The sequence below is a fragment of the Populus nigra genome, chromosome 3 (assembly GCF_951802175.1).
Source record: "Populus nigra chromosome 3, ddPopNigr1.1, whole genome shotgun sequence".
Lineage (NCBI taxonomy): Eukaryota > Viridiplantae > Streptophyta > Magnoliopsida > Malpighiales > Salicaceae > Populus > Populus nigra.
The window spans coordinates 10253114-10325202 of NC_084854.1; the positions used below are offsets into that span (position 1 = coordinate 10253114).

General features: G+C 32.4%; 5 protein-coding genes and 1 non-coding gene across 12 annotated transcripts; 4 read left to right on the forward strand and 2 right to left on the reverse strand.

Moving 5' to 3' along the window:
• Window positions 1-18387: 18387 nt before the first annotated feature.
• LOC133688120 (uncharacterized) lies at window positions 18388-24572 on the forward strand. Of its 2 annotated transcripts, none has more exons than XM_062107509.1 (12): window positions 18388-18545; window positions 19129-19221; window positions 19617-19745; window positions 20072-20372; window positions 20579-20697; window positions 21327-21459; window positions 22061-22137; window positions 22674-22871; window positions 23321-23510; window positions 23647-23825; window positions 23927-24027; window positions 24110-24572. In XM_062107509.1, exons 1-12 carry the CDS (start codon window positions 18522-18524, stop codon window positions 24150-24152), a joined length of 1587 nt encoding a protein of 528 aa, XP_061963493.1. In that variant the 5' UTR covers window positions 18388-18521; the 3' UTR covers window positions 24153-24572. The 2 variants fall into 2 exon arrangements, with proteins under 2 accessions (XP_061963493.1, XP_061963492.1); XM_062107508.1 differs by having other exon boundaries at window positions 18393-18545; window positions 24130-24572.
• Window positions 24573-28675: 4103 nt separating this feature from the next.
• LOC133689627 (uncharacterized) lies at window positions 28676-34226 on the forward strand. 6 transcript variants are annotated; one of them, XM_062109564.1, is made up of 6 exons: window positions 28676-29152; window positions 29793-29907; window positions 30314-30979; window positions 31198-31309; window positions 32590-32651; window positions 33837-33978. In XM_062109564.1, the coding sequence occupies exons 1-5, from the start codon at window positions 29070-29072 to the stop codon at window positions 32613-32615; spliced, it is 1002 nt and encodes a 333-aa protein (XP_061965548.1). In that variant the 5' UTR covers window positions 28676-29069; the 3' UTR covers window positions 32616-32651; window positions 33837-33978. The 6 variants fall into 6 exon arrangements, with proteins under 6 accessions (XP_061965548.1, XP_061965552.1, XP_061965549.1 ...); XM_062109568.1 differs by lacking the exon at window positions 33837-33978 and adding an exon at window positions 33776-33794; XM_062109565.1 differs by lacking the exon at window positions 33837-33978 and adding an exon at window positions 33366-33731.
• Window positions 34227-34664: 438 nt separating this feature from the next.
• Window positions 34665-34737, forward strand: TRNAR-UCU (transfer RNA arginine (anticodon UCU)). The gene has a single exon. It is a non-coding gene; the product is annotated as a tRNA-Arg (tRNA).
• A 9813-nt stretch (window positions 34738-44550) lies between these two features.
• LOC133689043 (uncharacterized) lies at window positions 44551-46421 on the forward strand. Its single transcript, XM_062108755.1, has one exon. It carries the CDS (start codon window positions 45040-45042, stop codon window positions 45844-45846), a length of 807 nt encoding a protein of 268 aa, XP_061964739.1. The 5' UTR covers window positions 44551-45039; the 3' UTR covers window positions 45847-46421.
• A 16937-nt stretch (window positions 46422-63358) lies between these two features.
• Window positions 63359-65848, reverse strand: LOC133689336 (uncharacterized). Its single transcript, XM_062109159.1, has 2 exons — window positions 65714-65848; window positions 63359-65516 (listed from the first exon to the last, which is right to left on the reverse strand). The coding sequence occupies exon 2, from the start codon at window positions 65509-65511 to the stop codon at window positions 63553-63555; it is 1959 nt and encodes a 652-aa protein (XP_061965143.1). The 5' UTR covers window positions 65512-65516; window positions 65714-65848; the 3' UTR covers window positions 63359-63552.
• Window positions 65849-67359: 1511 nt separating this feature from the next.
• LOC133688964 (histone H4) lies at window positions 67360-67900 on the reverse strand. The gene has a single exon (XM_062108639.1). It carries the CDS (start codon window positions 67837-67839, stop codon window positions 67528-67530), a length of 312 nt encoding a protein of 103 aa, XP_061964623.1. The 5' UTR covers window positions 67840-67900; the 3' UTR covers window positions 67360-67527.
• Between the last annotated feature and the right edge of the window lie 4189 nt (window positions 67901-72089).

Consider the following 72089-nt stretch of genomic DNA (forward strand, 5'->3'; position numbering starts at 1 on the left):
ATCTATCTCAACTAATTCTCATACATAATACTCATATTCTCAAAAACCAGTGGGAGTTCAAAAGATCAAACATAATTTTTTTTTATTTTGAAAAATAACAAAGAAAACCAAAATTAGAAAACCAACATTCTCCCAATACCCCCACACTTAAAACATAACATTGTCCTCAATGTTAAAATAAAAGAAAAGGAATATTGGAGAATGACAAAAATAAAGTAAAATGCGAAAAATAAAAGACAAGGGAAAAAGAAAGCAAATCTGTTTTTTTTTTTGTGCTGGGTTGCCTCCCAGTAAGCGCTTTTGTTTTATGTCATTGGCTCGACATGTTGCATGCTTATTCTTCATAGATTGGTTCAGCTAACTCCGCAGAAGCGGTGAGTTCTGTCGTCCAACCTTCATAGAAAGGTTTCAAGCGATGCCCATTGACCTTGAGTACTTTGTTGGTTTCTAAACTTGTAATTTCAACTGCACCATAAGAAAAAACATTAGAAACAACAAATGGTCCAATCCAACGAGAGCGTAACTTTCCAGGAAAAAGTTTCAAACGCGAATGATAAAGAAGGACTTTGTCTCCAACATTAAACTCTTTTCTTGTAATCATTCGGTCATGGAGACTCTTAGTCTTTTCTTTATAAATCCTTGCATTCTCGTAAGCATCATTTCTAATCTCTTCCAACTCTTGCAATTGCAACTTTCTTGCAATCCCAGCAGCATCATAATCCATGTTACATTTTTTAATGGCCTAAAAAGCTTTGTGTTCAAGCTCCACCGGTAGATGACATGCTTTTCCATAAATCATCCTATAAGGTGACATTCCTATAGGTGATTTGTAAGCAATCCGATAAGCCCAAAGTGCATCACCAAGTCGTAGACTCCAATCTCGTCGGTTAGGTTGCACTGTCTTCTCCAAAATTGACTTGATTTCTCGATTTGAAATTTCAGCTTGGCCATTCGTTTGAGGATGGTATGCTGTGGAAGTTCGATGAGTCACATGATATTTGCGTAACAATGCTTCCATTGAACGATTGCAAAAATGAGTGCCACGATCACTAATGATAGCTTTAGGGATTCCAAACCTGTCAAATATGTGAGTCCTGACAAAATCTAAAACAACCTTAGCATCGTTAGTTCGTGTGGCTTTCGCCTCAATCCATTTGGACACATAATCAACAACAAGAAGGATATAAAGATTGCCAAAAGAAGAAGGAAATGGACCCATAAAATCAATACCCCAAACATCAAAAATTTCACTCACAAGAATATTTGTTAAAGGCATTTGATTCTTGTGAGTGATATTACCTGTTTTTTGGCATTTTTCACATGATTTGCAAAAATGATATGCATCCTTAAAAATAGAAGGCCAATAAAAACCACTTTCAAGTACCTTGTGGGCCGTTCTTTTTGCTCCAAAATGCCCACCACAAGAATGAGAATGACAAAAGGTAAGAATGGAATGAAATTCATCTTGTGGTACACATCTCCTAACTACTTGATCCACACAAAATTTCCACAGATAAGGAGTATCCCAAAAATAATATTTAGCATCAGCTCGTAACTTGTCTTTTTGGGATGTAGACAAACCTGGAGGGAATTCTTTGGTGACTAAATAGTTCACCAAATCAGCATACCATGGTCTTGTAGAGGAATGTAACACATACAACTGCTCATCGGGGAATGTCTCTCTTATTGTTTCGGTTTGTATATCCTCAGTCCTTAGTCGGCTCAAGTGATCAACCACATGATTTTCGGCACCTTTTTTGTCTTTGATCTCAAGATCAAATTCTTGTAAAAGCAAGATCCACCTAATCAATCTTGGTTTGGACTCCTTTTTCTTCAAAAGATACCTTAAAGCTGCATGATCAGTAAAAACAATGACTTTTGTACCAAGTAGATATGACCTAAATTTTTCAAGAGCAAACACCACTGCAAAAAGTTCCTTCTCAGTTGTATGGTAATTGCATTGTGCACCGTCCAACATGTGGGAAGCATAGGCGATAACATGCAAATTCTTCCCAATTCTTTGCCCAAGGACAGCCCCTACCGCATAGTCACTTGCATCACACATTATCTCAAAAGGCTCATCCCAATTTGGTGGTTGGATGATAGGGGCAGATGTGACACGCCTCTTAAGCTCATCATGGGCATCTTTACATGCTTGATCAAACACAAAATCCACTTCTTTGGCTAATAGTTTGCACAAGGGTGCTGTAATCTTTGAGAAATCTTTAATAAAGCGTCGATAGAAACCTGCATGGCCAAGAAAAGAACGAATTTCCCTCACGCAGGAGGGGTAAGGCAATGATGAAATAACGTCTATTTTAGCTTTATCAACCTCTAATCCACGTGAAGACACAACATGCCCAAGAACTATTCCTTGTTCTACCATAAAATAACACTTCTCATAGTTTAAGACAAGGTTAGTTTCAATGCACCTTTTCAAGATCAAAGATAAATTTTCTAGACATTTATCAAAAGAATCACCATACACCGTGAAATCATCCATGAAAACCTCAATTATTCTTTCAACATAGTCAGAAAAAATACTCATCATGCATCTTTGAAAAGTTGCAGGTGCATTACAGAGACCAAAGGGCATTCTCCTATATGCATATGTACCAAATGGACATGTAAATGTAGTCTTTTCTTGATCCTCAGGATTAATAACAATCTGATTGTATCCACTATATCCATCAAGAAAGCAATAAAAAGACTTACCTGCTAGGCGTTCAAGCATTTGATCCATGAATGGTAATGGAAAATGATCTTTGCGTGTAGCAAGATTTAGCTTTCTGTAATCAACACACATTCTCCATCCACTCGAGATGCGAGTAGGAATGAGCTCATCATTTTTGTTTTTCACCAACGTGATTCCGGTCTTTGTAGGCACCACATGGATTGGCGCAACCCATTTACTGTCCGTGATGGGATAAATGACTCCTGCATCTAACAGTTTTAAAATTTCAGCTTTCACTACCTCCATCATAGGCGGGTTCAACCTCCTTTGCATTTCCCTTGTTGGTTTCGCATTGTCCTCCAATAGTATGTGATGCATACACATTGAGGGACTAATGCCCTTGATGTCAGCTAAAGTCCATCCAATGGCCGTCTTGTGATCACATAACAATTTCACAAGTTTTTCCTCTTGCGTATTTGTCAAACCTGATGCTATAATAACGGGAAGTGTATTGTTGTCGCCAATGAATACATACTTCAAATTATCGGGCAAAGGTTTCAATTCTAACTCGGGTGCCTGTAAAATAGATGGCAAAAGCTTTTTATGTGAGAGTACTAAATCAACAAAGACATTACCATGGGGAACAGTTTGCAATGATTGCAAAGCCAATGCTGATTCGTGCACGTTTTGGGAAACACATATGTGCCTCTCCATCTCTTCTATCTCGGTAAAATCATAGCCATAGCTCAAAGCTACGCTTAATCCATCCTCACAATCAAAATCAAAAACTTGTTGCACACACTTATCAACTTGGTCATAGTATGTGATAGAATAAACATTGCTATAAGGATATTTCATTGCATCATGAAAATTAAATTCAATCTTTTCATCTCCTACTTCCATAGACAAAGTATCCTTACCACAATCTATCCTTGTATTGGCAGTTTTCAAGAATGGTCTCCCAAACAATATAGGAGTGCTGTTTGATGAATCACAAGAATCATGTTCCATATCAAGAATATAAAAGTCGCATGGAATGACCAAACTATCAATCTTAACTAGGACATCTTCTATCACACCAAGTGGGTAAACAAAACTACGATCCGCAAGTTGTATTACAATGCTAGTTTTATTCAAAGGCTCAAGACTAAGAGAATCATAAACATGTTTGGGCATAACACTAATGGATGCACCTAAATCGCATAAAGCTCTTTTAAAACTAGCATTACCAATAACACATGGGATAGTAAACGCACCTGGGTCTTTTTGTTTCAAAGACAGATTCTTTTGAACAACGGCAGATACAACTTCACCCATACTTACCGTTTCATGACCTTTCAGTTTGAAAGCTCTCTTAGTAGTACACAATTCCTTCAAGAATTTTGCATACTTGGGAATTTGCTTGATAGCATCAAGCAAAGGAATATTGAGTTCTACTTTCTTGAAAAGCTCTAAAATCTCTTTTTCTTTGTCCTCTTTCTTTGACCTAGAAGAACTCACAGGAAAGGGTGGAATTGTTTTAAAACTGGAAGTCATTGATTGAGGACTTACCTTTAGAGTGTTGGTCGTGGTTTCAATTTGTGAAGGAGAAGGATGTTTCTTTTTTGTACTCAATTCAGTTTCTATCTCTTCTTCTTCCTCCATCTCAATTTGTTTCGACCTTTTCTCTTCAAGTTCTTTCCCACTTCGCAGCATGATCGCACTAACATTCTCTTTTGGATTCAATGCTTGGGAGGGCAATTTTCCATTCATTTGTGCTTCCAATTTCCCCATACTTGAAGCTACTTGCCCCATTTGCTTCTCCAAGTTGTGAATACTTGACCTTGTTTCCTATTGAAAAGACATGACATTTTGTTGCAAGGTCACAGTGTTAGAAGCCAAAGTTTTCATCATCTCACGAAGATCATCACTGGATGACGACCCCATAACATTGGAGTTTGTGAATGAAGGGGGTTGTCTTGCTTGATAATTCTGTTGGGGCTGAAATCCATGGGGATGGAATTGTCGGCCTTGATTGCCTTGTTGAGGCTGGTTCCCATACCGTAGGTTGGGATGATCTCTCCATCCAGGATTGTACGTGTGGGAAAAAGGATCATACTTACGCTGAGGTTGTCCATTGAATGCTCCATCAACTGCATTAGCTTGTTCAATGTAATCTTCTTGCATTGTTGGGCACATATCTGAAGCATGTCCTTGTAAGGAGCATATGCTACAAACTTTCACCTGCTGTACATTGCCACAAGCCAAAGAACGCACAAGAGAAGTAAGATCATTAACTTTATTCTCAAGGTTAGAAATACTTATCTCATTTACTCGTTTATTTGCAAAGTCTCCACGAGTGCCAAACTGTTTCGAGTTGGCTGCCATGTTTGAGATCAATTGGCGTGCAGCCTCGGGTGTCTTATCTACCAATGCCCCTCCACTTGCAGCATCAATGATACTACGGTCAGTAGGCATCAATCCTTCATAGAAATATTGAATGAGCAGCTGATCGGGTATTTGATGATGAGGGCATTGAATGCACAGTTGCTCAAATCTTTCCCAATACTCGGAAAGTGTCTCTCCATGAGATTGTCGAATCCCACATATTTCTTTTCTTATGTTGGCAACTCGAGATGCTGGGAAATACTTCTCAAGGAAGATCTTCTTCATGCCATTCCACGTTCCAATTGAACCTGGGAGAATGGAGAAAAGCCATACCTTTGCTGCCCCTTTTAAAGAGAAAGGGAAAGCTTTCAACTTAACTTGTTCTTCATCAACTCCATTCGGTTTCATGCCAACGCAAACCATATGGAATTCCTTGAGATGAGTATGAGGATCTTCTCCTGCAAGACCATTGAAAGTTGGTAGCAAATGTATAAAACCAGATTTGAGCTCAAAGTTTACATTATTGTCGATGTTTATGCACAATGGCTGATTTTCCACGTTAGGAGCAGCAAGCTCCTTGAGTGTTTGTTGTCGTGCAACAGCCATGGTGTTAAGGCGAGCTTCCTTTCGTAACCTGCGTAAAGTTTTTTCTATTTCGAGATCCAAATGCACTTGACTTTGATTAGTAGAACGGGTTACTGGCATAAATCATCAAGAAAATTCAAAATAAACCAACCACACAAGAGATCGAAAACAATGCAAATTGTACGAAAATCCTACGGTAGAAAACAAAAACTGCCTAAAAACCCTAGAAAAAAGCGGCATTTGGCCTCGATAGGGTGGGGCTAGTGGTTTACCACTAGTCCTGTTTAGAACGTCGTTTCCCTTCGGGAAACAAATGGCCGATACCTAATTCCACCAAAAAATCTGTTTTAAACAGTACCGCTGCCGTAATGAACAGTACCGTAGCAAACAAAAATTCTGTTTTTTTTTTCAGAAAAAGAAATAAAAATCACAGCAAATAAAAATAATAGCACAAGAATCAACTAAAATTACATCCCCGGCAACGGCGCCAAAATTTGTTGCGATGTCGTGGTCGCACAAATTAATTACCCTAGCTTCAAACACAACACACAAGATAGTATAGAGCAAGCAAGGGGTCGATCCCACGAGGAAGATTCAAGTCAGATTTTTATGCTAGATGATATGCAATTTGGGGGGGGGGGGTTGGACGTTATCTAGGCTAAAGCAAAAGAAAACAGAAAACTATCAAACTAAATTTAATAAAATCAGAAAATTATCAAGAGAACAAACCTTGGTCACAAGCACACATCCACCTACAGAAATCAGAACTGATCATGGAAATGAAACATCAATTTATATTCTGAATATTTATCTCTTCTTAACATTGGTTAGTTAACGGATCCGCCGTATAACTAGCCCTAACCATCAAACAACCACAGTGTCCGCACTAGTAATTTAATGCAATGGCAGCCTTAAGAACTAGATAAGTTGATTAATCAAGAAAACATAACTGTCCGCAGTCTATGTTTGATTTGATTGAATGTTCTCCCTAAGATTAATAACGTAGATCCGCCACAATTATTAAACTCAGTTGCTTCACAAGTTCATATACCACAACTCCGGTTTTGATATCAAAACTTAACAATAGATTGTCTACAATAATAACTTAGAGTCCGCTCTAGCAATTAAAATAAACAATCATAGGAAAAATAAGCATAGGAGAACAAACATATTCATCATATAAACTGAAAAGAAAAGGTAAAATAAATCTCACAGTTCTTGAAATCCGAAGGTTTCCGTGTCCTTGCAACCAAGAAAAAGTGTTTAGCCTTGCATGTTTGTTGAACAACTAATCAAAAAGAAGGAAGAATGCATAATTTAGGGTTTCTTAGAGGAAGGGGGCGTTTTTCTCTCCTTGGCTGGCTGCTCCCCTTCTCTTCTCTCATTCTTTTTATATCCTAGGAAACCCTAGGTCTCTATTTTACAAAATAGTCCTCCATTAAGTAGACTGTTTACATTTAAGTACTTCAATAACTATTTTCCTAAAAAGGAGAAATAGCCTTGCATGAAATCTTCAAGCTTTGATTTAGAGGAGCTAAATTGCTGAAATAAAAACTTGGATATCGGTTTAAATGCTTCGGAATGTCATTTGGACTCGTTTCTTCACGAAACCTGTTTGCTGGCAGAATTCAGATGTCATCTTTGAAAAATCATATCTCCCTCATATGACATCGTTTTTGGATGAAATGTTGAGCGTTTATATAAATTTGAGTCATGAATCCAAAAAAATTGAGTTTGCATCAATTGGACTTCTGTAGCTCCAGATATTCAAGTTAGAATGGCCGAAGGTCAACACTGGCAGATTGCGAGATTTGACTTTGAAGGCTGCGATTTCCATGCTCTTCCTTATTTTATTTTCTTGCCTTAGATTTCCAGAAAGGTATGGATGTTACCTTTTTAATTCCACTGGAATCACTTCATTTCAACCTCTAGAGCTCACGCTCTGCACAAAACATCGACTGAAGGTCAAATCTGCCAATTATCTCCAATTTACTCCTTTTTGCATCTTTCATCCAAAAGTGCCTTCAAAACATAAAACAAAGAATATCAAGGCATTTTATATATAAAACATAGGCAAAACACTAGTTAAATGTGGGTGAAACTATTGAATAATATGGTTGCATCAAGTCCTTTGAAGACTTTAGCAATTACCAATAATCTTTTTATAAATATTTCTTCCTCTTAATCATATAATCATGTTTTATATTTGTTATCATAATTTTTTTCAATTCTCTCCCCATTTTTCATCAATGAAAAGTAATAGGAAAGGAAGGATAAATCATAAGCAATAGAGAAATAAAATATAAAAAAATGTCAAAATATTCAAAATGTAATATCCATTACAATCAGGGAAAGAAAATACAAATACATAAAAAAAGAAGATAAATCATGAAAATGTGAAAATGCTCTTGGTACAATCGCCTAGGATGGTGAATATTGAGAGAGTAGATTTACTATTATAGTCTTGATATCCTGTAAGTCGCGAGCCATATGTTTTTGATTAGTTATGATGTGCGCATGAGAGTCTCGAAGATAGCTCACATCCATTTTTAATATGGGTTATATGAGTTTTCATCCTAAATCTTCATGAACTAGGATCATCATCTTCAAATAAAGAAGTTGAAGATGATGTCTCAAACATATCAACAAACTTTGAATATGGGTTCTTGTTCATAACAGTGAGCAAAATCTCAAAATATGCATTAAGGTTACTTCATCATAATGCCTTTTCTTTAGCAATATGTTATGTGCAATGATTCAGTGAATAAGCCTAGGGCGTAAGAGCAAATCCTAGCTCTTAATCTTTACACCTGGTGCAAAGTTCAATCGACCAGTATGTTATGCTACGACTTCATCATACACAAAATCACCTATTATTGGTATAATTTTAACCTCAAATACTCTGGTCCTTCATTGCTTATACCCAAAATATTACCTAGGCTCTCACAATCAAATTCAATATGATTATTTTGCAAATGACTGACTATCTTAGGCTTTATATTGATATGCATGTTTGCAAATAACATTCTAACAAGCTTGGGATATGTGGGTTTCTTAAAATGAAAAAGATTATGCCAACTTACATAATCAAAGATTATATCAATCCCAAAATCACTTAGAGAAAAATTAGGATTATTTACCTATTTTCTCTTTGATTCTGCATCTCCAATATGTTTCTTAGTTGTCATCGAGCTTGAATCTCCAATAAATTAACTCCAATTGAGTTTGTTTGGTAGAATTTAAGTGATGAAAATGTGGGGTTTTGGTTTAGGGTTAGATTTCTTTAATTTTATAGACTCTATCACTACTGGAAAATGATAACAATATTTATACTGTCGAGCAACCAGTCGATCGAATCCATTGAGTTAGTTAAATTAGTTGACCGATTTGACCTTAACTTATAAATTTTCTAATTTTCTCTTTTGATCCTTCTTATACACTTAAAAATAGGGGCATTTTCATGTAAAAATTAAGTCAAAAAATGAAACAGATAGAGGGGTTAAAATCTAAAATTTTGGGCAATGGCCAATCTATCTGTGCTCTATCTGAATCGATTGACCGATTCCCACAGAATTCATATTTTTTTTGTATTTTTTTAGGTATTGTTTTTAGTCCAAATATACCCAAACTTATAGACTAAAAAATTAAACCTAACTGAAACCTTAAAATGTTACTATTCATATGGTAGCAAATACCCTGTCTCAATAAGTCAGTCGGTTGAATTGGTATGACGAACTGATTGATTAATTCATCCTAAAGCTATACTAATAATGATTTTTGCAGCATAACAGATTTTCATGATAAGGGGAATACATTTCATCACTCAAATATGTCTAATTTATTTCCAATAATGTATATATATAAAGATAAAACCTCGAATGTCATTAGCATGAATAAAGCCTAAATTCCTTTTTATTAATGTTTTGTGTTTACAAACTCAAGTACAATATCGCTCTTTATCATGTGATCTATTAGGAAGTGATGTATCACATTAATATGTTTTGTACGTGAGTGTTGTATATGATTCTTAGACTGACTTATTGCACTAGTGTTATCACACTTAATAGTTATATGATAAAAAATAAGTCCAAAGTCTTCTAAGATTTGCTTCATCCATAAGTTTTATACACAGCTATTAGCTTTTATATATTTTGCTTTAGTTGTAGATAGAGCTACTAAATTTTGTTTTTTACTTACCTAAGATACTAGTGATTTTTCTAGAAAATAACATGTTCCATTAGTACTTGTTTTTATCAACCTTACACCTGACAAAATCAGTGTTTAAATAGCTAATCAAACTTAACTCATTTTCTTTCTGATACCACAACCCTAAATCAATTGTACCCTATAAATATCAAAAAATTCATTTTACAACACTAACATGGGATTCCTTAAGACATGCTTAAAAATATACAATAGACAAACACTAAACATAATATTGGGTCTACTTGCAGTTAAATATAATAGTGAACCAATCATATCTTGATATTTGGTGATGTATATGTTCTTACCATTTTCATGCATATGAAGTTTGGTTGATGTTCTTATGGGTGTGTTGGCTTGTTTGAGATGTTTCATCCCAAATCTCTTTAATAGATCCTTGATATACTTGTCTTAGTTGATGAAGATACCATCTCTTGTTTGCTTAATTTGCAACCCAAGAAAGAAGTTTAATTCTCTCATCAAACTCATTTTGAATTTGTTTTGCATGCATTTTGAAAATTCTTTACAAAGATATTTGTTAGTAGCACTGAATATAATATCATCAATATATTTATATAAGTAAGATATCTTTACCTTTTTCTATTTATGAAAAGAGTGGTGTCAATTTGCCAATGTTGAAATTATTATCAATAAGAAAAGATTTTAATATATCATACCATGTTTTTGGTGTTTGTTTTAAACTATATAAAGCCTTTTTGAGTTTGAAAACATGATCAGGAAAATAAAAGTTTTCAAAACCTTGAGGTTTCTTAACATATACCTCTTTTATGATATAGCTATTTAAAAATGCATTTTTAACATCCATTTGAAAAGGAATAAAATTAGCATGACAAGCAAAAGCTAAAAGCATTCCTATTGATTCTAGTCTAGCCATAGGTTCAAAGTTTCTTCATAATCAATACTTTCTTCTTGATTATAAACTTTAACAACTAGTCTAACTTTGTTTCTTACTATGATCCATGCTCATCAACTTTGTTTCTAAAAACCTATTTTGTTCATATAATGGATTGATTATTAGGTCTAAGAAATGGTTTCCAGACATCTTCAAATCGATTTAGCTCATCTTGCATGGCTAAAATCTAATATACATCATTTTCGGCTTCTAGAAAGGATTTAGGTTTTATATGAGAAACAAAAACACAATGCTCACTAATGTTTCTAAGAGATGCTTTAATTTTAGTACCTTTAAAGGGATTACCAATAATTAACTCGGGAGGATGAGAGTTTAAATATCTTAACTTTTTTTTGTGAAAAAAACAAGTTACCATATCTTGGTGATTGTTTGTGCTTAGTTGGTCTTTATCCATTTCTTCATTGTTAGCCTTCATAGGGGTTTTGTCAATAAGACTCAAATGTTAAACACTTTCGTTAATATCATCTAGAATCTCAATAATTTTATCATTTTGAGTTTCCTTAAATATGACGTACATGGATTTCTCAAGAAAAAATATTTTATTATTATATCTCTATAAGCCTTGCTAAAGGAGGAATAACCAAGAAAAATAATAATATCGGATTTTGAATCAAACTTATACAAATTGTCTTTGGTGTTAAGAATAAAATATTTTGAACAAAAAACCTTAAAATACAAGATGTTGGGTTTTCTACCTCTCTAAAGCTCATAAGAAGTCTTTTTCAACTCTGGACTTAAGGAAACACAATTTAAAACATAGCAAGATGTGTTTATGGCTTCCACTTAAAAGCATTTAGGTGTAACAAATTCATTTAATATTTTTCTTACTATTTTTTAAGAAGACTGCATTTTCCTTTCCACAACTCCATTTTGTTGGGGAGTTCTAGATGTTAAGAAGTTATGGTGGTATTCTTTTTTTTTTCATAAAACATCTCAAACAAATCACTTATAAATTCACCACCATGATTGCTCATATTTATAATTGAAAAACCTTTCATTCTCAACTTTTGTTTTTTTGAAAAATTTACAAATTCATAAATAGTTTCATCTTTTGATTTTAAAATCAAAACCCGTGTATATCTTGTAAAGTCATCCATAATCATAAACACATATCTATTACCACTTAATTTTCTAGCTCTAGTTAGTCCAAATAAATCTATGTGTAGCAATTCTAAAAGTCTTTCAGAAGAAATATGGTTCTTGATCTTATAATATGTTTTTACTTATTTACCTATTTGGCAAGCATCACATAACTTTTTCTTTTTGAACGCAATATGAAAGGGGTCCTTTAACAAGTTTATTTTTAACAAGTTTAGAAAGAATGTCCATGCTTATATAACTTAGTCTTTTATGCCAAAGAAAACTATCATTAATGCTAGCAACAAGACAACTTTTTATCCTTATACATGTATGAATCTTAATCTTATAAGCATTTCTTTTTCTATTACCAACAAATAAGATTTTAACATTTTCAAGGATTAAGAAATTTTTTATGATCCAACATAATTTTGTAGCCTTTATCACACAATTGACTAGTACTTAGCAAATAATGTTTTAGACTATTTATAAGATATACCTTTTTTTTATTGAGGGAAAGGATTTACCTCCAATATTGCTAACTTCAATGATCTTTTCTTTAAGTCTTCTCTAAAAGTGACTTTTCCATCATTGATCTTGGCAATGCTTGAAAACAATGAATTATCTCTGGTCATATGTCTTGAGCAAAAATTATCTAAGAACCATTCCTTATATTCCCTTGATCCCTACACGCACGAAATCAAGATGAGGTTTTTTTATACCCATATCTTCCTATGTCCTTTGTGGTCAGTGGTGGTTTTTTTTGGAACCCAAGTCATATTACTAACTTTGTCCTTTTTCATAGGACATGCATAAATCAAGTGACCAATGCTTTTACAATAATTACATATTTGGTTTGGGTATTATGATTGTTTAGCTTTAATCAAGTAATTTTTTTTAATACTTTTTATTCTTCTTAAGTTGATAGCCTAAACCTCTTTTGTTGAAAACACATATTTGACTAGCAAGTATGGTTTCTAAGATCTTAGAACCTTGAGTGCATTTAGCTAGTGTAATTTTTAACCTTTTCCTTTAAAGCCTTGTTTTCCTTTTTAAGTTAGTTCATCTTATCATAATCATTAACTACAATACATGCTTTCTTTTCTAAAATATTTTTCTCAACAGGCAACCATGCATGGTTCTTTTTTAATAAGCTATACTTGGAACCTAACTTCTTGTATTCATCATACAATGTCTCAAATGCTTTATTCAATTCATTATAAGATAGGTTAGATTCATCATCTGAAGAAATTACCTCATTATCGCTTTCAATTACCATGAAACATATGTTTGCAACATGCTCTTATCATCACTTGAGCTAGACTATGAGTCATCACTCTATGTTGCTTTCATTACTCGTTTGTGATAACGTTTGTTCTTCTTATTTTTAATGAGAGGGAAATCTACATTTATATGTTTGTCTTGTTGCATGTATATCATCTAAGTATTTCCTTGCTATATTCTTCTTTATTTTCATCCTTCTTGAAATTTGAAAACTTTTTATTCCCTTGTTTCTTTCTTAGGAAATTTCATAATTGTCTTATGATAAGTGCAATGTCCTTCTCCACTTCATCATCATCATCATCATCATCACTATCAATATGGTGTATGGTTTTGGATTCCAAATTCTTCTTTGGCTTCTTTTCTAGTTCTTTCTTTTTCATGGTGATTTCATGAGTTATAACTGATCTGATGAGTTCTTCCAATAGAAGTTTGGTGAGGTTCTTAGCTTATCGGATTACTATCACCTTTGTTTCCCAAGTCTTTGGTAAAGATCTAAGAGTTTTGCTCACAATATTGGAATTAGTATATGTCCTACCAAGAGCATCTAAATTATTAATGAAAGTTGTCATTCTAGTAAACATACTAGTTACTGATTCATTTGGAAGCATTTAAAATAACTCATATTGATGCATTAACATGTCAATATTTTATTCCTTTACTTGATCTATTCCTTCATGTGTTATCTATAATGTTTGTCATATATCTCTAGAATTCTTGCAGGATGTGATCTTATTGAGTTCACTTCTACTCAATGGACAATACAAAGTGTTTATGGCTTTAACATCTATAGATAACAACTTTTTATCACCATCAATATAATCACTTCTAGCTTTGGGAACTGTTATACATTTTCAATCTTAGTAGGCATGTGAGGTTCATTTTTAATAGATAGCCATAAATCATAATCAATAGATTGAAGATATATAATCATTCTAGTTTTCCAATATGTATAATCATTAACATCAAAGAAAAGTAGCCTAGAGGTTAAAGATCATCATCTTTCATTTTGAATATTAAAACTAGTGGTTGTCATTCTACTCAAAGTTTAAGCAAACTTATATAGATAAAAACTAAGTTCTGATACCAATTGTTGCTCTAATGTTAAGGCAACAATAACATATAAGGAGGGGTGAATTAAGTGTTTTACTAATAATAACAAATGTTACAATTAACTTAACTAAACACAATTAACCAACAATATAATTAAAGTGCTTAAAGTAAAGAATATAGGGATAGAAATCACAAACTCAGTTTTTAACGTGATTCGACAAGCCTACATGCATACCCCAAACACCAAACCAGTCTTGAGTATTGTATTATTTACTAATCCAAGCCAAAGATTACAATGTCTTTAATGAATTCTCATCAATCCCCTTTTCACCACTTAAAGAAATACCCTCTTCAAGATTTTTCATCTTGGTGATATACCTTACTAATGACCAAAAGTTTTTCACTTAAACTCTTGAAGGATTACAATTGTTTGAAATGTAACAACATTGTCTCAAAGAATATATAATACAATTGAAGCTTATATCTCTATAGCTCGCTTAATAGCACTTAAAATGTATGAGGGTGTTTAAATATAGTGAGTATAAGAATTTATACTCTTATGCAAGAACATAAATGTTTTAATGTATAAAATGAGTATGATTTAAGATTAATAATTTGAAGTTTTCTTTTTGCTCTTGAAATAACTTGTATATGATATATATTCAAATTATTCATCTAATTCTTCAATTAGATATATTGTTCCTCTGACAGCTAAAATGATAGAGTAGTTTAGATTGGTCAAGCCAATCGGTCTTCATCCCTAATGAACAAGCGATTGACTGGTTCATTTGGTGTGGTCAAACAGTTGATCGGTTCAACTTAAAATTCAGGTTTAACAGTTTTAAACCTAGTGAATCGTGAAGCGACTAAATGCATATCAATCCTATTATGCATGAAGTATGAAATGTGAATTCATTATAATTTGTGCTATCAAGTAAGATATAAAGATTTACATAACAAGCATTAAAATGAAGCCTTAAGAATTAAATCTTCACACGTTTTGTATCTTGAACTTGTTGATTTATTTCTTTATTTAATTCTTTATAATTGTTGATGATCTTCATATAAACCTGTTTAAATTTAATCTCAACCAAGCATATTATTAGTCTATTTTCGTTTAAATGTTATCATCAAAATATATAAATATTAATATGTGACCCAAAGGTCAACAAGATGTACATTTATATCAATTGATGTTTTGATAGTGCTATTATGAGGGAAAATGTGTAAAAATCTAGCAAAAACTTATAGGAAAATGTTCATGCCCTCTATTTATAGTAAATTTTGAAAAGTAAAAGGTTAAAGAGTTAATTCTTTATGGACCAGTCCCAAGTCCAAATTTCATTTGGCAAAAAATAATCTTTTGCACCTAGGCCTAGCCTCGAGCATGAGTCAAGCCAGACCAGTTGCGCATGAGTTTAAGCCTAAAGTCCATTTTATTTGAGACATCTCCTATATGAAAGCTTGGGTATTTTTTAAACTGAATTTTAACTTTGCAACTTCTCACTTTATAAATACCAAAAAGTTGTATTTCTTTTCTATGTGGGACATAGTTCTTTTAGAGGTTTTTAGGTTTTATCAAAACATGTCAACTAAGGATTCTTTAAGATCAATTTCTCATTCGCCTGTAGTTTTTTTTAATCGTGGTAATGCTCCATGTTAAAGAACTTGTGTTAAAGATTAAATTTCAATAAAGTTTTAACCCAAAAAATGAATGGACTCAATTTTTAATTTGGTCTCAAAGATGCTCATTATTAACCATGTTTAAAAAACTTTTCCAACACCTTTCATCATATTTAACAACATTTTCACATACAAAATTTACCAACATGATGACCACACTTTAAATTCTACATATGTAAATTATTTATTTATCTTATCCCTCTAATAACTTAAAATGACACTCCATAAGCATTGTTAAGTTTAGTGTCATTGTTATTAGTCAAGTGATATTATTATCACCCATTCATATATAATTTATTTGGTTTTACCATTCAGTAAATACTATATGAGAATTAACCTAATGTGATCTGATTGATTTGGTGGTCTAAAGACAACCAGGACGATGATATTCATTAAAAAAAATCCAGATGACATCTTTTTTAAAATATTGGTTAGATCAACTCAGTTTAACTTGTCAAATCCGTTACTTAGGTCACGAGACTCTAGTAACCCTAAAGAAAGCAAATAATTTTTTTTTATTAAACACAATTCTCAATCAACCCAATGATGAAGGATAAAATTAAAAATAAAATTCAACTAAAACAATGAGCCAAGTCAACTTGTTTTAACCTGTCAAATCTAAGTCAAGAGATCGAGATAACCTCATACAAAGCAAATCGAAACAAATTATGAAGCTTAATATCTAATTAACCCAATGTTTAAGGATGATATTAAAAAAAAAGACACAAAAAAACCACCTTAGTCAAGTACTGACCAAACTCGTGACTCGAGTCATGAGACCAGGATAATCTCATAGAATACAAACTAAAAAAAATATGAAATCTAATTTCAATCAACTAAATATTGAAAGATGAAGTTTAAAAAAGTTCAACTAAAAAAAAAAACAAAAAACCCGAGTCAACCAGCCTAACCTGCGATCAAGGTCATAAGACCAAGATAACCTTATAAAAAAATAAAAAATAAATAAATCTCAATTCTCAATTAATTCAATGTTGAATGATTAAATTAAAAAGGAAAAAAAATGATCTGAGTCTACCTTGGTTAGCCTGTTAAACCTAAGTCAGGAGATCAAGATAACTCCATAAAAACTAAATCGAAAAAAAGCTATAAAGTCTAATTCCCAATCAACCCAATATTGAAGGATGAAATTAAAAAAAATATATATATTCAATTAAAAAAAAATAAAAAAAAATAACTCGATTCAACCTACCTAATCCATAAAAATCTTGAACCAAGTTATGAGACCGTGATAACCTTATAGAAAGAAAATCACAAAACAATTATATAGTCCGATTCCCGATCAATCCAATATTGGAGGATGAAATTGAGAAAAAAAAACTAATTAAAAAATGACAAAAAAGTGATCTAAGTTAACATAGTTATTCTGTAAAATTCGCAACCCGAGTCATTAGATCGGGATAAATCTATAAAAAACAAATCGAAAAAAATTATAAAAATTTAATACCTAATAAATCCAACGTTGAAGGATAAAATTAAAAAAAATAAAAATAAATCCTGAAAAATTTTAAGGACCAAAAAAAAAAAAAAAAAAAGCTTAGCATTTTACTATTTATTGATATTGATTAATAGTTTTCCTAACATCTTCATGACATAATATGTTGACTTCCTAAAATTTCACACTAGTCATAATATTTGTGCTCTTTCTTTCTACATTTGGATCTCTAAAATGTATTGAAATTGATGATTATCTGCAGCATACTTTAGGCTCAATAATCTGATGATTTTACTAGGATGGTGTGTTGAGAAGGGTAGTGTTGCTTGTATATGAATTTATGCCTTATATGAAGGATGTGAACCTGAAAAGGCTGGGACGATGGGATCCTTGGCTCCTAAGGATCTTCATTGTGGGACAGTGAAATGATATATGAACTGGTTTGAGTTGCACCGAGGAGGCCTACCTCTTTCAAATCCTCGATGATGAGCTGAGCCTATTGCCATGGCGCATCCACTTACCGTCTTCAATCAACCGATTAATAAACAAAAACCATTGTACGCAGCATTGATGAACAGATAATTAGAAAACACATGATGAACAGATAATCGAGTTCTCTGCTGCATTTAGGAGACACGTTATCACGGACTCATCTAGTTGATAATCTCTTAAAACTGCAGTTTCTTGTATTGGAATGAAAAAAAATTTGCACCCCTCAAGCCTTGACCCGCGTCCATTCTTCCTTCCTTAACCAAAACCTTGCCTTGAGTCAGTCATCGATCGGAGGGTTTTTAAAAACACCCGGAGAGCTTGTTTTTATAAATAACGCCAGCCATCCATTCCAATCTGGTTCATCAATCCATTATTAATGGTAAATCTCATGCCAAAATGTAAATTTCATAAATTTAAATAATCAACCTACTTAAAAAAAACTATCACACATGTAATATAAGAGTTTTATTTACCTCTCCGATGCGAGATGATGACTGGTGCACCAGGTACGACTTACGAGGGCAATCGCGCTTGCTTTATGGTTAGTATCAGAAGCTCTTAAATTATAGGGGCTGAAGTGTAACATGGTGGAATCTACAGAGACTATAGTATAGTTTACCCAAAATCTAAACCCTGCAAAGCGAAACCTGTCTTGACCTTTCCCTTCCTCACGACCATCTCTGCTCGGTCTGGGCTCCTGCTTCATCTTGAGTTCATCAATGGATAATAATAATAATAATAAGGTAAACCCAAGCCTTTTCTTACACTGTAGTGTTCTCTTCATTTTCTTTTGAATAATCTGATATTTAGTGATTTTACTGTTTTCCCTAACCAAACTGACGAGTATTACTGTCACTCTTTGCTAGCTCAGTTTTCTAAGTGATTGTTCTTGAATAGGTCTATGTTTTACGTCTTGTAGTTATCTATAACAGGTCTTCCTAACAAGCTTTATGTGATAATCTGGTTATCTAAAAAGGGTTTAGTTTGTGATGTATATGCGTGTGTGTTCTTTTCTGGTTATCTTTTTTCTTTTCTTATCCTGGGTTTTTTGCGTTTTTTTTCTTTTATTTTTTTGGTTTTTGGTTATGGGCTTTTCACCACATTATATAAGGCACATAATTTCAACTGGGATGGTGGGAGTTCCTAAAGGAACAGGAAACGGATTTTTTAAGGGCTTGTGCATATATTCTTACTTTCAGATTAGTCGTATTATAGCATTGAATCATTTTAACCTTTTTTATTGCTCTGTGTTCTTTTCCTGATTTTATTTATTTTATCTCCTGTGAAAAATAAATTCTCATTCCTGGTCTCCCGTTTCTGTTGCAGCCATGTTCATCTAATAAGATCATCAAGACAAGTGATGGATGTGAAATAGTTCTTGAGCTCTCTCAAAATGCCCCTTTTTTTGATAAAAAGAAGGTGAGAAATAAAACAAATGGTCTTAATTCTTTTGAATACTACTTTTTTTAAGTTATATTTGGATGGGATGCATAGAGAAGAAAATGCATGTAACCAAAGTTATATAATATGAATTAACTGGCGCCATTTCCAACTGGAGTATGATAGATGGAACTGTAGCTTGAGTCCCTTTTTTTTAGGAAAGACTCACATTGTCTAATTTTTACTTGGAGAAAGTGACAAGCACCCAAATTTAATATTTTCTCTGGGGATGCTGCTTTCCAATGTCAGTTAATCTTATTGTCTACTTAGTATTTTGATTCAATCACACTTTTCAAGGTCCTAATAAGAGAGACATGTGATTGAGATGCTAATTTCTTACCTTTGTTTTGATAATGTTGCTTGTTGTTTGACAGAATTTACTACGTAGTATGGGTTTTGATATCAGGGAACAAGTGCAGTTTCATAGATCTTCATGTCCTGATGCAATTGCAACCATCTTGGAAAGAATACTTCAGATTGCAAGAATTATACATTTAGACGAGGTAAACTGAGATGACCTCTAGACTTCCTTTCTCTCTCTATCTCTATGTTAGATAGATGTTAGGACTTAAGAAGCAGCTAAATTGGAGTTTCTTTTTGTTAAGTCGGTATTTACCTTGTTCCACAGCTGGGCAGATTGACTGCCAGGCAATTTGGCAGGTTGGTCTTCATATGCATTCACCTTTAGCATATTGAAGCCTTTAGTTTCAATATATTTTGCTTGTTTATTCACTGTTATATGAGAATGGCGCAAATCACATAGCATAGGTTGAAGTGTAATTCATGAAGCAAATAATGATGGAGAAATGGGTGCTCCTCTGTAATACAGGTAGAACTTTATTTTGGCAAGGTCAACGACTGTTCATCATTTGAATATTGGAGCCCCAGGAATGAGGTGGAGGCTCTCAATTCGGTCCTTTCACTTATTAACAGCTACTCCTCCTATGAAAGACAGAAGGAAGTGAACTTCTTGCAAACCTTGCAAGATGAAGTTCTTAAAAGGATCCAGGAATTCACAGACAAGAACAAAGTGGAGAGTAGAATTGATAGAAGCTGCAGTTGTGACAAAGAAAAATGTTTAGAAAAATGGGGGGAGAGCAATGGTGTAAAAACAAGCTTGAAGATAGCATGTAAGTTCCAATATTAGTTTAAGACTTCACATCCAACAAAAAATGCATATAAGAGGGTTTTTTTTTTCCTTGGGATGTCTACCATTTGTATGGATCTAAAGTTGAATTGAAACTGATAGAAGGGGTAAAGAGGTAATTATGTTTAGAAGAGAAATGAAATCTACTCCTTAACATATTGTGTTTTTCCTACTTTATACTTCCTAAAGGTGTTGAAGGAGCTGGCAGAGGAGCCATAGCAACAAAAGACCTTAAAGTTGGAGACATTGCTTTGGAGATTCCTGTGTCTATTATTATTTCTGAGGAGCATGTGCACAAATCTGACATGGTATGTTTCATCATCCGTGAACATAAATAAATACCTCCAATTTGTAAGGAGTACTTGTTTCATTGATGTTTACTGATAATGGGAGCATTTGTATAGAACTAGAGTAAGTCTCTATAATGCTGACATCTAAAGCTGTCAATATATATCATCTGATGCGAATAATTGCCTGTTATCTAAACTACAAATTGTTATTGATAGTAAAGCTATATGAAGGTAAATGATAGAACATGTGTGCGTGCATGTGTGTGTGTTATAAAGAACACCCCACCCATAAGAAATCCAACGGAGAATTTGTTTTAAAACCTTAACACATGTAAAAAAGTTAAGATAAGAACGCCTTACCTTATGTATGATTGCTGGACCAATTAGCTGAAAAGTTGAGTTGTCATATGGCATAAGAGAGCTTTTGCTACGTGCTCAACACAAAACTTGATCAACAATAAAAGCCATGGATATGTCCTTGGTGATGAGTCCAAACATGAGCTTTATCATGCCTGCTCTCCCATATTTTATTTGAAATGTAAACGATACTTGAAAGGGATGTAGAACAGTTGAATTTGACCGAACCTAAAATCTTAAATATCACCACAATGCTCTGTAGTAAGGTTTACTATTTAGTTTGCTTGCAGTATCATATATTGGAAAAGATTGATGGGATTACCTCTGAGACCATGCTGTTACTATGGAGCATGAAGGAGAGGCACAACTGTTCTTCAAAATTCAAGATTTACTTTGACACTCTGCCAGAGGAATTCAAGACTGGTATTCCCCTTTGATCTGCTACACTTTGTCAATGATACTTTGTCAACTTGCAAGCAACTAACTTGAAATAAGATACTAATCTTTAGTTATTGCTTTGAGATGCATTTGTCCCCTTTAGTTAATGCTAAAATTCTGATGCGTGTAACAATCATATAATTTAGGGGGTGGGTTTCTAAAATTGAAACTTTGTTGATGGCAAGTTCATGATCCTTCTACAAAGGGTAATCTTAAAATCTTATCGCTTGAGCATTTTGGAAGTGAAGCTGATTTGTTGATCTCCAAGTATTAATTTCATCTTCAATTATGTGTGTACTATTTTGGGGGAAAAACATTCATGTCTGATTGTATCAAGGCTGTTGTCTAGTGCAATAGTAAAAAAGTATGAAGTTGCAAGCTTGCAATGAAGAAAATGTAACTTTGATGCATTAGAATAGCTATCTCAAGCTAAATTGCTGAAGGGTAACACAGTCTCCAGAGTTCTCATCCCAGTATCCCACTCTTGCAGGAGCGAGTATGACTAACCCCTTTTTCTTAATTCTAAAATTTGCTTATTCTGCTTCTTTGGCTTCAATTCCCTCATCTCCTTTTTGAATATATACAGGGCTGAGCTTTGGAGTTGATGCAATCATGGCTTTGGATGGAACCTTGCTTTTAGAGGAGATAATGCAAGCAAAAGAGGTAATATGGCATGCAAAATACTGTTTTTATGTGTTAAAACTTTGCTTCTTACAAGGGACACTAGAGTGTGGGCAAAGAATATTGATACTGTTAGATGACCTCTGGTTTTGCACGATCTGATGCTAGTTTGCTGATCTCTGATGCATCAAATGTCACAAGCTATTATATTAAGGAATGAAACCCTTAAGAAAAAAGAATTTTTGGAGTTCGAAGGATCTCTATTTACCAAATCATTGAACTGTTATGCGACTAAGGGATAATTGCTGTATATCAGAAGCAGGCTGTGCCTTACACTCTTTCCAAGACATTAATTATAGCATCATAAAATGTTCAAAATATTTTATGTTTCACTTTTTTATATGCATATAGATGGGAAAACATGAATATGAATATTGAAATAAAATTTCTGCTTTTTTCCATTAGGATTTCATCAAAGCAATGGTTCTCGCTGATTTTACATGTGCAGCAGTATATGTTTTTGGAATTTAAGAAATAACACCTTAATCTGGTTTATTTGTTACCTCCAATTTTCACAGCACTTGCGAGTTCAATATGATGAGCTGGTTCCTCCACTGTGCAAAAATTATCCCGATGTATTTTTGCCAGAGCTCTACACATGGGAGCAGTTCTTATGGGCTTGTGAACTGTGGTACTCTAATAGCATGAAAGTTATGTTTGTTGATGGAAAACTGAGGACTTGCTTGATTCCTATTGCAGGCTTTCTTAACCATTCGGTATACCATTCCTTCCTGGTTTCACCATTTTTTTGTGCTTAGCTGTGTATTTTTATATCTATCTAGTTTAGACTAAACTTAAGGCTCCCAAAGGTATTGGAATTTGCTTCTGAATAACATGCCTGGACTGGAGCAACTACTATATATTCTGCCACCCTTATGCTGATCTCTTTGTTGATTTTGTTAACTTGAAAATTGATACCATGATCTAATTCATTTATGCTAGGATATACTTTTGTCGAATTCTCAATTTTGTGCTTCCCAAAAAGCTGATAGTCCGTAGTTATGATCATTTTACTCCTGTGTTGGGCTTCTGGGGTTAATTGCATGGTTGTTCACATGCAAAGTGCTTTGCTGTTTGTTTTACTATTCTTGACTTTCTTATCATACCTTTACACCATTTTGGAGAAGCATGCTTCTTGTTCATGTTCTGAAACCTTTCTTTGCAGCTCTACCCACACATCGTTCACTATGGTAAAGTAGATTCTGCAACAAATACACTGAAATTCCCACTCACACGGCCTTGTTGTTTTGGAGAGCAATGCTGCCTTAGCTATGGAAACTTCTCTAGTTCACATCTAATTACATTCTATGGTTTCATGCCTCAAGGAGACAATCCCTGTGATGTAATTCCATTGGGTAATCTTCTTTGCCCCAAACACCCTACAAAGGAAAAATTGTAACCAATGCTCAGGAATCTGAGGTTCTATCATTCAGGGTTATTGTTTCCTTCTATGAACTTTTAGAGTCAGTACTCACTCACAAACATGTGCAGATATTGATGTTGGCAATGCTGATTGTATTGAGGGTTGCCCAATGTCGAGCTGGACTTCTCACATGGTGAGGGGAACTTGGCTCTCAAACAACCATAATATATTCTATTATGGCTTGCCATCTCCATTATTGGATTATCTACGTGGAGCTCGGAGTCCTGCACCACACACCAAGACCATTGTAATTTCTATGCACATTTCCTAAATTGGCTTAACTTCGAATATATTTTTCTTTAACCCTGCTTGACTTTGATATCTGTTTCTTTGTAATTGTAAAATTAGGAGATATCAAACCTGGAGAATGAAATAGAAGTTCTCAAAGATCTCCAGTCAACCTTCAGTAGCATGATGGAAAATCTTGGCGACACAGATCTTGTCAACAGGTAACGAATTCTCTATTCATCAAATAGCTTAGAACATGTCTGCTATGAAACAAACTATTTACGTTTAAAATTTTAATGGAAGGTTTTATGCCATCCTTGCAGTGATGATGCAAGCTGGGATGTGAAGCTAGCATTGGAGTTTAAAGATCTACAAAGAAGGATTGTCTCCTCAATTTTAACATCATGTGCCACGGGTCTCAACTTGGTGCAAGATGAATTGTCTTTGCTTTAGATGAGCTGGCTTGAAAGCACTATGTGTCTGCTTCAATCCTGGGATGTAGTCTCCCCAACCTTTAGATGGAGCCATGATAAAAATTAACGTAGATGGAGCGTACTGATCATGACGCATAAATCTTGTAGTATTGTTACACCACAAGGTCAATGGCTTTTTGGTGTCTCAAGCCTCCATAATTTTTATTTTTATGCAAGGGAATGGACAAATGGGTGGTCTTAGCTGGGAAAGGATGCTCTTTGTTCTTGCGTTTGGATGTGTGGCAGATTAAAATAATGGTAAATTAAGAGAGGCTACATTATGTTGGAGATTAGATACGGATGCCCAAATTTGACTTGACAAATAACAGGTTTTCAAGCATACCAAATCATGATTTATCGTCTTGTTTCTTCTATAGATTTGTTGAATTTGACTAGAAATTGCTGAGAGAATCTTATTGAGTGATTAAATCAATTGGTGTGTGATTTTGGAGTTGTCTACCTAACAAGCTACTCCAAAACATGTGGTCTCTGGGGAGAGCAGAACTCTAGCGATTCAAACCACACAAAACCAGTTTAGAAGAAGTGTCTTGCTTGGAAAAGAAGGTAGAAAGGAGCAACCCTCAATTACAACTCATCAAATACTAAAGAATTTTCACTTTAGTTAATTGAGCAGCAGGCAAGATCAAGAAAAAGCAACCGCTGCCACCTCAAATCTTGTCTATCATGGAGTTAGGTCCGCGCCGAAAAATCAAACAAGGGAATAGAACCTTAACGAACCACAACCACCGGCTGGGTTGCCAGCATATTGGCGTATGCCCACTTGTTTTTAAGACAAAATATCTACTCTTCACTGGAATTTCAAGCAAGAAAAAAAAAACTAAATTCAACAGCAATTGCTGCTGGCAGGCTGCTTCCAATTTGCTCCCTCCTGCCATATATATATATATATATATATATATATATATATATATAAAAGGAGTGGTTGTTGAAGCGGTGGTTGGTGAGGTTATGACTAGGAGGGAGGAGGAGGACGGACCACCTTACCTTTTTTTTCATGTCTTTCATCCTTAATGCACCGCTTCTTCACTAACCATCATTAACAATTCCCTTTGCATCATTAGTATAATAAATGTTCTTAAATTAGGATTTTACTTAGACACGACACCATAAATTGTTAATATGTCTAAAATATAAATCTTATCCAGAAGAAAAAATAAAATAAAAATAAAGGGAGAATACAATTTTTATGGCTAATGGGCAGCCCTCCCTTCTCCTTTCCCTTTCTTTAAACTTCTTTCTTATTTTATTTTATTAGTGCAAGAAAATAAAATTAATTTAAGATTAAAATCACTTGTGCACAAACAATACCGCATCTCCGTCCTTCCACCATTCTTTGGACAATTAAAGATAAGGGCGATAATGGATAAATAACAATTAATTAGCCGAAATAAATACGGATTTTGCTTAAGAAATTTAAACAGTCAGAATTGGATACAAAATCTTAAATCCAAATTCATGGAACGGTTAAAGTATAATGTTATCACTCATTAATAATAAAAGAAAAGAAGATAATTTCATTTAAATTAAAATGTTGTTTGTGTTTATAAAATCTGATTTTCTATGCTTAACCTTCCTTTAAAAATATACCTAATTAAGTATTAAGTATTAATTACTTAAATATAAAACTAAAAGATGTGAGGAGAACCCGGTTTTCTATATCCATTAGCATTGTGAATTACAATAATAATCAATCTTTTTTTTATTTTGACCTTTTTTTTCCTTTGATTATTGATTTTTTTATTTAATCCTTCTATGATGTGTTTATGTAGATATAAAATTGAAAATTTATTTTAATTTATTTTTTTATATGGTTATCGCAATATCAAAAAATTATCTCAGCTTTGGGTTGGTATAAAAAAATATCTCAACATCGCGGTATGAACTATTTTTTTAAAAAGTGTAGTTAAATAAAAAATAATTTTAAAAAACTAGATTATTAAACTTTGTGAAGTCAATAAGTCGATTTGTGAGTTTAATGAGGAAACCTTGATTGCCTCGATTCGCGGGTTTAGCAGCATACCTTTTTTTTCTAATTAATATAAAGCTAAGTGACTGTTTGGAAATATAGTTGAAACCATATTTTTTAAAAATCTAAATTTTTTTGCTTAAAACTAATTTTTTTTGTATGTTTTTTTATCATTTTGATGAGCTGATGTTAAAAATAATTTTTAAACAATAAAAAAAACATTTAGTTTGATGTATTTCCAAGCAAAAATAACTTTTAAAACAACTACTGCCACACTCTCAAATACCCCCTAAAAGGTGTGAGGAAAACACAGTTACTCCATACCCATTAGCACTGTGAATCATATTTTTTTTCATTTTGACCCCTTTTTTCCCTTTGATTATTTTTTTTTAATTTAGTCCTTATATGATATGTTTATGGGGATTTAGAGTTGATATTTTATTTTAATTTGTCTTTTATATGGTTATCGCGATATCAAAAAAATATTTCACCATCGGATTGGTATTAGAAAAATATTCCAATATCATGATATGGTTTATTTTTTAAAAACATTAGTTAAATGAAAAAATGATTGATGACAAACTAGGTTATTAAACTTTGTGAAATTAATGACCTAGTTTGTGAGTTTAGCGAGGTAACTGTGGTTGTTCCAGTTCACTGGTTTAGCAAGGTTTTTTTTTCTTCTTCTAATTAATATAAAGCTAAGTGACTATTTGGAAAAAAACGGTTGAAACCATATTTATCAAAAATTTGAAGTTTTTTGCTTAAAATTAATTTTCTTTGTATTTTTTAGATCATTTTGATGTAGTACTGATGTTAAAAAATAATTTTTTTAAAATAAAAATATATTATTTTAATGTACTTTTGAGCATAAAATATTTTAAAAAATAACTGCTACTACATTTACAAGCACCCCCTAAAAGGTGTGAGGAAAACACGGTTTCTCCACACCCATTACCATTTTAGATCACAATTGTTTTTCATTTTGACCTTTTTTTTTCTTCCTTTGGTTATTATTTTTTTTAATTTAATCCTTATATAATGTGTATAAGGGGTTTCATTGTTAATAATTTATTTTGATTTATCTTTTATATAATTATTGCGGTATCATGAAAATATCCCAACATCAAGTTGGTATCAGAAAAAGTATTTCAATTTCGTTGTATGATTTATTTTTTAAAAAAATTTAGTTAAATAAAAAATATATTTTTTTAAAAATAGGTTATTAAACTTTGTGGAGTCAATAACCCGATTTGCGAATTTGATGAAATAACCCTAGTTGCCCCAGATTGCGGGTTTAGCAAGGTTCCTTTTTTCTCTCTCTCTCTAATTGAACTCGATTATGTGGTTGCATATATTTTTTTTTTATCATATAGTTAAAAAAAATTGTTTCGAAAAAAAAAACATGTTATTAAATTTTAGAAAGTCCATGGATCTATTGACGTGTTTAATTTTTTTTTTTAATTTTTTGTATTTCATTATTTGATATTGGATTAATTGAGAATTAAGTTTCATAATTTGTTTCATTTTGTTTTCTATGAGATTATCATAATCTTCAAAAAAATATCAGTATTGATTTAACACTCTATTTTACGATTGTTTATTTTTATTATCATATAATTAAATAGACAATAATTTACATTATAAAACAAGTTATTAATTTCAATGGAGTCCATTGCCCGTTTTATGAGTTTGATTTATTGACCCAGGTTACCCGATTCACGAGTTTAACGCGGTTTACCCATCAAACCTTTTTTTTCAGTTTTTAGTCCTTTAATTTTTCTAATTGTTTTTTTATTTCATTCTTCTTCAATATTGGATTGTTTGAAAAATAGAATTCATGATTTTTTTTAAATTTTCTATAAGGTTATCATAATCTCAAATAAACATCTTTTTTAAGGCAGGTGCTTGATTTTAAAGACATATAATTTTATCATAAAATTAAATAGAAATAATTTATAAAAGTAAAAAAGTTATTAAAGCCATTGAATTTCATAACTTAGATCGCAAAGTGATTGATGTCAGTTCAATCTGGTATCGTCTTAATATTAAAAAAATTATCGTTTTAATTATTTTTTTAAAGTTATATTATGTTTTTAGAGGTCATATATTTATTAAATTGAATAATTTATTTTAATTTAATTTAAAACTTGAATGGGATAAATAAAAACTCGCGTTCTCGGATCTTAAAATGAAACTAATTTAATAATATTATTAAAAAAAATTACATACTCTGAATATTTAAAAAAAGTAGTTCTAAGCTCTAACCCATACGAGAGCGCTGACGAATATAATAGTCGAAGTCTAAAAAGTATAAAGAACATGTTAGTGCTATCAATAATAATAATAATAATAAACAGTAGTATTATCTGTTATAATAACATGAAACTGTAAACAGAAGACAGAACCACTTCAATTTATTGCATGTTTTTTTCCATTTTTTTAAATTAATAGGAAATAATAAAATAAGGGCACAATCTTTCATCTACAGAGCGAGCACGCCACATAAGGAAGAAATGGAGGCATAGTTTTTTTTTTTTTCAAAAAATAAAAAATAAAGAGAGAGAGTGAAGAATTTGCTTAAACGTCTCTTTCTTTCTTGCTTTCTTTCATCTGTCCTCTCTTCTCTCTCATTCTTTGCTTCTTCTTAGTACAGAAGAGAAGAGAGAAGAGAGAAAAGAAAGCATATCCGTCCAAGCAAAGCAAAAAAGAAAAACATTTGTTGATAATTTTTGGGTTTCTGTTTGTGCTTGAACGGGTTTCTTATTGCGTTTGTTTTGTTGTTGAATTTGAAGTGAAGAAGATGATGGTAGCTAACAGCTTCGATCTATGGCAAAAAGATGCTTTCTTTTCGGCTGCAGAGGAGGTTCAGGAATCTGCTGATGTGTACGTTTTCATTTCATGCTTTACATTCTATATTTGTTCGGGACAACAATTTATTTGGTTTCTCCGGTCTTACGACTATGGATTGTATTTTGAATTGGGTTTTGCATGCTGCATACTGATGTTTATTATATGTTTTGCTTCTGAGGTTGTCTGGATGTGTGTTTATTGCTCTGTTTTAAAGGTTGTCTTGTAGATTTTGGGGTTTTCTTGGTTGAAATTTCTGCCTATTTAGTTAATGACATGTGTTTGTAGATGTGTTGTGATGTCAAGCACTTCAATTTAAAGTTTGGCACTAAATATGCGGATGCGTGCCTTATTTCTTTGTTTTTCAGGTCTTGTTGATGTGAAAATGTGGGGTTTATGTTGTTTGTTTTGTAATGCATGACTATATATTCCTATCTTTGAAATTGTTGATCTTCAAGTATCATAAATTCTATTTCCTGTAATTTTGGAGAGTTTTCAGTTTTCACTAGCAGAAAGTTATTCTTGTGCTCTTTGAAGACAGGCAGCTCTGTATTCTAATGAAATCAACAAGTTATTCTTGTGCTACAAACTTGATAATCATTAGAATGCTCATATGCTCTTAGACTACTATTGAACTGAAATTGAAGCAGTTTTTGGTTATTTTTGTTTTTGGCAGAATGGAATCAGCATATAGAATGTGGACAAGAGAGAAGAGAGAGGGATCAAAACCAGAGGATTTGGATCAACTCTCCAGAGAGCTCCAAACTGCTTTAGGCACTGCCAAATGGCAGGTGTATTTCGTTCTTCAAACCTCTTAATTTATTACATGCCTCTCTTAATCCGTTTCTTTGAACTACTTTCAGTATATTGAATGTTAAACTTCAGTTGAAGGACTATTTCCAATTCTATGTTTTCTATTATTTACATCTGACAGATGAAAAGCTAACCTCAACTCATCCAACTTTGAATCCCTTGCTTAGAGTGTGTGCTTTATCCTAAATTTCACTTATCATTAAGTATCATAATACGTTTTCCCCTTTTACTGCACACCCTAGCCAAATGAACTGAGCACTAAGAAATCACTATAAATTTTGTTTTCAATTCTTACAGTTGACTAATTTCTTTTTCGCTAATAGTTCTCTTTTCTTTTGTTTCTCCATTTTTCCCTGTATCATTGATCTTTGAACCATGAAACAGTTGGAGGAGTTTGAGAGGGCTGTTCAGTTGAGCCGTGGACATTGTTCTGATGATTTCACCGCATCTAGGCATAAGCAATTTGTCACTGCTATTGAAAGTCAAATATCTCTTGTTGAAGCAGCTCTAAGGGAAGCTTTTAGTGGGGAAGGAAAGCAACCTTTTCGATGGGTGAATCTAGATAAAGAAGAATGTGATGATTTAGCCATGTTTCTATCTGGAACCATCCAAATTCCAGAGAATGTGAAAGATGATTGCACCACGGCCAAATCTCCCATGAAAGGTTCTCCTGGAGAGAACCCTCATAAGAGAAAAAAGGTGGACCATAACTCTGGGCCCACCTGTAGTAGAGGTACTTCTGATGAAAATGAATTCATTACCGATAATAAAAATGGAGAATTTATTATAGATATACAAGAGAAAGAAAATCTTGGAATGAGGGATGATATAATCAGTCAAGTTGATAAAACAACTGGTTCAAGGAGAACATGGAGTTCGCCAAATTTTGGTTCTATGAAATTCGTGGTTGCTCGTGATGACAAACAAAGGGACAAAATGAAGTCAAGTGTTGAGGCCACTCCTAAAGAAAAAGGGTACGAAACTTTCTTCTGGAAGCGAAGGTGTGGAGAACATTCTCGGGCAAAGGGATCAATTACTTTGTTCAATCAGGTGAAATAGTTAATTGCTTATGATATGTGAAATTGGATTATTAATCTGTCTGAAATAAATGTCCCTTTTGAATTATAATTGTGAAAGTGAAGGCAGGGATGGTTTCTCATATTATTTTCAATCTAAATGGATCAGTAAGATCTATTTTTTTTTACTTCACAAATCATTATGTTTTGGTAGATTCCCAGGAGATCTTATAAGTTTTTAACCTTCTGCAGCTCTCTGGTCAGACTGGTGGTTTCCAAAGGCAATTGCAAACCCCACTGCACCTGCAGTTCAGCTGTTCCATCCAACTTACTCTTGCTTTAATGCTCAGCATTTTCTTAATTGGTAAGTACTTGATTCTTTTGAACTTCATGCACTATTTTGTTGAAAAATGATTGCCAAACACCATTCTCTTGGTTCTCCCCTTATACTGCTGATCAAAGCACATAGCCAGCAGCTGGTATTGGAGACAATACTTAATTTGAGACCACTAATCAACATATTGGAATGATCCAGTATTGTGGACATTGTTGAACAAGTATATACTCTGGGAAGTTATGTAGTTAAAGACAATTTACTGGCTTAATGAAGTCATATTGAACTAAGCAGATATTCTGTTGTTATTTTTGGCCTTAACAGAACATGTGGTTCCATTAATTTAAAATTGTTAGCTCCTTGGAGATATCATTCGATTGTTAGGTTTGGATATTTAGCATATCCAAAACCAGTTTCTGCACAGAATGCTGTTTTGCCGCTATATTCACGGGTGCTTACAGGCACTACTCTAATGATACCATGTCTTAATTGATCAAGCAAACTACCAACAATCTCATCTTCATGCCATCATTTTACTCCAGAACTCCTTTACTTGTTTGGTTTATCTTGTTGAAAATGCATTTCAAGTTACCAGGTTAAGCTTAGAAGTCCTTTCTATGAAATATGATATCCAACTTTTAACTTCTCATCAGAATTGTCTACTTTTTCTATGAAATATGTTAACCAGCATTTTTGAATCCAAAATTCCTGAAGCTCATCTTCTGTCAGACAGGCATTCAACCTTTGTAGATATTAGGAGCCTTTTTGTTTAATTTGGTCCCATCACATGATAAGGAACTTCTTTCTTTGATCAGTGAGAAATATCTGATTGTTCTGTCAACTTTGCTAGCTCATTTGTCAATCTTCACATTATTTTAGCTCAACAAAAAATGTACTTTGGAAGTATTTACCTAGCATTGAAATCCTGACTTAAATAACTGGGTTTGTTAAATCCTCTAGGTGCTTACACATGAAGTAAATTTGAAAAAGGTGATGCCATCATCATAACCATCTCTTTGGTTAAAACACAAAAAGGAAAAGAGAACATCATAGCCACATTTGCAATTTGGACATGTAGGTGTAATAGAACGATCCTGTGAATGATATGGATCACTTGTCCCATCTTTATTTTGTACTTGTGGCTTCAATTTGTGAACCGAGGAAATAGATTGGAAATTTGAGCTCCTGTGTTTTTTAAATGATAGAGAGAGCTGTTGTAATTCATATTTTTTATGATGTTTTATTGCCCATGCTTGAATCCTTGTTTGACATTACACTGATTAAGGTTATTAACTTGCTTCTCTCTGCAGTGCCTTTTCTAGTTTATTCAGCTTGAGAAGTAGTATTACACTGCTCATTATTGAGGTGAAAGGTAATATGAACTATACTCTTGTGAAATATTTAACAAAAATATAAAACTGAGGTAATATGGCATTACTTGTTAGTGGATGATGTAAATATCCCGCATTGCCAACTCTGAGGAAACAATGGTGACAACTTAACATAAAACACTGACATTGTGACTTTGAGTGTTTGCTTGCTATTCTTATTTTGGAACTAAGACAATTGTTATGATGGATTTTTGTCCCCTTTTCAGACTGAACCAATTTTGTCTTCTTGACCCAGATTCCACTCTGAAACCTATGATGATCTTTTTTGCATGAAATCAACTAGATGCTTCTTTGTGTTTTGGCACCCAATTTCATGCTTTACTCAAGTCTTTTGATATAGGGGGCATATTGTAATTCTTGTACCACTAGTACATGAATTTTTTGCATCTGCTATGTTCTCACCACTTGGAATTGATATAGCATAAGATCTATCCTCTTCCCAAATAAATGCTTGTTGACAAAAGTCCATTTCTATAGCAAAACTGAAGTTTCAAATTGAGGAATATTGGAGCAATTGATAAGAGACACATGGGAAAGAGTTGGAAGCTCCATTTTGCTTTCAAACATGTGTTAGAAACCATTGTCTCTGAGGGTCATGGATCAATCAGTCTTTTTATGTAGCTTAGGGCAAAAAATGTTCAATGTTGTGGGCTGCTGCAATGGGCTAGTTGTTTTTTTTTTTTTTTTTTTTACAGATGCTTAGGAATTTGAAATATGAATGACTTGTCACCACTGGAGCTATTTATGAATGCTAATAATGATTCCATGGTCTAAAGTCCAATCGAAGTGCAGTGGAGTCTTGAGAATTGGTGCATCCAAAATGGGGATCATAGGGAGCATTGAGACAGTCTCAAGTGTGGATACTTTCTCAAAATTCTGTGTAATAGTATTTCATGTTGTTAGTAAATGTGAATCTTGTGCAGTTGAGATGACTAGATGATAATTAGTTTAACTGTCAGATGTCCAAAGAGACTAAATCTCCTCTTTCATAAACTCCAGTCTTTTGTTTTCTTCCTGTAGTTGAATTTGGTGGCTTAACGGGTGACAAGATTTCGATTTAACGCACTTCTGACAGATATTTCCCTTTGCTAAATGTTTATAACACTGATGATCTCCATTTCTATGAACTGCAAGATTGAAAGGATCCATCCATGTTTTGTATGCAGGTGTACTGAATTTCTTTCTAAAGTGTAGAAAGCAAGCACTGAGGAGGAAGATAACAGTTGTCTATATCTTCCCTGTTGTTTTAGAAATTCAGGGTCCGGCTAATCTACCTCCACGAAACAGGAGTAGAAGTAGCGGCAGGAGTGGATTGTCATTTTATAGATTCCATAGCCACATAAATTGTATATGTATTCATGTAGTCTCAAATTGTGCTTCGAAGAAAGAATATTTGGTACTACACAAATCCAAATTATATGTAAACTGAAAATTTATCACCGGAGGATTGCCGGTCATGACAAGTTTGAGGGACCAAAATGCAGGACTCTTATAACGGAGCCAAAATCATAACCATCTTACAGTTTGTAAAATGAAAATGTGCTTTTTATTTGCTAGATGTCCACTAATAATCTGTTTTGATTAACCACTTAACCTTCAAGATTTTGTTTATTAGCGTTTCAAAAAAAAAAATTAAAATTTTTTATTTTTTAAAATTATTTTAATTTATTGATATTAAAAATAATTTTGTAAAAAATAAAAAAATATATTATTTTAATATATTTCCTAATAAAAACAATACTTGAAAAAATAATCTATAATGTATTTTTAAACACATATCAATCCACATCTGTTTTTTAAATGAACTAGTCTGCATCTCTCTATCATTTTCAAGCAAATCCATAACAGCAAAGAAGAAAAGAGACGTTTCATGTTTTTGCTTTCAAACCTCGATGTACTCTAATAAATGAAGATCCTTTCGTCGGGTGCCATGGACATCTTCTATTTTAATTATATTATTGATATATTTATATTTCGAACAATAAACAAAACTAGCGCCCGTGGCCTAATGGATAAGGCGTCTGACTTCTAATCAGGCGACTGTGGGTTCGAGTCCCACCGGGCGTGAACTTCAATTTTTGCCAATGAGGTTATAATTAGGGCAAATCTTAAAAATACAGCTAATTGATTTTAAGGAAGTCTTTAATTATTTTTTAAAATTTTAATAATAAAATTGATATATAAAAAGTTTGGGAATAAAATTGTTAATAAGTATTTGGTGAAATGTCCATGTTTCCCCTAATAATTGATATTGTTCTTGACACAATCTTAATGTGTCCCTTTGTTAGGGGAATACCTTTTATTTAAATTGTTCTTGATTCTCTGCAAAACAAGAAAAACAAAATTGAAAAAATAATAGTATTTCCTTCTTGATCATGAATTTCTAATTAATTAAATTTTTTCTTCTTAATGTGTGGGATCTCTTTTAATAATTTTTTTAACCTTACTTGATCCTCCAATTTATTTTCCTTTTTCTCTTTCGCATAATTTCTCATATTATTTTTTAGTCCCTAATCACCTTAGTCCCTTGTTCTCTCTTTCTTTTTATTTCACTCTTTAAACTCTTTTTTTTATTATTATTTTTCTTTTTTTATTTCTTCTTTTTATTTTTTTTATAAATACTCATCTCACAATAAAATAAGTGAAAGCGTAAAAAATACCATAAATTGACTAACTTGCTTTAGAAATACATTTTTTTTTAAGAATGTTTTGTATTTTTTAAAATATTTTAGAAAACAAGAGTAGAAAATGAGTTATAATAGTTACCATTTCTTTACAATATCTATGGTATAGAGATATTGAAAAATTCATTTTCCTTTGATTTTGTATAATAAATTTGTAAAGAAATATAATACTAGAAAAGGTTTTTTTTTATTATGATAAAACAATCTTATAGAGAAGCGACTACTCTCATATCAAATAATTAAAAGATATTTTGATTGCAAACTCGACTTGAATTTTCTAATGATAGGGCTTGAATTTTCTAATCGTATGGCTTACACTTCCTAATGGAAGAGTTCAACTTTTTAACGATAGAGTTGAACTTTTTAATTATAGGGCTTGAAAATTTCCTAATTGCAAGGCTTGAAATTTCCTGATTGCAAGGTTTGACCGTAGCAAGAACTTATTCTGATTTATTTGTAAAGTAAAACTTATATATTTTGAAACCCCACTATTCTTATAGTTGGCATCTACAAAGACTGTCATCTTTAGAAATGTTAATCAATAGGTACTAGATTACTTAAACTGTTTAAGTGATCCTAATACCTTCAATGCTTGCCATAAGTTTGTCTTCCAATGTTCTCTCTCTCTCTCTCTCTCTCTCTCTCTCATACTCTCATATCAATGAATAAGAATGTTGGTTGTGTGTGCTGCTGGTTATGCTGGTCTACTACAGCTTTTTGTTAAGCTTGCTGGTTTTGTTATCTTTGTTCAGGGAGCATGTTTTCTTTTTGGTTGTATTCGTTTGTTCAAGGGAGTCTGTTCCCTTTGTTCGTTTGTATGTAAATGCCTATATATTCTGACATGCTGGTTTCCAGTTTTATTTCACTTTTGATCTAAACAATTACTTACATTTGATTAAAAAAAAATAAATGATTGAACCATCATATTAGCTTAGACCATATTGACTATGCTTGTCATTGCCTTTAAATGTAGTCCAAGATTATATGTTCATTATTTTTCATTTTTATCATCTACATGAAAAATCTATCACCTTAGCTCGCGATGGAGTTCATCAAATCATTGTTCAACTATTGTCATCATAATTGGTCTCTTCAAGATGAATTGCCCTCGGCTAATTTAGTTGTGGTCATTATGAGGCACACATGCACCTCATTTTTTTTCATGAACTTTGTAAATTAAGTCAATGAGGAAATTTTATAAAAATATTATCTTTTGTGTTTTCAGACCAAGATAAAAATTTATAATTGTGTTCATGTAAGTCCGATTGTTGAAATAAAATCATTGTGATGTAAATTTAAAAATATTTTTATTGAGTGGAAAGATTGTTTCCTTGGTAGAAAGCCTAAAACATGTCATTTAAATGCTAAAATGTCATTTTGAGTGTTGGCATATGATGAAATTGTTGTTGGTTAGACAATGGAAAAGAACAATTATTTCCAAATCTTGGCTATAATTGATTTTCTAACATATAGAGGGTTATTTTATAAAGAAAATTATAGGTTTTAAAATGAGAGTTTTGACTTTCAAAAGGAGCATCTTGCTTTATGTGATTTTGATTTAATGTCATTATTCAATGATATACAACACCCATATGAGTCATGATTTTTCTTCAAATTTTTTTTATCTTCTCTTTTAATGGTTAACACTTATCAACATAAATAAAATGTTTTTAATCAAAAAGGGCTTTTAAAAACATGTAATGTAGGCTAAGGCTCAAATGATGTTTAAGGATATAAGAACATAAGATTACTTGTTTATGTACTAAGATCTTCTAGACTTTTTATCTTGATTTTGACATTTATGTAATTAGTCTCACATCAATCTCAATTCTCTAAGCTCTATCTCATTGTCCATCATTGATATTGTGTCCTTAATTCTGGACTTTGTACCCTTATTCGGGATGTTCTAGATAGTCTTTTTTTTTTCATAAGTGTCATTTTCTTTCTTTTATTTGTAACACTTTTCATCCTTTTTATAATTTGCTTATTTCTTTTTATTTGAAGAATTTCATTGATCATTCAGAAACTTTCAAAACATGCCCTCCTAGTGTGAAGGGTGATCTTAGTCTGAGTTATTATCCAATAAAATATACAAGGTTCAAATAGGAACTATAAAATATAATCTTTACTTGTGATGGATATATCAAAGATGACCTTTCTTCATCTCAAATTAAAATATATTCATGTTGATAAATCTTAGCCTTATTGTTAATCATGAAAACCTTAGAGAAAAAGTGATGGGGATCATAAACCATGTGCATACTATTTATCATCATTTATTTCATTACTTCAAAACTTGGAGACGAGTAGGATTTTATCCTTTTAGGTTTAATGAGGGAGGATACCATATTTTAGGGTTGAAAAGAAGAGATAAATTAGACTCTACCTTTTAAGGTTCATTGGGATCAAAAATGAAATTTCAAGATTCATAAAAAGACAGACTGCCCTTAGTATTTGTATGATATATTTTGGAATTCAACTAATTTTGAATGAATTTGTCATGTTACTTTCAAATACACATCTCATGGTTTCAAAACAAGAATAAGACATGTAAAAGGCACACTTTATTATAAAAAGATTTAATCCCAAAATACATTAAAAATAAACTCGAGCAAATAAGGTTTTAATGACTTTATCCATAAATTCCTGTAATAAAAATGGGTTGACAATGCAACATTCACTATAACAACTCCTTTCATCAAACATTTTATGGCTAACTGATCGCTTACTATGACAATGATGGATTAACCTAGGAGACCCATTCTTAGTAAACCATTATCTATACTTAACTGATTTGCATGTTCAAGTGATTTCAAAACCATTAAAGCTACCTTTTTCTCATCATATGCCACATCTTCAACAATTACTGCATTCACACCCTCAATATTGGTGTTCATATGGAAGAGGGTTTTTAGTTAAATTAGGAGTGTTTGTATATTCATCGAAAGATATTCAACCATGTTTAATGAATAAACCAACATGTCTATTAAATGCAACACATGTTTTGATGTCATGCAACACATGTTTCGATGTCATGGTCTATAACCCTGGTAATCATATCTCATATCAGGTTTATACCAGTAAGGGTTAAGTGGCTATACATGATCACTAAGGATAAGAGCGATTTGGCCTAGTTTTACTAGGTGTTGGTATAGTTCTTTTAAATGCATTAAGAGTGGTGAAAATCTCTTTTTGTAAACCCCTGGCCTAAAAGTGTAAGATTAGGGGTGAAAGTCTTCAGTAATTAGTTTAGAGTAGTGTAAATTTGAGACTAAAAAATGATAAATTCAGAGGAAGATTTTTATGATTGGGGGTAAAAGTCCTCAGTAAATTAGTTTAAAGTCCTGAACAAAATAAAGTAATAAATCGATATACGAGCAGTAATCATGGCTGGGTAATTATGTAAAACCCTATGATAATTTGCTTAAAACCTTGACAAGAAAAGAATAACTTAAAGAAAAATATTTTTTATATGGGTGAAATTTCATAAAATATTAGAGTAAAACTTTGGAGGAAATAAAGGAAATAGTTATACATGAAAAATATTGAGGATCATAGAACTAACCGAAATAACCTATAGATATTATAAAGAGTGGAAAATCATAAATAAGAGAAAAAGTTCCTTCCTTTTCTACTTAAGTTGGTTGGCGCCATTAATTGAGAAAAATACCTTAGAAATTCTAAAAAAAATCCTTTCCTCTTTTCTTTTTCTTACAAGTTTAAATTACTAGATGATTGGTTAGTAAGGTTTACTTAAGATTAAACCTTAGTTAGTGATTTTTAGTGAGAGTTTTGGTGGAAGAACTAGAAAGAGAAAGTTGGATGAATTGAAGAGTAAAGAGTGGAACTTTGGAAAGGAGCTCAAAAGGCTTAGAAAGTTGTATTGAAACACTTTAATAAAGTTTTTTTTATGTTCTAATGGTGTTTTTTATTCTCTTATTGTGTTAGAAATTGAAAAATCCCCAAATTAAAAAAACTTAGGGTTTATATCAATTTTGGAAATTTTGGTAAATTAACATAAATAGTTATGGGTTGTGATGTTTTAGTATGAATTAAAGTGTAACTACTAGGGAATAAAAATAAATCATGCTTTATTTGAATTAACTCCATAAAAAAGAAAATTTCAATTTTTGAACTTTAAGGGTTGTCGCACATGGGCGTGCAAAGTGAGTGGTGTTGTGGGGGTCAAGGAATCGCAATCTAGTTATTTGATTTAGGGTCATTAGAAGACCTGGGTGTACTAGTCTTATAAAAAATGACAGAGTAAGGGACTCGTTGTAGCTAGAAAAGACATTAATACATCTAACGCACCTTACCTGAGGTAAATTTCATTGTATAGTCTATATATGATTTAAAGGTTTTGATAGGTTCCTAACTGGTGGTTTGTCGATGGTTCAGAAAAAAGATTTACTTCCATAAATAAATCTAGCATTTCAAATATATTATTGGTTCATATGCCAAAATAAATTCTTATGGAACGGGTCCATGTAGGTGCCCTAACAAGGTTCACCTATCTTGAAAAGCGAAAGAGTTTTTCACAACTCGTATATTATGGTAAAAAATACTCCCAATTTAAATTGATGAATATCTAAAATAATTCTAAAAATTTTCCAATCAATTTCTGATATTTAAATATCAGTCTACTTATAAGTCTAGCATTTAAGTCAAGATATTGACCAATAATTTTCTTGAATTAAAATTTTTAGAGTTATTGAAATATAGGCTAAATTCTTTGAAATTTTACAAACTTGTTGTAAAATCAATGCAATATATTTTATAAAAAAAACATGTCAAAGTATTTTAGACTTTTAAAATAAAAAATGCTCAAATAATTTTAAGGATTTTTTGTCCATATACAAGAAAAAAAAAGTCTTTGTTTTATAATTTTTATTGTTTTTTTTTTCTAAGCTTTGTTTGAAAAAACCCTTTTGTTTTGTAATAAAACTCCCCAAAACAAATCTAAGGGGTATTTGTCAAACTCACCCTTAAACTAAAAAAAACTTTAGCCAAACAAAGCCTTAACCATTGACTCAATTTTGACCCGACCAGATTAACCAAAAATTATTGGTTCGACCATAAACCAAACCAAACCAAAGACATGAGTTTGACAAAAAAAAGCCATAAACAAAAACCAAAACAAAAATATATTAAACTTGTCAAGAACACAAAAAAAAAACTCAAAACAATTGGTGAAAATGGATCAAAACCTAGAAAAAACAAAGAACACAGATGAACATTCAAAGTGATTTCAGTAACACGAACTATAACCAGACAAGATTTCTTGAAATAAAGGGAAAAAAAGTTTGTAGACCATGTAAGAACCAATAATCAAGCAACAAAACTCAACAATTATCACTTAATAATCCTGATTTGACCGAAAACATTTTGATACCAAAAACCAAAACCCTAACATTAAAACTCACTGAAAATAGTTATTAATGCATGAAGACCCTGGATCGTTATTAAATGATGTCATGAGAATGTGAAGATGCAAAGAAATGAAATAAAACAGGTCAAAAACTCATAGCTAAGACAATGTTCTTGGGAAGAACATAAAGAACACCAATCTAGATTTTGCCTTGAAATGTATCAGCCTACTACTAAGGCTAGGAATGCATACCAAGCCTTGAAACTGAATTTTTTTGGTTCACACAAACTACATTGTCATAGTCATATATATTTGAATCAAAACAAACAACAAAAAACAACAAATCATAGAAAACATGCATGACATCCTATTTTCCAAAACTGACAAATAAAAACAGCAAGCTTATCCATGCAATTTGGATTAAAAAATGATTTATAAAACATATTTTGGTCATGACAAAAGCCTTATGAACCCAAGATTAACAACATATCTTATCAATGCATTAATCGAACTAAAAAAACAAGAATTATTTTATCAAAAACTAACTTAACTAGAAGGCTTTTCAAGCATTCCAAATATATTTTCATACCTGTAAACATAAACACAAACCAAATGACAATAAAAATCTAATCAAGTAGGTCACATGGACTCCACTTTTAGGTTAAGAAATATACATTCAAATCTCTAGAACATCTATTGCTCTTCTTTTCTTTCCTTCGTAAGGTTTTGTTTCCACAAACTTGCTGTCATTTTAAAGATGAAGAAACTCTTATGCTAGGCTCATAAAATTTCACAACTAGGATATTTTCTTATTATTTGTCTCCTTTTTTCTCCTTTCATCTAAAATTTCCAAGGTTATTTATAGGGTTTTTCTAGGGTTTTTGATAGATTTCATCAAAAATTGATCAAAGCTGAGCCTTTTGATCAAAATGAGAGTTTTACAAAAAATTTCACAACTAAATACTATGGCCTTTAATAGTTTTTGCAATGATGGTTTTGGCCTAGGTGGGTTTCCTTTGCTTGAAGATAAAGACATGCATTCTTCACCTTCTAATCTTGGGGGAACAATTTATAGCCCTTAATAATAACCCTTTGGGAGCTTTTAAATGTCAACACATGAAAATGTTAGGTGGTTTTGCACTAATGATTATCTCAGTCAAGGCTAATTAAGTTGATCATTTTCGAGGCTTCGTCGAAGCAACTCCAACATCATTGTCATTGAAGACCTCCTGAAGTTGGTAAAAGGGGTGCACATCTTTTTTTAGATTGAACCTTACTCAATTTGGAGGTTTGTAGCTCCACATTCACTCATTTGAAGGTGTCCACTCGATCAACCTATAATTTAAAAATTGAGTAATGATTGATTAGGGACAAGATGTTGGAGACTAATATGGAAGAATTGGGATGTAAATGTCTAATTTCATGGAAATAGGGTTGTAAAAAGGATGTTCCTCTTCTATTAGTAAAAATCGCATGTCATTTCAAGATCTAGAACTCCATAACGAGCTCTTATAAAGTGCCAACCCAATCATTATGAACTGTCAAGAAAGAAGATGAATAGAGGTTGAAGGACGTGTCATTTGGGTTAAACACTAGAGTTTAGTGTCATTTTTATTTTGGTCATTGGTTTCTGATTTGTTCAATTTGACCCCCAATTGACCATTAAACTTTTAATTTTCTTCAATTTGGCCCCTGATTTCACCAATTTCTACCCTTGAAATTATACACCATTTACATGCTGGTCCTTAATCCTGAATTTCTTCAATCAAACCCCTAATTGGCTATAAAATTTTAATATTTTCACAATTAAGCCCTTGATTTGGCCAATTAAGTTTTTCAAAGTCTAATTTCAGCCCCCAAACTTCAATTTCTTCTAATTAACATCCAAATTGACTCTAAAAATTGATTTTTCTTGCAATTAAGTCCTTAATAAAATTAATTAAGCCTTCAAAATTCTTATTAAGTCTTCTTATTGAGTCCTTACTTATTGAATTTTGTATTTATTTACCCCAAATATAAATATTTTCGCCGAATTGGTCTTAAAGAGTAATGATTCCCCATACAATGCAAATTATCTTGGGTAAGATATGCTAGGGGTACTAATATCTTTCATAACCACAATCAGTCTTTTACCTTAGAATTTCATATAAGACCAGTCCACCTAGGTTTCCTTATGACCTTAAACCAAACAACTAGATGGTGATTCCTCAACCTTAACGTCCCGCCACGCCATGCACGAACATGTGACACCAATGACATAATATTTTTTGACAACACAATAACCTATTAGAACGAAAAGTAAAATTAATTATCAAGCTCAATTTTCAATTTACACAACATGAAAGGATAAAATAAAAAAAATAGTTAGATGAACGGGGTATAAAAAAATTCTAAAGGAAAACAAATGGATAGAAATTATTATTACAACCCACAGTAAACTTGTCCACGCTTTATCGCAAGTCAGATCAAAAGTTAATCTCTAATGTAAAAAAATAAAAAACCCTTTAATGTTTTAATAAATCTCAATTGAAACTAAACACTTGTTGGATTAGGCTCTTGCTTGATCTGATTCTTAAACTAAACCGAGTTAGAGTTGATTTCATATGAACAGATTGACTAAATGAGTTAAAAACCAATCCAATCAACCCCAAAAAAACCTCATTTGACTTTAAAAAAATTAAAGGCGATGGTGTTCTAACATTGTTTTTTAAATATTGAGACAATGATGTCTTAGATCGACCCATATTAACCCGCCAAGATATGATCTAATTAGGTTTAACAACTTTATTTTTTTAATTAATTTTATTATTTAATCATATAATAATAGTCATTTACAAGAAAGTGATTGAATTATTAAGAAAAATAGTATGAAGGGTTGTATAAAAGAGCACTTGCTAATATAATAACAATAAAAAAAGACTATGATCTCAGGGTAAATTGGATTGCATTCAATTAAAAATTCTCAAATAAACTTTTAATTAGTCTATTTTTTATTGGTTTAAATTAAAATTTCAAGGAAAAAAAAAGCTAAATAAAAAGACAAAATAGTTAGGCTTATGAGCCTAGCACGTAAAAAAAGTTAGGCCTATGTGCAAGGCTTACAAACTTATTTTTTTATTTAAATATAGACAATTCATAGTCTGTATTTTCAAATTTCAACTATCAATGAAATGATTTGAAAATCATGTGGTGAGTTTTTCAATTTATTTTTGTTTAAAAATATCTATAAAAAACATTCTTAAAATCTTAATAAATCAATTTCTCAACCCTAAACACCTCTAAATTCATTCAAAAATATAAAATCAATCTTGAAAAAAAATCTTCATCAGTCATGATATAGTTTTTCAGTTAATATGAAGGGTAAAAAGATACCTTAATAGAGTTTTTTTCGTTGAATAGGAGCTATTAATACTAAAAATATGTTTTTTTGTTTTTTGGAATATGGGCAATCATTGGTTTTCTCTTTCCTATCTCAAAAGCAATGACTTAAACACAAATAAAACGAAGTTTTTGATCAAAATGTATAATTTTCGAACTAAAAAGATTAAAAAATAAATAAAAAAGAAATTACAAGGAATGTTTTGCTAAAAAGGTGTTGGACGAACAATGCTTAGACCAAAGAAGGGTTACGTTTTTACCCATTTTCAATCTTGGTCCAGTCATCTTTGATTTTTTTATATAATTAAATTTAATTTAATTTTTCAATCTTGGCAGGCATTGGTAGACATTTGCATATGTATATATATATATATATATATATATATATATATATATATATATATATATATATATATGTTAATCAGGCTAAAAAAAGAACCTGTAAAGAACAGCCACCTCCAAAACCTGGTCGAAAGTGCTGGAAAGAAGTACCTCTCTCTCTCCCCTAATGTCCACTCCCTCCCTCTCTCCCCTCCTGTCCTAACTATGTAACACTCAATTCTTTGTTTTCACCCTTTCCAAATGGCTCTATCTCTCCCTCCTACGAAGCCAAAACAACACTACGTTATCATAGAATCCCCACATACTCCAAAACTTAAATTATTATAGCCCAAAAAATCCAATGTACGTGGTCGTAATTTGCCTCTCTTTTTCCTTAACTCCATACATAGTATTTATATTCTCCTTCTCCTCTATTTTACAAAGCACTGATAAATGTCAAGAAAAGAAAGGAGACAGGGAAAGAGAGACCAAAAAAATTAAAAATTAAATTTTCGTTCTTCTCTTTTTTCTTTTTGTAGCAAACCTCCTCTTAAGTTCATAATATAGAAACCACAAGAACATTCCCCCTCCCCACATTTGATTTCTCTCTCCAGAAATATGGGAGATTACACCAATCTCCACCGTGATCGAGAACAGGAACACGACCGAGACCGAGACCGAGAAGAAGAAGAAGAAGAAGAAGAAGAAGAAGCTCTCTCTCTTTGTGACTTCCCGCTACAAGGCAGGAACAAAGAAAGCCCAGATATAGCTGCCCACAATAGTGCAAGACCATCATCGGAGCCTGCCGAATTCTTCGAGTTCTTTAGCGACGTAAGCTCAGAGATGAGTTCAGCTGAAGACATTATCTTTCATGGTAAGCTCGTTCCCTTCATAGAGCCCTACTTTACTCCCCAAAATCAAACTAAAGAAGACCAACAACGCATTTCTTTTCGTCGCCGATGCGATTCTTTATCCGAGTTGCAAAGTTCTGTAAGTCGTTCGAATAGTACCAAGAATAATATTGCACTCATGAGAAACAGTCGGTCTCTGGATTATCGCAAACTTGAAAGGTTTCCTAGCTCTAAGAAATTTTCACCGGAATTGGATATTGAAAGAAGTTCGTCATTAAAGAGTATCCATGCAAGAGGTGAAGTTAAGAGGACGACCTCAAAGCCCCGATGGTATCTGCTGATGTTCGGGGTGGTTAAGCCTCCTACAGAGATGGACCTTAGCGATATAAAAAGCCGGCAAGTTCGCCGTAATTCTTCGATGACCATGTTCCCGCCTGTTGATACCAACGGCAAGAAGGCGCCGGTTAGCCAGAGTTCTATTAGCAAGGGCTCTTGTAGGTTGCTTAGAGTATTAAGCTGCAAGGACCCTGCTAGTGTTGCTGTAGCGACGTCGTTCCTGACGCCCCAGGTATGAGCAGATGGAAAGAAATGGAATTGGATCTGGCACTTGCCATGCAGGTGATGTCCGTCCAAATCAACATTTTCGGGACAATATTGGGTCTACAAGTTTGCTGTGCGAAAAAAGAGTGGGTGATTTTGGTGAGGGTAAAATGGTGATTGGATTAAATTTGAGGATTGATTTGGTTGGTGCCTTGGTAGCGAGGGTAATGTAATTGTGACTCAACGTAGAAGCAAGGGACATGATTTTGGTGATAAGAGTAGAGTGATGGAACATGCATGGTTGATAATATTTATGGCCCCCTTAGTAACTGAGCATTCAAGATTTGAGGGTTTTTTTTTATTTTTTATTTTTTATTTTTTTTTTAATTTTTAATTTTTAGGTTAGGTGGTGTAGAGTGAAGTGAAAGATGATCACGAGAGTCCTGCGAGTGGCATAATAAAAAATATCGATATTATCTGTGATTTATACCTAATGTTACTGTCACTTTTGGGATTTTGTCTCTTTATTTATAGCTAGATGTTGAAAGTAGGTGGAAGATCGATATTATATATTCAATAAATAATATTTTTTTGTTTTTCTTTATTACACACCGATGCTTCCTGGGCTCATCATTTACTTGTCATCTAAAAAGAGTTTCAGCATTTTAAGAAGCTGACAAAGTAGAAAATGCAGTGCAATTAAACCAAGTTGAGGATCGGATGATGCATTGCTGGATCATCGTCTATGTTGTGCCAGCCACAACTCTCGTGATCTCTGCAATGTCATTTATACAAGTTGACAACCATAATTGTATATGTATTGATGAGAGAGGCCAACTGCCGGAATAATTGATCATACTTACTAAATTGGTGGTTAATAATGGACTACGAGGATAACTACTATGTTTGTCCTAGTAAATAGTTTGGAGGCTTTATCATCTCAAAATCAGTGTTCCCAACCCTTGCATCATAGATTTACAGGCGGAATTTTTTATCAGTATTTATACTCTCAATCCGTCAGCACAAATTTTACCGACAGACTTACGAATGAAAATACTACATCGATAAAACTCTTGTCGGTGATTTATGCTCTATCGGTAAGTCCATCGATAACAATTTTACCAATGGATTTAGTGATAATAAAAGCGCCTAAAAAAATTTACTCGCTTCATTCTATCAATATTTTCATTGGTAAATATAACATATCACCGACATAAAAGTTGCATGTGTATGTAATTCCATTGGTAATCCTCTCAGTGAATTTGACATATAACCTTCAAACATACCGTCTGTAATTTCATTAGTGAGTAAATAGTGGTAATGACATTTTCAGTAATTTTTTTCCAACTATCTAGAATATACTAACAGATAAAATCCATCAGTAATCTCATCAGTAATAATTTAAAAATATTTTTTAAAAAAGAATCTATTAAACAGAAGTAGAAAATAATTGAATTAATATAAAAATAAAATATTTATTATAAATTTAAATATTTATCAGTTCAAATAAAATTAATTTAGAATAGAGGCGTAGGAGAAGGAGGAGGCAAGTCTTCACTGAAACCATGGGGCAAATAAATGGGAGCATATGTACCACCTATCTATGATCTTGTCTCCATCACTAATCAACAGAGTTCGGTCATCTCGACACTGAGTCGTTCATAATCAGCAGCAAGACAAGTTATTTGAGCTTGAACTCATTGGTCTAAAATCATCTTGAACTCCAGAGTTTGAGTGCTCGAAATCGATTGTGAGCATCCAATGGTTGAAACATCACGAGTCGTCAGCAAGTCATCGGTCGTAGTGTTAGGGAGACCATACATCCGATTTCTATCGGGTCCACTAGATGAACATCCCTCTAACCACAAATCCAGATCCAGATCCAGATCCAGATCCAAATGGGTCGAAGGATCGTCCTTGTATCTATCTTTCAACCAGGTGTTATATGGATCCTGGAAAACAAAGTCAGAAAATTCAAAAAAATAATAACTTAAGAAAAAATGGTTGAAAACCAACATACCACAAAGTGTTCAGCTTGATTATTCATGAGCTGCTGCATTTTTATTTGGTGATCATTACCCCACATGTGCATTTCCACATAAAACTCCATCGGGCTTAAGTCGCGTATAAGAACCGTAGCCTGCAAAAGAAAATTATTGTTAGTTAAATATATTAAATAAAAAATTGATGTAATTAATAAAGAATCTTATCATCCGCTTCACATGTGAAACGAACGGAACAGGGTTGTTAGTGTGCATGGTAACATAACCTTAAACACAATGGTTTCGGTTCTCCACACCGGAGTGTGATCGTCACACGAAACGTTTAGACATCATATGCTGAATATATTCTGCCCACACAGCCTCCAAGATGTGCGAAGTTCTAAAATCCTCCAAAACCATCATGTTCTTCTAGCTTAGAAACTCTCTTTTCTTTCGCATATCTTTTGGCTTTTTTTTTTGTGTCTCGTACCAAAAATCTCGCAAACTTTATAGTAAAAATGAATTACCTGTTAGTAAATGAAAAATAAAATTGAATAAGGATTAAAAAAATTATCTTAATTTCAACCTTACCTAGTTGCAATGTGATTCTCCCAAACCCACCTTGCAATTGCGTTATTAGCTTTATCTCATTCAAAATTTTCCTTGCGGTTAAAATTTGTAAAATAAAATTTTCATTAATATTAATAAACTAACCAAATTAACATAATAAAAAAATATTTGAGTCAATATTAACCTTTAACCTTCTAAACCATGCATCAATCATAGGTTTTCATTCAAAATGTTTGGAAACCTAACTCCATTAAAGTAAATTTTAAAAAATAATAACTTAAAAAAAATGGTTGAAAACCAGCATACCATAAAGTGTTGAGCTTGACTATTCACGAGTTGCTACACCTTTTTTTAACAGTTATCACTCCATATTTACGTTTCCATAAAAAGCCTTATCGGGCTTAACTCACATCCAAGAACCGCAACTTGCAAGAAAAAATTATTGTTAGTTAAATATATTAAATAAAAAAAATTGATGTGATTAATAAAGAATCTTATCATCCGCTTTGCATGTGAAACGAACGAAACAGAGCTATGAGTGTGCGTAGTAACAGAACCATGAACACACTGGTTCTGATTCTCTACACCGGAGTGTGATCGTCGCATGGAAAATTTAGACATCATGTGCTGAATATATTTCGCCCACACAGCCTCCACATTCTTCTAGCCTAGAAGCTCATTTTTTTCGCATATCTTTTGGCTTTCTTTTGTGCCTCGTACCAAAAATCACGCAACCTATATGGTACAAATGAATTATCTTTTAGTAAATGAAAAATAAAATTGAATAAAGTATTAAAAAATTTTATCTTGATTTTAACCTTACCTAGTTGCAGCGTGATTCTCCCAAACCCACCTTGTAATTGCGTTGTCAACTCTATCCCATTTAAAATTTTCCTTGCGATTAAAATTTATAAAATAAAATTTTCATTAATATTAATATACTAGCTGAATTAACATAATAAAAAATATTTAAGTTAATACTAACCTTAAATTTTCTAAACCATGCATCAATCATAGATTTTTATTCAGGATGTTTAGAAACATGACTTCATTGAAATACTAAAATTTTCATTGATGATTTCATCACTAATGTTATGGTTCTGGTAGCCTCAATGTTTGTAAACCTGAAATTTCATTTGTTAATTGAAATTAGTTTTTCAAAAATTATTAACTTATTGATGTAAAGGAAAGACAAACTTACATTGAAAGATCGTTTTTCCACTAAGCCTAATACTTCTAGGTAAATGGATCCTACTATGAAGGGACCCCCTTCAATGTGGTGGATGCTTGTGTCTTAAGTGTTTGTTCTTGGTCGACACCTAACGACTCATGGTTGTCTGAATCGTTGCTAGTAGAACTAGCAATGATCATGTCCATACGATGTGTTATTGACTTTCTCATAGGCATCTACACCAATTAAAAGATTAAAGTACTGTAAATCATTCCTATTTAAAAAAAAATCAGCAACACCTCCTCTATACAGGAGACTGCCCAAAAATTTTAAACCTCTAAATACATAACAATTTAAATTTGATTGCCACAAACCAGTTGATTTTACTTCAATCTATGTCAATCTAATCATTTCAATTATGTTAATTTAACCAAATTTTCAATTAACTTTGCTACGGCCATTTCCAAAATAATCATAAGAGATAAATATAAACACGTTAAAGTATTCACAGTATCAATATTTCGCATTAAAAAACTATTCATATATCCTAACTATTATCTTAGCTATTTTTTATTTATTTATGATGGCTACTATTTTTTATTTTTTTATTTTTAAATCATTTTTATTTTTCATGAAATAAAAAACGTTTTGTTATCACTAACAAATCAATTAGCTAACCATAATGATTATGTGAGTCTTGTAAATAAAATTATAATCTAATAATATTTAATGAAAGATAAGAACATAAAAATTAAAAAGCAAATTAAAAAAATTCCAATAACATTCATACAATCATTAAAGAACATAAAAAATTAAAACATTTTAAAAAGTCCCAACAACATTTATACAATTATTTAGAATAGAAATTTAAAAAAAATAATGCAAAAAAACATTAAAAAAAAGGAAAATGAAAAATGTTATTTTATTGTCGTTGTGAGTTCTCATGATCTTGAGAAGAGAAAACAAAATTCAAAGATTATGTTAAATAATAAGAGAAGAAGAGAAGGAGAAGAGAGGAGAAGACATACATGCTCATGGAGAACAAGAGAAGAGAAACAAAGATGAAGATTTAGGAGGAGAAGAGAAGAAGCTGCAGAGGAAGAGATATGTGCCTATCAGTTCTGATTTCAGGGATTCTAGTCTTTTAATTTAGGAGATTTTTACAGACAAAATTCCTAACGGCCATTTAAATATTAATATTTTTAATTTTTCTTTTGGTATTTCCATCTGTAAAGTCTAATTAAAAATTTTAATTTAATAGAAGATTTTTCCAAACCGTTAGTGATTCCATATGAGAAAATACTGACAGACATTAACTGTTAGTGATCCCACTTGTACTGAACAATAATAAATAGTGAAAATGAGAAGTGAATAGTTTCTTAACTCTTGAGAAAATACTAACAAACATTAATCATCGGTGATCTCGTATGCATTGAACACAATGAATAGTGTCAGAGAAAAAGAAACAATTTCAATGCTCTATAGAATATACCGATGGACTTAATGCATTGGTGTATATGTTGGTATTTTACAAATTATTGGTATTTTCATTAGTGTAAAACAATTTTTATTGCGCTGCCGATTTCCCCGACGAACCTGCAGCTACACAAAGTAATTAGGATTTCTGTTTTGGATTCTTGAAGGATAGTTTAAATGTTTTAAAATTATAAAATTTAAAAAAAACTATACTTGAAGAATCCAAAACAGAAATCATAATTTCTTTTTTTAAATTTCATTTAAATTTTATTGTTTTGCATTCCTTATATATCCATCCTGCAAATACTTCAAGTTACAACAGCACAGTAACAATAGTTTTGTGTATAATAATAAAATCACATAAAATAAATGCTTCATTGTTATTTAATAATAAATTATTGTCATTACATTAAAGTTAATTTCATCCAAAAATATTACATTATATTTTATGGCATTACACATTCATATTGTGCAAATTAATCAGAATTGTTTTTTTCTTCAATGTTTTCATCTCCATCACAATCATCTACGTTGATTTCATTGTTATCATCATCTTCATTGACTTGTGTATGTTCATTGGCTCTCAAAACATTATTTAACTCCCCAACGTCAACATCAACAAAAATATTCTCAATGACATGAAAATTTGAATATTCTTCTAAATCATTAGGCAGAGCAACTCGATATGGATTAACTAATTCATCAAGTTGAAAGACATTATCTCCCATGGTTAATTCATCGTTGCCATCTTGAACAACCAAGACATGACCCCTCAGTTTGGTTTTCACTACGGATAACCAATCAACTCTTGAATAATTCTTTCTAAAGGAAGGAGTGTATGCGTAATAAATTTGATGACATTGCTTCGCAAAAGCAAAGACATCATCAGCATTGAGGAGTTAACTCTTAAACAATCATTTCTAAAGGAAGAAGTGTATGTGTAATAAATTTGTTGGCATTGCTTGGCGAAAGTAAAGACATCGTCAATGTTGAGGAGTCTAGCCTTTGTATTAATTTTGACCAAACCATAATGAGGATCTATTTTGATTTCTTTGTCGGTGGTATCATACCAATAACATTTGAATAAAAAGACTATATTATGCTCTTTATGATATTACAATTCAATGACCTCTTCTAACTTTCCATAGTAATCAACTTCAAACTTATTAAAATTTAATCCCTTAACACAAACTCCATTGTTATGTCTTTCTATCATGACCATACTCTTCAATATGAAACATATATTTATTGATAAAATACCTATTATAGCACTTCGTCTTTCTTTCAATACCCGGACTTAGTAAATTCAAAGTAACATTAACATTTACTCCCAATTGATAAACCTAGTACATGGATTACATCTCTTTCACAACATAAAAAACAAGAATAATTAAGCAGTCCTTACATGTGTTTTGAACCACATGGAATATTGTTCATCTTGTAATTGAAAGATTTGGGATGCAGTTAGCTGTGGGTTTTAGAACAGTAAAAATTAACAATATTGCTTACGAGAAATTCAAAAATCTATCAGTTTATGATAGTGTAAAAGATAAATTGTTTGAAAGTAACAACATGTTAAGTATTAAACTTACTGGATAAAAGGTCTCAGCTTATTATAGTTAAATAGAAAATATTTATGCACATGTCTGAATTTTATTTCTGTCAAATATCTTCCCCTCACGATATTTTTTAGTACAGGTCATCCAGAATGGGAGAATATTGATAAGTTCTCACTCGAAGGCACTTCCCCACTGTCGTCATGTTTGGAACGCATTTGATTCTTGATTTTAAGTGAGGCTCAAAATAGTTCGAGAAAAATATTGAGATCTCTTTAACAATATAAGCCTCACATATTAAAGCCTCGACATGCGCCTTATTTTTTACTTTTCTCTTGAGGTTGAACGAGTACCTGCATGCAATTAAATGAATGTTTTGGATTTATTTTTTTTTAAATAGAGTTTTAATTATAATGCATGTGTAATCCCTAACCTCTCAAATGGATACATCCATTTATATTGGACTGGGCCTCCAACTTTTACCTCAAACAGTAGATGTTTGGGTAGATGCTATATTGAGTCGAAGAACGATGGAGGGAATATCATCTCAAGTTTGCAGATTATCTGGACGATATTCATTTCAAGTCTCTTCATATGTTGTGTTTGCAACTTGTTAGAGTGTATAGCTCTAAATAAATGACTAATCTTCAAGAGTTCATCTCATATCCCCTTTGGTAATAAATCTTGGTAAGCTAAAGGAATGGGTATTTGCATAAATAAGTGGCAGTCACAACTTTTCATTCCATACAATCTACAATCCTCTGAATTCACCAATCTTGATATGTTCAAAGCATGTTCATCAGAAAAACACTCTTAAGTCATTGGTAAACAAGTAACTATGTATTCATATCTAAGATAAAGCTGGCTTTGAGCTTCACGACCCCTAACCCATCATAAACCAACTTTATATTTTTACAGTGACAAAAGAAAGATATATATATTATAGATTTGATGTTGTCCTTTATCCTCCATTTCACGTCTATAACCGTGTTGAAAATGTTTTCAAACATATTATTTTCAATGTACATGACATCAATGTTATAACAAAGAAGATTAGTCTTCCAATAAGAAAGCTCCCAAAAAATACTTCACTTTATCCAATTATGAGTCAAAGCAAAACCAAGAAACTTCTGCTAACCAGATTAAAAACCAAAGATAATGTCATTGTACCTCGATACCACGTTATACAATTCTTCACCCGATAATAACAGAAGTGCAACATCCCTTTCAACTCTACCAACAAAGAAGTCTTTTCTATTCTTTCTATACTTGTGGTCCGTTGGCAAGAACTGCTGGTGGCAATAAAAAAAAGATATTTTACTGCCATTTGTTAACATAAATGCCTTATTATTTTCCATATGCTATGGACATGCTAATTTTTCATTCGTGCTCCAACCAAAAACCATACGCAGGAAAATCATTAATAGTACATATTAAAATTGACTTCATCTAAAAATTTTGTTTCCTTAATATATCATAAGTCAAAGCCTTGGATGACCACAACTGCTTCAACTAATAAATCAACGGTCAAAGACAAACATCTATATTCTAACCTAGACTATTTTGACAAGATATAACCGTAGATAAAAACATGAACTCCAGCCTCATACACATCCCCGGTGGCAAGTTCTAAATCGTGAGTATCATCGGCCAACAAGAATAAAAAGTAGCAAATGACTTAAATTGATTGAATCCATCTACACATAACCCAAAACGCATGTTTCATTATTCCACTTAATACTGAAGATGCATCTTATTAAAAATTTTTCAAGCTTCACCATTAGAAAGGTGCATCATAACTTCATCCATCGCATCATGTGAATGATGTCATGTCATGTGCTTATCAATCTTTAGTGTCATGAATAACCTTTGCAATCTATATGTGAATAGAAAGTATGTAAGTTTTCTATGTGCAACAAGAGTCATTTTCCTGCCAGTTTTGAGTTTATAGTGAGCATGTCCACATGTTCTACACTCAATCAACTTTGTATTTTCAATATAGTATAACATGCAAAAGTTTGGACACATGTCAATTTTTTGGTATCCTAGGTCAAAAGGTTTCGCATAAAATTTCTCTTCCAACCTATTCCCTTCAGGTAAAATGCTTCTTACCTATTCGATAATTCTATCATAAATGGCCTTACTCAACCCATGATCTGACTTAATGGTGAACACGTGTGCAACAACCAATAATTTAATGTGATTTGTGCACCCATTTCATAATGGTTTGTCGGAGTTTTTCAAAAGATCAAAAAACCTAGTTGTGTCTATATTAGGTTCTTCATCTATAATTGGAAATTGACCAATATAACTCTGATTCATTTTCATCACATCCATAACTATATTTCTATAAAGATATTGTCATCTATAACTCTATGCACGTTGCTAGAACTAAAAGTTTACCCAACTATCATTTCTATCATGGTCTCGTAAGGAATATATGGTTCTTGGTGTGCAAACCAACACAACTATCTCTTCATGAACTCTTTTTGTAGAAGATGTATCGTTATAACATCTAGATCGAGAAACCTTTTATTTTTACACCTCTTACATGGATATCTAATACCGCCTCTACTAATATTTCTCGAATTAGATAGTGTGTAATTAATAAAACCCTGAAACTTATTACAATAATTCATCCTACACAATTCTTTGGGTGTATGTCGATACATTCATGAACAATCATTCATTACTTATATCAAACCTATAAAGAATATTAATGACTACATGTATTAATTAATTATGTAAACTAAATGAATTTACAAAAATTAGTTTAACTGAAACTTATTCACTATATTTTAATAGTACTCTTAATTCATTATCAATTATCTATATAAATTCAAATTTATATACATTTACCGAAAATTTCAACTCAACAATAAAATTGATAAAATATAAAATGGACTCGTTAAATAAGTCATTATTTATCTTATCACAAAACACCTAAGTCACAAATTCAAAACAAGTAAACACCTAACAAAATACATATACTACAAAAATATGCAATAAAAATCAACATTTTAAAAGTGAGCTCAAATAAAAATTGGGTATTTTTGCTTACTTGAAGTGGAAAATCCTCGATAAAATTTGAATCAGAACAAGGATGCTGACAAACTGATTGTTGGGATGGCCAGATTTATAGTGGGAGGTTTATTTGTTGCAGATAAAAATGGAGGGGGGAGAATAGAGAGTCACTCGTCAGGTTATAAATTAAATATTACAGGCGGATTTACTGATGGATTTCAATCCGTCAATAATTCTATTAGTAAAAATGACACATCATCATATTTTTTAGCTTTTTGTATTCCTTCTTTTAGCATTGTAACTCTCTTAGTATATATTGATAGAATATTTCCATCGGTTTTTACTAATGGATATAGCGAGGGCATATTTTGTCGGTAAAATTCACTGCAATCCACCGACAGAAAAATTATGTCAATGTTTTAGTTTTGTCCTCTTACATGGTGTGCATTAAACTAATTGTTTGATCATTTTACATGGTGTGTTGTTTTATAACAAAATTGATTGATTTTGTAAAAGTAATAGCTATTTGACTCATGCTTTGATATGGGTCAGATAATTTTTATTTAGCAAAAAACAATATGCATGTTTTTTCGTGTTTCTTAATGGAAAAATCCTAATAATAAATCGAGAAACTTATACATTCATTTAATTAAATAAATTGATAACTATATGTGCCAATAAATGCAAAAACAATTGTTAATGCGTTTATTCTACTCGTTTCATCACGGGTCGGATAATTTTTTTTCTAGCATAAAATGATAATGTTTAGGTGTTGTTAATGCGTGTTTTGACATTAAGAGAAAAATATAACTATGAATTGAAAAGTTGGTACTTACATAAAATAAAATAAAACGAGCATCATATGTGTTAATAAATACAAAAAAAAAAGTTATTAATGCAATTTCGCATATAGGATCTTAAATTAATTTGTAACGTAGTAGAAAAATAGGACAATCTTGTGATTATGTTTTACTGTATCATGATTCTCTTAACTAAAAAATATAAAGAAATTTCAAAATGCATGAATTGATAAACTGAGAAAGAGTTGCTAATGCCAATCAGATTCTAAAATAAAAGGATAATATTTCTCATAAAAGTAAAAGATAGATAAGTATAATAATTAACTCAAACGTTTGCCTTTAATGCACACGTTTTTATCTTAAAGGTTTGTTTTTCTTACTAAGAACAAATAATTTTTTATTTTTAAAATCAAATTTTATTTATATAAAACAAAACAAAAATTATAGATGAATTATAATAACCTCTTTGAAATATTAAAAACATACAAAATAATTTTTTTAAAATAACTAATATTTAAAAAGGCTAAATCAACAATCTAAAAAATCAAATATAAGGGTTACTAATCTAGATATAAATTAAAAACTTATTTTAAAGAAAAATACATATAAAAGAGTTATCAATTAAAAGAGTTATCAAGTAAAAAAATAAAAATATAGGGAAAAAAACGGTTAGGCATTTTTGTACTTGGGAAGCTAGGTTTGTGTGGCTGGCTCGTTTTGAAAAGAGCTCATGCATGTATGCCTTTATTTTTACATTTGAAAATGGGGTGAACAACACGTCATTCGCCCTAAATTTTTTCAAAAAAAAAAACATCAGGCTATATGTTGCCCATTTTGAAAAGAGCTCATGCATATGTGCTTTTTTTAATTTGAAAATGAGATGGACGACATGTTATTTGCCATAAATTTCTTAGAAAAAAGTCAAGCAATGCATCGCTTGAAAAATATTTGAGGTTAGTGGATTTGTTTTACCTAAAAACTCAATTTTCAATCATTTTTTAATCCAAAACACCATATATACCTTGATAAACCCATATATGGCATCAAATTACCCAAAAAGATCCATAAGTCTAAAATCAACTTAAAACATAAAAACTTTGTGAGTTCATATCTATCATTTTAGGTGATGGGAAGGTCAAATAACATCTACGTGAGACTTTCTTCATCGAATAGAACTTATTGACACCAAGATCATCTATAATCAGTGTCAACCGGACTCTTTCTCTCTATCATTGGGATCCGACAACTTTCTTTCTGTTCTCTCAAATCAAGGACTGAAAAGTAAGAAAAATAAAGTTTTACACGACAATTGAAATTTTGAAATATTGAGAGACTGAAAAGCTATGGTCTAAAAAGTAATATGACCAAAGTGAATTGGGGGCATAAAAGGATGCAATTGAAGAGAAACAAAATTTAAGGACTAAATTATAAAAAAAATTCATTATTTGTTACAGTGAAAAACTCACGCACTTTAAATTTTGTTAATGTAGAACGAGATTTTCTCCGATTGCACTACTTTCCAATCACCAATATAACAATTAACAGAAAAATCATTTAATAGACATGCTACCAAGGGGAAAGAAATTATAGATAAAGCATACCATCAAAATCAACCATCCCTATTCTCTCTATCTCTCTCTCTTTCTTTCTTTCTTGATCTTTTTTTTTTGGTTTGAATATCTCTAATTTATATCATTTATATCAAGAGCATTGGAGTGTGTATTGTCATATTAAACTCTGTTAATTGTATGCGTATAATGTCATATTAAAAATGAAGAGTATGTGAAATAAAATAAAACATGATTTAATCATTAAGTGTATATTTTATATCTTGGTGCAATTTATTGAGCATGGAGAAAGTCATACATTTAATCGAGTTTTGGGCTATTCAACTAATTAAAGCCTCTAACCCACCAAGTACTCTTTCTTAACATCCACGCGAAAATAAAAAAGGAAAGAAGAAGAAAAAATCATTCTCGCTTGTGAACGAAGGATAGTGATGCTTCCTTGCTGAATCATGAAACTCTACCATCATGTTGTCAACAGTAATAATGGACGAAATTATGGCTTTAAATGCTAATCGAGAGAACATGAGACGAAGATGAAAGTGGTCTTGAAGCTTGACAAATTGTAAAGCAACCGGTTTGGAAAAGAATGGTGGCGGCGTGGGGATTGTGCCACCGGGCCTTGGAGCCAGCATTTCGCTAGTTTTATTCATTGCTTCAAATAAATTTAAAAAACTACTTGGAAAAATTAATTCTGACAAGAAAAGAGAAGAATGGAAAATGGCTGCAGTCAAGCTGTGGGGGCGTTGATTCTGCCCTTGTTTTTGCCATAAAACTTAACCGAAACTAGCTGGATGGAATTTTGTTGAGCAGTAATTTATGGAAGGTGAGAAAAAAGGGGAAGTGCTTTGGATAATGAGAAGCTCGCTAGATTACTCTCAAAGGCAAGCACTTCGGTTGGGCTAATTAATCACCTTTTTTTGACAATATACATTACGTTTCCTTTACTCTCTTTCAATCATATTTTTTTTATTACGATATAAAATATATAATATAAACTCGATTATAAGCTTAAATCATAAAATTATAAATAAAATATTTTAATTAATTATATATTAATAACTTCAGTCAATTAATAAATAATAATATAACATAATTAAAATAAAAGTGAAATAAATAATATAGAAATTCAAACACCTTAAAATATATAGTTCAAATAAAAATTTATATATAATTTAAATAATTTAAAAATACAATATAATTATATCCATAAAATTTCATTAACTAAAAATTAATAAACCTAAAACATATAAAAATAACTAATCTAGAAAATATTTTTTTAGGTGAAATTTTAAATATCAATACAGCCTCACTCAACTCCCCCCACAAGCCCCACTCTTTTTAATATACTTTGACACAATGACAATTTGTTTGGTTGTTGCTCGTGCTTTAGCATGGATGGCTTCAACTTCACCAGAGCTATAATAGCTAGTATGAGTAGGGGGGAAAATAGCATTGTTACTCTCTATTTGGCTACCCATTCTAACACTTCGAACAATACTAGCTACATGTAGCGAGTACTGTAGCACTCCTCGGATGGTAGCGAGAAAGAAGGTGATTGCGGGAAAGGAAAGATTGGAGGATGGGATTGTGCTTTTCTAGTTTCTGTTTTCGTTGCTACTCAATCTCTGGTGGTGGCTGAAATGTTATGGTGTTGTGTGGGATGAGTTGGAGCTATTCAAGCCGGGTGGTTTGCATGTGATTTTGATTTTTTTTCTTTGGATTCTTCAATTGTGTTTTTGGCTTTTAAACTTTGAAAGATTTCCTTTTTACATTTGTAGATCTTGAAGCTGAACCATGTATTCTAGAGAGAGAGAGAGAGAGATTAATAGGAGCAATAAAGATGAAGTAAACTCTAAACTTGGTCTGAACTGACCGAGTTTAACCCTTAAAAAGAAAAAAATACTAACCAAGTGCTTTAAAGACTATGTTATCTAGCTTTTTTGAAGTTTAAGAGATTTTTTTATAAAAATGACTCCAAACAACTTTCTTTTTTAAGAAATAATGAAAATTTAAGTTTTCATTAAATCAAAATTTTTTAACAAACTTTTTTATTTAAGTTAAAAAAAAAAAACTTAACTCAATTTATAAAAAAAACTTAACTCAATTTATAAAAATCATTCCTCATTATAGGATTTATCCATGACAATCATGATTGTTGGTTTGGGGAATTGGAAAAAGATGAGAATTCTCTTTACTTGAAAAATACAATTATAAAATCCGATGCATGCCTAAGAAGACAAGTTGTTTCAATGCATTCCGGTAACAATTTGAATTTACAACCTATATATTTTTTTTATTTTTAATATTTTTATGATTGAGCGATACTTTTCAAATAACATAATACTTTAAAAAACAATCTCTATATACACCATTAAACACATATGTGCTCAAACAAAAATACTTTATGTGTAACCATCTAGGTGGTAACCCAGTGGTAAGAGCTTAGGACCAAGAGGTTTGCTTCCTCTGTGGTCTCAGGTTCGAGCCCTGTGATTGCTCATATGTTAACTTCAAAGCCCATGAAATTAGTCGAAATACGTGCAAACTGACCCGGATACCCACATTAAACGAAAAAAAAAAAATCTTTATGCGTCCTTTACATATAAGTTAAGAGGTTAAAATTATGGAGAATTACACTAAAAAAGCAAACCCATTTACTTGGGCTGCCAAATAAGTTCAATCGTTAAGAAATGAAAAGGCTAAAATTCCACTCCTCATCAAGATACACATGCTTTGAGTTAACTCAAGCCTGGATGTAAGACTAGATTCTTGTCATCATAAGAAGGACAACGGGAGTGCATGTACTGTTTTTATGGGGGGAGGAACCCTAAGAATCAGAGGGAAACTATGAAGTTCATCTCTGTCCAGAGATGAATTATTGAATTCATCTTACATAACATGGAGTTTATATCCGGCCTAAACATAGTCTACTGACTGAACAAGCACATGGAAAAAATCACATAATTCAGAAGGGCATTCAAAATCCCCACCTCTTATGGATACCGGTATTATTCACAAAATTCTGCAGGCCCTCGAAACCCATTCACTGATGAGGACAAAATTATCCTAGTATCATCCAATAAATGTGAAAGCAATTAACAGTAAACCATTACTGCATAAGCTTTTTCTAGTGGATATTGAATTAATAGTCAGACTAGGCGTGTTTCGTTATGCTGTCAGGCAAACTTAAAACAGATGCAAAAACTACACCACACAGCATCTAAGGGCCATATTTGCCTTCTGAATCTGAAAGTGAGCTGTTGAGGGGTTTACCAGCTGAATGTGGTGTGTACCTTGCTTGGGGAATCAAACTTGACAGTGAACTGGTGCAGTGTGTACCAACTGAATGCTAAAAGCAATGAATTCATAATAAAGATTTACATCCTTGAACTATTTCTAATCTGTCCTAGTGGGCAACCCTCTATCTCTTCCACTTGTTAAAAAACCATCAAACCACAATCCAATTTCATATTTTGAAGAATCCAACTCTTCCTAAACAAATTCCAGGTAATGAATTATGCATTCCAGACAGCCAAGAAGTCAAATCACATGATTGACACCATCTGTTTCTATAAGTTGTTAAATCAGGATCTAGGATTGCAATCAATTTCAGAAGCCCAACTTTCCAATTCAAAAAAGCTTCATTCCAGAAATCACAAAGTATATATACCCTTAGTCTTTCGGCTGACGAATAAAAATGCTAGCTACAGAATTTCAATAATAGCTCAATAACTACATACACAAGTATATAAATCTGATAGCAGGAGTTCGTTTAAGTGCGCCTTGGGTGCAAAGCTCACAGGTAAAGACGCAATCATGTGTTTATATTATTATTTTAATTTTAAACATGATATAGATTTAAGAAAAGAAAGATTCACAAGTTGGAAATAAAAATTTCTTGGGCAAAAGAAAGCATCCGCACAAATAGCTGAAAACTCTTATCTATTATTATAGAATGATTACTTGATTAGGATACTTGATAAGGATGACGATTGCATCCTTTAGAGAAGTTCTGATGGACTTCTGATATATGGTAGAGGTCATTGTTGGAGCCTTGTTCTCATCATATTGAAAACTTATCTTATAGTTTTACTTTTACATGATTTGTTCTTCATTGCCAGTTTCAGGAAAGCCTTCAAAAAAATGGCCCCAACCTGATTTCCACTCCTAGACATCCATTTCAGTCATCCTACTTTGTAGAAACAGCATAAAATTGGTTCTTTCCACACAATCAGATATTAAAAAAAAACTTGAAGAGGTATATCTCATTAATTTCTGCACATTTGACAATTTGAAGGGCATCCTAATACTTAAGATTGTTCGATAAAAACCAAGCACTGTATAAATGAATTAAGGTGTTTAGGTGTGTGTGTGTGTGTCCATGTGCTTTTGTTTGTGTGCGTGTGTCTATGTGTGCACACATGTGCTTTTGTTTGTGTGTGTTTCATTGGATAGGACAATTTTTTCTATAATTGAGAGCAAGACATGCTTCAGATGCAAAACAACCTTCATGAGGGCAATATCGAAGGAGAAGCTGCAAGTTCAGCTTAAGGATATGCCTCACAGAAAAGTCGAAAATATGCCAAGTAACTCATCAAGCACAAGTACCCAATAAGATTTTTTCAAGAGAATCTATTTTTGGTTATTCATTGAAAACTTATCAAATGCTGCTTTCCATTAACCTATCAAATCACTGAAGGATGCATGTCAAGCAAAACCTGAAAGCGACTTCATTAAGAGCCAACACATCAAAGAAAACTTCAAAGATTCAAACTTCCATGACTTTGCCTATTGACTGAAGTTGAATGTTAAAAAGATCTATGTTGCTTTAGTGTGTTCAAATCTGACAGAGTGTTGCATATACCTGACACATCCCTTCATTGAAGTAGAAAGAGGAGCTCATAAGGCAAAAAGAAGCACTAATTGGATATCAATGAGATGACAGCAACAAAATGAATGCAACACAAGACACAGATGGACAGGTTCTATTGGAATTTTCAACGCAGAACTAAAACCTACACAGCTGGTTATTTCTTGATTGAGCATTACAAACTCTCTCCATTCAAGTGATACCAATGTCATCAATAATTTGCTCAGTGCCATGATAAAATTGAAAAACAACACCTGAAATTGCCCTATTGTCATTGTGTCAGTACACAGGCCAATCACTATTTTTTTTTCTATCAGGTGCACCAGAATATGATAATGTTACTAGCTTAATTAAACTCGATGCTCTACCTAGAATCCTTTCACACATGTGCTATATGAATAGTAAATTAAAGGCACAATTTATTTGGACAATAGTACACAGATAAATCTCATATAAAACAAAATGATATTAAGACCATGAACTTCAAACGATAAGTGACCATGAACAGCTAAAAGAAACAGGGATAACATATCAAAATTCACTATCCATTACTAAAATGATTAGCTAATAACAAGTAACAGCAAAGTTTTCACAAATCTCAATCTAAAGTACAAGCTCAATATCAAAGAATGGTACAAGCAAAGGAAAACAACAAAACACATGGAACTAAAAGAAGAGAAACAAACACAACAATCTGTAAGCAAGCAGCCATAATGTCAATGATCAATTGCACATGCAAACCCCACTTTCGTATCTGTGACTAACCTCATAAAAGTCTGTCTTACCCTCTGAAGCAGGCCGTAGACAAATGCCAGATAAAGAAGTCTTTCCTTGCATCGAAAACTTAACGTAACCAAAAACCTCAATCTCTTCATCAACCTCTCCCTCGTTAGAATCAACAGGCATTCTTGCCTTCAATCGACCAGGAGAACCCTTGAGTGGAATCTCTGGCACATGCCATTTCAACTCTCTCTCTTGCCTATTTAACACAGCTTTAGGCGAAACCTTCAACAATGTAGGGTCTACTGGTAATTTCAAAATAAATGTCACATCAGTGAGTGGTGCTGGAAGATCTGGATTTGAAACATACTGGATCATCAAGGATAGTAAAGTTCCACTATGGCGCTGTGTAAGACGAACCCTTAACGGCAATGGAGTTAACCTAGGCAGCAAACTATACTTCAGTATTGGTATAGGCTCATCAGAGGGTGCTGTCCTCACATGAAACATCCCATTACCTAGGCTACTAACCTTTGAACCCTGCATAACAAATCTCTTGACAGCACTTGTATTATCAACTCGAAATGAAAACTCAGTTTCTTTATCAGCAGCAGTTTTAGGGGGCAATGTTCTCAAATAAACCAGGCCCATTAATCCAACTCTTGCAAGCAACGATTCCCTAAACTCTGCATTAATTTCCTCTACAATATACATCTCAGGACCCTTCATTTCAGTTTTCTGAACCAAAAGATTCTCAAGAGTACCTGTAGCTCCACTCGCAGCCTTTGCTGCTGCTGCTGCTGCTGCTGCATCGCCACTATCACCAGTTTGCAACAATTCAAGTCCACCGAGACCTTGTTGTTTGGGGATTTTCTTCGGCCCCACAAACTCTGAAGCATCCAATCCACCTCCCCATGCATCTCCGAAACCTTCAAATGTTTCTCCCAAAGAAGCCTGTTCATTACTAAACTCAATCCCACCATAGTCCCCTTCAAATCCCTCCACGCTTATATGTGTTGCTTGCGTCGCCTCTGCAGGGGGCAATGTAGTAACCTCCAACCCTGCCAATGCAAGAGTCAAATCCTTAGACTGGGTCTTATCCTTTTTAAATTCACCAGCCAACTCCTCTGGCTTATTTACTGCCTCACTCGCAGCAAACGGATCTTTAGGCCCCTCAGGTTCCTCAAGTTTTTCCAATTTTTGATCCTGCTCACTTACAACAGGTGCAAGACTCGCTGCCACCTCATCTCCAGCGGCAATAGTCTCCGGAGGCAACTCAAAACTTGCATTCGAAAATGCCTCAATGCTAGCCTGCTGCTCAGATGCCTGCACTTCCAGATTAGACCAACTATCTGCTCCGCGTATTTTGTTCTCCGTATCCAAAGCAGAATGCACCATTTTTGCAATGCCATCTCCATGCATTGAAGTTAACATAGCTGCAAGTCTGATATGGCTCACACCTCGTAGTACAATATCCAATGCCATATAGATCTCTGCGTATTTCCGGCTGAGCTTCTCTGGAGTCACATCTACGCCACGACAAGCAGTTACAATGACACTAACAGCTTGATTAACAATGTTGATGCACTCAAACACATTAACTGAGTTGTCGCCATCTGCAATTGTGACACCTAGAATGTAGATTCCATTGACTAGACGGTAGACTACACGGTAACGGCTCTCAACACCGACAATCAGCTGGCCGCTGGAGGCGGCGAGGGGATCGTCACCGAGAGAGGCAATGGAGTCGACAGAGGCTGCAGAGAGGGAGTAATCGTCGGAAGAAAGGTTGCTAGGGTTGGTGGTGGCGGTTGGTTGGTGTTTGTTGGCGGAGAAGGCTAGGCGTGTTTGGCGGAAGGCGGAGGTGGCGATGAGTGCGCGAGCGGGTGGGAACCACTCACGGGTTTGGAGGAGGATATCGGATCCATTTGAGGGTTGCAAAGAAAGGGCTAAACAGGACATGGTAGCTTTAAAAAAAAAAAAAAAACAAAAATTGATTTAGATCTGCTTGTTATGAGCTATCCTGGTTCGATTGGTTTACAACAGAAAGTAAATTGGAAGCAATCTTTTATCCTTTACATCAAAACTAAAAGAAAACAAAGTTTTTCCATATATATTTTTTGGTATTAGATCTTGGGAAATCCCTGAGAAGGAGAGCCCTTACCTTGAAGATCAAAGGGCAAATGATTGACTGGTGGCGGTTGTTGGAGAAAGGAAATGGCGATCGGTGAGAGGAAGAGAGATGCGAGGAGGTGATTAGGAGATAGGACTCAGAGTGACGAAGATGTCTTATGGGCCTGCCCGCTTAAAGTAAGTAACTATTTAAGCCCAACTATGGACCTTTCAGGTGAAGCCTAGAGGCACATTACTACACTTGAAACTGATTTTGCTTCCAGCATTTTCATGTCCAAGATTCTTGATTTACGAATATCATCACAATTTGTTTGAAAGATTTAAGGGAATTAAACAACTATTCCAAATTCATTCTTTGACATTAAGCATTGACCGAGGTACGGATTAGAGTTAGACATTATCATCTGCTTGGTTGCTAGGAAAGTTAAGAACAAAATAAAAAACTGGTTGTATTTTCTCATCATCCAAACAAAATTCCACTTGGGTAATTGAATGCATACATAGCAATGAATCCAAGGCCCGTTTGTTTCATGTTTCATGGAAAGTGTTCTAAACATTTTTATATTTGTTTATATAGTGTTAGTAAATAAAAAATACTTTTTAATTAAGAAACAATTTCATATTGGTTTTTAAAAAAATTATTTTTTATTTTAAATAGAAAATATTTTTTAGAAGTTATTTATTGATTATATCAAATTTAATTTTTAATCTTTTAATTATTATATATTTTATTATAAAAAAAATTTTAGAATTTGATTTAATTTTATTTTTATATCAATTTTAATTATTATTCTTTTAATTATTATTTATTTTTTTCTTATTTTTTTTAATTAAATTTTTTTATCTATTACATTTTATCAATATTATTTTAATTATATTTATTTTACTTAAAATAATTTATAAAATTATATATTTTATTATTTTTCAATTTTTTTATTATATTTAATCTTTATTATTTTAATTATTATTTATTTTATTTAAAATAATTTACTCCAACATACTCGTAAATAATACTTTTTTTTTGGATTCGAGGAAACCCCACTTCTCGAAAAGTGTATTTTATGGACCCAGATAAGTAAGTAAAACCCCGACTATCCCAGGCTCTTACAAAAAATACACGTCCTAACTCGAACTCGAGATCTGCTATACAGATTTTAAATTCTTTATCACCCCGCTGCACCCTCCAGAACTCTCGTAAATAATACCCTTCAAGCATGACTCACGACAGACAATTCTGAGGAACAATCTCAAATCAATCATTGGTATCCTACAGTCTTAGCATTCCCATTTAGAAAGCAAAGACTGTCCATGCCCCTTTGCTCCTTGAGGATCTCAAGTTCATAACCCTCAACAAAGTGTCCCATAAGTTAGAAACGGCAACAGCACTCAAACTAACTTTACACAAGATTACTCTTTTTAAGCATTTCTTCGTTAAACTAACGAGCTGCGTCATAAAAGTATAGGATATCAAACAGTTCAACCCAGTTCTGGTTCAACTAATGGTAATAAATCCAAACAGAAACAGCAGCGCTCTCGGATTCTTAATTTGTCACACCTAAGATCCTGGAATTGTTGGTGAAATATCTATGCAATGCCAAAGCAAAACCCAGTATGCAAACAGAATCCAACTTGGGAGATCGAATCAGAAATTAAAGCCGATCAAAACAGGACACGGAATAAAAAGGAAAAGGAGCATTTCATTTATCAAGCATCAAGAGAGAGACACTTGCAGCTTTGAAAATACAAGAATTAGACGTCTACCTAAAGCCTATCAACCCACGTACCTAACAAGAACAAACAAAACACCCTAAATCGACCACTAGCCCAGAAAATCCCCAAATTCCTTTAACCACCAAAACCATAAAGAGTACGGCCTTGCCTCTTCAAAGCATACACGACATCCATAGCAGTCACTGTCTTGCGGCGTGCGTGCTCTGTGTAGGTTACAGCATCACGAATCACATTCTCCAGGAAGATCTTGAGCACGCCTCTGGTCTCCTCGTAGATAAGACCACTGATACGCTTGACACCACCACGCCTTGCTAGACGACGGATCGCAGGCTTGGTGATACCCTGGATGTTATCACGAAGAACCTTACGATGCCTCTTGGCCCCTCCCTTTCCCAATCCCTTGCCTCCCTTTCCTCTCCCTGACATTTTTTTACGAGATTTTGACTTTTGTTTTTTGATTCAATGTGATTTGATTTGATGAGGTAGAGTTTGGAGAGTTAGTTTTATAGAAGGCAAGGCGGTGTGGTGGTCGTTGGATCAGATGGCGATCCGCGTGAGGATTGAGATTTAGGCTATTGACCATTGGATTGTGTATCCTTGAATCTGATTGGTGGAATTGGGTAGAGCGGGATCGTGGGTACTTTGGAAGTGGAAATTTTTAAGCGGGATGGTTTTTAGACCCATGAAAAGTGAGTGAAAACACGGAGCTGCTTTGCCGCGTTTGGTTAACCCAGAATTTTAAATGACATTTGACCAAAGAAGCATGGAAACTATCAAGTATCAAGCTGATTTTTATTTTATTTTTTATGAAATTGGAAAGAACAAAAAAAAAAAAAAGTAGATACGTGAGAATATTGATGGTAAAAGAATATATTTTTTAAATAATATAATATTAAATTTCAAAATTATTTTTTAAATTAAAGAGGCTATTTAATTTGTTTTATAAAATCAAAGACTAATTTATAGTTTCCTAGAGCTCTTGCAAGCAAAAACATCACGACCCTAATCTTGCTTAGAGATAACAAATTGAAAAAATAAGGTAAATCAGAAAAAACCGAGTCAAACCGGTTTGAACTGATTTTTATCCTAAAAAATTAAATCGAAACCGGTCGGTTTGAATTGATTTCGATTCGATTTTAATTTTTAAAAAAATAAAAATTTGATTTGATTATTTTTTTTATAAAAACAAAATTGAATCGAAAATAATCATTCCTAAATAACACATGTTAATATATTATTTTATTTTGATTTCTATAAACACCATTGTAGATGTATTGAATATTATTATCAACGAGCCAAATTCACCCCAGAATGTTAACTATGACAGCATGTGAGACAGGTGTTTTTGTATTTAATTATTAATTGTGAATTATGATGAATTGTAAAGTGTTTTGATTTTTTAAATTTGATGGGAGATAAATCATCAATTATTTTTTTTATGAATTATGAAGTATTTTTTAATTTTTTTACCACTGTGCTAAAAAATAAAACCTCTTATTTTTTGTAACAAAGCATAACTTTTCAATTATTTTGCGATTTTTTGAAGTAAAAAATTTTTATATAGGGGAGCTGTCGTTTCGACTGGCATATAATAACAAATTATGTTTTTAATTTTAAAAATATAATTTAATTAGTTAGATTTTAAATTTTTTTTCAGAGTTTATTAATTTGAGTTTTAGAAATTTTTGAATTACTGAAAATTTACATAATTATTAACTTTAAAACCTATAAAATTAATTAAAATACATATAAATTAGTTCAGATATCTATATATTAATTTAATAAAAAAAAATTAGTTTGGAATACAGTTATTTGATTACATATAAGTACTTTTATAATAAAGATAAGACAAAGAATCGGGCCCGCAGTGTCCGTGCCCTAGTCTTGTCACTTGATCAAATTTGCCTTGTCTTTATCCTTTTCTATTCGATCCTCCATGTTGCTTGAAATGTTGAATTCAGTCCTTAAGCTCCAAAAGCTTCAATTCAGACCAAGGCCAATTAAAACAATATATACTTCGAGCATCAATATAGCTAAATTCGTACATTGCTCATTTTGACCCGTATGAAGCGTTTTGAAAAGGAGTCCTTCTTTTCTAATGCATTTTATAAAAATTAGTAACATGATATATTTCTGAGCTCGTTTGACAGAACAACTTTTTAAGATTCTTTTTTAAGAACACATTTTTTAGATTCAATAATTTATCAATTTAATGTCAATACTGCAAGAAGATTTTACACCTCCTTAAGTCATAAAAATGAAGGGAAAACTAAAAAATATATATTTGTTAAATTGATTCAATACAAATGATCTCGAGAAATGCTTAGAAATAACTAAAAATATGTTTTTAAATAATTAAATTTGGCAATAAAAAAAATCCACATAACTACAATGCAATATTGACCGTTTTTCATAGGATCATTATAAACAACTCTCTAACTCTCCTTCACACTTATGAACTATTAAAATGGTCCGCTCTAAAAGTTATAACTTTTATATTTATGAGCTCTTAAAGTGGTTCACTTGTAACTACTCATGATATACTAAATATGTGGGACATATAACCATTAAAGCTTGATGGAAGCTTTGGCTATAAATACTGTTATTTGGTCCTCATACTCACTTACTCAATTCCTTTAAGTTTTACACCATCTATATAGAGTGAGTAGAGTTTGGAAGTGCCAAATATATATAAAAGAGAGCAATAAATACGTGAGAAATAGCAATGGCTGGTGGTACTGTTTCCTTGTTATAAGTCTATGATTCTGTTATAAACATATTTATTCCGCATCTTAGAATTGTTAATTAAGTTTTACATTTGGTATCAGAGCATGGTTTTATCTCTACGTTGGTTTATAAAGTTGTTTTGTTTATCTTTGTTTATAGCCAAAAGTTTGATAAAATTTAAATAAGGAAATCGAAGTTTGCAACCTAGTATGGAGGTAGAAGACAACAAAAAAAAATTAACATGCAGCTTTGATTTTTAACAAACAATGACATTTAGTTTTCACTTTATAAATAGTTGGGAGTTGTGTTAATAATTGTTATAATATACTATTGTGATTATAATTTTTATTTGATTTAATTATATGCAATTTAGATTATTATTGTGCAAATTTAATTATTATGCTTGTATTTAGTTTGCATGAATTGATTATTTCTGCTGTATATTAATACATGCAATTTTTATGAGTGTGTGTATATATGTATATAGTTAAAAGCATGAAATTAAATGTTATGCATAATATTATAGTTTTGATTATGCAATATTTATGCTTATATTATGATAATATTTTGTGCATAATAATAACATCTTAGTATTAGTTAAAATTATGTAATTCATAATATTAAGTTAGTCTTATGCGATTTAATGTCTAATGATCCATATAATTTTAATTAATTAGAGAATAGCCATAGCATCTTTAATTGATTAAAATTATATATTATGAATTATTAGGATCACATGAAGAATATTAGACATTAATTGTAATTAATTATACTTAATATAATAAATTTTATCCCACATGAATTTTTATTATATTTATATTATTAATTAGGATAAAATATCAAGTTATTCATAACTTACCCACATGAATTATGAATTAAGTAAATAACCAGATAGTTTTATCATAAAAGTTTAATCTGAGATAAAATATATATCAAATTATAATCATAATATATCATTTAGAATTATGAATTAAGTAAATAATTTGATCATAAAAAATAATTGAATCTACTTGAATTAAGAATTTAGCTCACATGTATTTTTATGTCATTAGATTTGATATTTAAGCATGATTTACATTGGTAAAGCATGAATATTTATTGCCTCAGTTTTAACTTAAGCATGTAATCTATAATTGTATGCAGTTTTGCAACCTGCAAATATCTCTGATGTTTCTTATGATATCTCTGAACTTAAAGGAGATAAAAGATCTGGAAGGAAAGAGTTCTTCTTCATTTAGGGTGGATGGACATAGACTATGCTATTAGAAAAGACGAACCACTAGCATCCATTGATACCAGCACTGCAGTGGACATCACACTTCATAAGCGATGGGAGCGATCTAATCGCCTCAACATGATGTTCATTAAGACTAGAATTTCTGCTGGTATTCATGGTTCTGTCGATCAGCATGAAAAGGTCCAAAACTTGGTGAAAGTCATTGATGAACAATTTATCACTTCAGATAAGGCGCTAACAAGCACTTTAATCATGAAGTTCTCATCCCTAAAGCTCACTAGTGTGAGAGGTGTGCGCGAGCACATCATACAAATGAGGGACCTTATTGCTCAATTGAAGAAACTCGAGGTTGAAATGTCGTAGTCCTTCCTGGTGCACTATATCTTAAACACCCTTCCGCATCAATATGGACCCTTCAAAATCTCATATAACACACATAAGGAAAATTGGTCAATTAATGAACTCATGACCATGGGTGTTCAAGAAGAAGGGAGACTGGTGATGGAACAGGGTGAAAGTGCAATGTTGGCAATACATGGGAAGGGAAAATCTCAAGCTAATCAGAAAGGGAAAGGTAAAATACCTCCCCAAGCTAGTATCAAGAAAGATTCCAAGTGTTTCTTCTGTAAAAGAAGGGACACATGAAGAAGGAATGCGTCAAATTTCAAAAATAGCTTGAGGATAAAGGTAATCCAACTTCATTTGTTTGTTA

Coding starts and splice junctions, on each gene's coding strand:
- LOC133688120 (XM_062107508.1), top strand. CDS start 18,522: ATGGATAATAATAATAATAATAAG. Junction 20,373..20,578: donor AACAAGCTTGAAGATAGCAT/GTAAGTTCCAAT, acceptor TACTTCCTAAAG/GTGTTGAAGGAGCTGGCAGA. Junction 22,872..23,320: donor CAGGCTTTCTTAACCATTCG/GTATACCATTCC, acceptor CTTTCTTTGCAG/CTCTACCCACACATCGTTCA.
- LOC133689627 (XM_062109562.1), top strand. CDS start 29,070: ATGATGGTAGCTAACAGCTTCGATCTATGGCAAAAAGATGCTTTCTTT. Junction 30,980..31,197: donor CAATTACTTTGTTCAATCAG/GTGAAATAGTTA, acceptor AACCTTCTGCAG/CTCTCTGGTCAGACTGGTGG. Junction 31,310..33,836: donor GCTCAGCATTTTCTTAATTG/GTAAGTACTTGA, acceptor TTTTGTATGCAG/GTGTACTGAATTTCTTTCTA.
- LOC133689043 (XM_062108755.1), top strand. CDS start 45,040: ATGGGAGATTACACCAATCTCCACCGTGATCGAGAACAGGAACACGAC.
- LOC133689336 (XM_062109159.1), bottom strand. CDS start 65,511: ATGTCCTGTTTAGCCCTTTCTTTGCAACCCTCAAATGGATCCGATATC.
- LOC133688964 (XM_062108639.1), bottom strand. CDS start 67,839: ATGTCAGGGAGAGGAAAGGGAGGCAAGGGATTGGGAAAGGGAGGGGCC.